The sequence below is a fragment of the Hemitrygon akajei genome, chromosome 2 (genome assembly GCF_048418815.1).
Source record: "Hemitrygon akajei chromosome 2, sHemAka1.3, whole genome shotgun sequence".
Lineage (NCBI taxonomy): Eukaryota > Metazoa > Chordata > Chondrichthyes > Myliobatiformes > Dasyatidae > Hemitrygon > Hemitrygon akajei.
This window is the reverse complement of record NC_133125.1, coordinates 164,285,309-164,357,397: the sequence shown is the minus strand read 5'-3', so window position 1 is coordinate 164,357,397 and position 72,089 is coordinate 164,285,309. Positions and strand designations below refer to the sequence as shown.

The following is a 72,089-nucleotide window of genomic DNA, read 5'->3' as shown; positions in this document are numbered from 1 at the left end:
ATCAAAATCAGAAATCCTACTCTCAAGAATGATCCCAGGAATTAAAGGCTTGACGTAAGGAGAGCATTTGATGTCTCTAGGCCTATATTCAGCGGAATTCAGGAGGATGAGGGTTTATTAAGAGACATGGATAGTGTGGACGAGCAGAGGATATTTCCATTAACAGAACAATCTGAGATCGGAGGGCACAGCTCAGAATAAAGGGATTTAAAATGGAGATCAGGAGGAATTTCTTCAGCCAGAAGCTGGTGAACCTGTGGAATTTGTTGCCTCAGGGAGCTGTGGAGGCCAGGTCACTAAGGGAAAGACTGGGTAAGGGGGTAAGGCAGGAGAACAGGACTGAAAAAAACCCGTAATAGAATGGCAGGCCAGATTCGACTGGCTGATTGGCCTAATTCCACTCATATACCTTACAGTCGGTCAAGGTAAAATCCAGTTATCAATTCAGAGAACAACACATTCTGTACAGAGGAAAATGGTATTGTCACATCCTGCAGCAGTGATTGAAACCCTCTTCATACTCACCATCATCAACGTCTGCTTCCACACCATCCACCGCCTCCACGTTAGCCAGCGTCTCTTTGGTTTCTTCCTGTGCACGTGGGCTATTGCTTGCACTGTCATCAGCTTCATGCCTTTCCACCTGCTCCTCTGGTGCGATGGAGGTGTTGGCGACCTCTCGGGTGTGAGGACCATTGAGAAGGCTGGAGTCCATTTTGGTGGATCCTCCAGAGAAGATATTGTCCGCTACAATGTCCTGCTTCAGATCCTCCTTGCCGGGTTTCAAACAAGGTTGGATGTCTGCAGAGGGGGAGGTGATGAGGCCCTGGGGAGAAACCACCCCCGCATCTCGGTCAACTGCTTTGCCCGGCTCATTACCGGCCATGTCATCAGTGGCACTTAAATTACTGAGCATGGCATCACTGGTCACTGGCACCAGGTCCTGCCCTGCCACAGATCGTGGGCTGATCTCATTAGCCGGCTGCTTGGAGCTGTGCTCTGCCCGTTCTTCACCAGATCGCTGATCATCGTCCAAGTCCGTGTCACTGTCATAATGCAGCTGCGACGGCTGAACGTTGGAGTGCGGCGTGTTTTCTGCTTCATCGTCGCTGGAAGAAAGTTATCATTTGAAACTGTTCTCAATGATAACGCAGCAAATTTTACTGATTGGACGAGGCGTCGGGTACCTCGGAAAGTTCTGAATAACTTAACTCCGCCCATATTACACAGCAAAGTGCAATCACTTTACAGCGGCAACGATCACTGTTTGAGGGTTCAATTCCCACCACTGTCCTGTAAGGAGTTTGTACATTCTCATCGAAACTGTGGGTTTCCTCCGGGTGCTCCGGTTTCCTCCCACACTCACATTAGGGTTCTTAAATTGTGGGCATGCTATGTTGGTGCTGGAAGGGTGGCAACACTTGCAGGCTGCCCCCAACACATGGCAAACGATGACGCAAAATTATTCATTTCACTCTATGTTTCGATACACATGTGACAAGTAAAGCTAATCTTTAAAACCTTTTGGGTGAATGGGTCACCTATTGGGACAGTTCTTTTCACCAGCAAAAATAAACTGCAGGAGGATCTCAGTAGGTCAGGCTGCATCTGTCAAAGGAAATGGGATAGTCAACACTTCGGTCTGGATGAAAGGTCTTGACTGCATTTCTCTCCACAGATACTGGCAGAGAAGATGACCTGATAAGAGGTAGATAAGATCATGAGGGGCATCATCAAGGAGACAGAACACTGCCTTTCTCCCAGGAAAGGGCAACTAAAAGCAAGAAGACATACAGTATTGTGTAAAAGTATTAAGCCGACACATATATGTAGCTAGGGTGCTGAAGACTTCTGCACAGTATTATATTTGTCAATGCAGAGAGCGAGTTGGTGAATCTGGTGGAAACAAAGGACAGAGGGTGGAGTGCCACAGGAGGGATGTGAGACAGGTGGCAGAGGAGGAGTGCCAGTGGCAGGTGGTGTGGGTGCAGACACCAGCCAGCCCAGAGCCACCGGGCACGGTCATTTGATTCCAAACAACTGGTTTACTGATCATTACAGAATGTCACTCTGGTGCTTCCCGCTCCCTCCCCTCTTCCTTCTCCTAACCATGCTTCCCCTCTCACTGCCCCCTTCCCTCTCTTAGTCCACAACAGAGACCTGTATCAGAATCAGGCTTATCGTCACTCAGGTTATGAAATTTGCTTTTTTTTGTGGCCTAAGTACAATGCAATACATAAAATTACTGCAGTACTGTGGAAAGTCTTAGGCAACTCGCTAAATATATGTGAAACACAGAACTATAGAAAACCTACAGCACAATATAGACCTTACCTTAGAAATTACCTAGGGTTACCCAGCCCTCTATTTTTCTGAGCTCTATGTACCTGTCCAGGAGTCTCTTAGTAGACCCTATCGTATCCGCCTCTACCACCGTCACTGGCAGCCCATTCCATGCACTCACCACTCTCTGTGTAAAATCTTACCCCTGACATCTCCTCTGTACCTATTTCCAAGCACTTTAAAACTGTGCCCTCTCGTGCAAGCCATTTCAGCCCTGGGAAAAAGCCTCTGATTATCCACACGATCAGTACCTCTCATCATCTTATACACCTCTCGTCCTCCATTGCTCCAAGGAGAAAAGGCCGAGATCACTCTACCTATCCTCATAAGAGATGCTCCCCAGTCCAGGCAACATCCTTGTAAATCTCCTCTGCATCCTTTCTATGGCTTCCACATCCTTCCAGTAGTGAGGTGACCAGAACTGAGCACAGTACTCCAAGTGGGGTCTAACCAGAGTCCTATATAGCTGCAACATTACCTCTTGGCTCCTAAACTCAATCCCACAATTGATGAAGGCCAATGCACCATATTCCTTCTTAACCACAGAGTCAACCTGCGCAGCAGCTTTGAGTGTCCAATGGACTCAGACCCCAAGATCCCTCTGATCCTCCACACACCCAAGAGTCTTACCACTAATATTATATATTCTGCCATCATATTTGACCTACCAAAATGAACCACCTCACACTTATGTGGATTGAACGCCGTCTGCACTTCTCAGCCCAGTTTTGCATCCTATTATTGTTCCGTGGTAACCTCTGACAGCCCTCCACACTATCCACAACACTTCATGTCATCAGCAAATTTACTAACCCATTCCTCCACTTCTTCATCCAGGTCATTTGTAAAAATCACGAAGAGTAAGGGTCCCAGAGCAGATCCCTGAGGGACATCACCGGTCACTGACCTCCATGCAGAATATAACCCATCTACAACCACTCTTTACCTTCTGTGGGCAAGCCAGTTCTGGATCCACAAAGCAATGTCCCCCTTGGATCCTGATGCCTCCTTACTTTCAATAGACAATAGACAGTAGGTGCAAGGAGAAGGCCATTCGGCCCTTCTAGCCAGCACCGCCATTCACTGTCATCATGGCTGATTATACACAATCAGTACCCCGTTCCTGCCCTCTTCCCATATCCCTTGACCCTGCTATCTATAAGAGCTCTAGCTAACTCTCTCGTGAAAGCATCCAGAGACTTGGCCTCCACTACCTTCTGGGGCAGAGCATTCCACATATCCACCACTCTCTGGGTGAAAAAGTTTTTCAGCATTTCTGTTCTAAATGGCCTACCCCTTATTCTTAAACTGTGGCCTCTAATTCTGGACTTACCCATCAGCAGGAACATGCTTCCTGCCTCCAGCGTATCCAATCCCTTAATAATCTTATATATTTCAATCAGATCCCCTCTCATCCTTCTAAATTCCAGTGTATACAAGCCCAGTCGCTCTAATCTTTCAACATATGGCAGTCCCGCCATTCCGGGAATTAACCTTGTGAACCTACGCTGCACTCCCTCAATAGCAAGAATGTCCTTCCTCAAATTTGGAGACCAAAACTGCACACAATACTCCAGGTGGGGTCTCACCAGGGCCCTGTACAGCTGCAGAAGGACCTCTTTACTCCTATACTCAATTCCTCTTGTTATAAAGGTCAGCATGCCATTAGCTTTCTTCACTGCCTGCTGTACCTGCATGCTTGCTTTCATTGACTGACGTACAAGAACACCTAGATCTTGTTGTACTTCCCCTTTTCCTAACTTGACTCCATTTAGATAGTAATCTGCCTTCCTGTTCTTGCCACCAAAGTGAATAACCTCACATTTATCCACATTAAACTGCATCTGCCATACATTCACCCACTCACAACCTGTCCAAGTCACCCTGCATTCTCATAACATCCTCCTGACATTTCACACTGCCACCCAGCTTTGTGTCATCGGCAAATTTGCTAATGTTACTTTTAATCCCTTCATCTAAATCATTAATGTATATTGTAAACAGCTGCAGTCCCAGCACCGAACCTTGCGCTACCCCACTGGTCACAGCCTACCATTCCAAAAAGGACCCGTTAATCACTACTATTTGTTTCCTGTCAGCCAGCCAATTTTCAATCCATGTCAGTACTCTGCCCCCAATACCACGTGCCCTAATTTTGCCCACTAATCTCCTATGTGGGACTTTATCAAAAGCTTTCTGAAAGTCCAGGTACACTACATCCACTGGCTCTCCCTTGTCCATTTTCATAGTTACATCCTCAAAAAATCTCCAGAAGATTAGTCAAGCATGATTTTCCCTTCGTAAATCCATGCTGACTCGGACTGATCCTTCTACTGCTATCCAAATGTGTCGTAATTTCCTCTTTTATAATTGACTCCAGCATCTTTCCCACTACTGACGTCAGGCTAACCAGTCTATAATTCCCTGTTTTCTCTCTCCTTCCTTTCTTGAAAAGTGGGACAATATTAGCCACCCTCCAATCCGCAAGAACTGATCCTGAATCTATAGAACATTGGAAAATGATTACCAATGCGTCCACGATTTCTAGTGTCACCTTTCTCAATAAGCCTTGCATAAGGTACCTTGTCAAATGCCTAAGACTTTTGGACAGTACTGAATTTAATCAACTACATTTTAAATATGATTGCTGAATTTAGTCTCACAACCCTTTCAGGCATTTATTCCTGATCACAAGAGTTCCTGGCACTACAATTCTTCCTTTCCCCAGACTGAAGAGTCTAACACCAGAGGGCACGGCCTCAGAAGAGAAGAACACCACTCTTAGAACAGAGATAAGGAGGAATTTCCACCAGAGGGTGGTGAATCTGTTGAACTAATTGCCACAGAAAGCGTGGAAGCCAAGTCATTGAGCATATTTAACGCGGAGGTTGATGGGTTCTCGATTAGTTAGGGTGTCAAAGGGTACATGGAGAAGGCAGGTGAATGGGGTTGAAAGGGGCAATAAACCAGCCATGATGGAATGGCAGAGCAGACCTGATGGGCCGAATGGCCTAATTCTGCTCCTACACCTGTCACTGACCATCAGCCATTGGAAAGGCTCCTTCCAGAATACTCAATCCTGGTGCATCTGCTAGAATTGATGCTTCAAAGCCTCAAAACAACCCAGATTCAGACATGATCACCAGTGACTCTGCACATTCTCCCTGTGCTCGGTTTCCTCCCACTCTACTGAGACATGCAGGTTGGTAGGTTAAATGGCCACTGTACACGAATCATTCAGGGGATGTTAGGAGAATAAAATGGAATTAGTATAAATGTGTGTTTGATGGTCAGCAGGGATTTGCTAGTGAAGCGCCCATTTCCACGTTGTGATTCCCCTCTGCTGCCCTTCACCTCTTCAAATTATCCACATTTCTGTACAAGAACATAACAGCTGGGGTTGCCCATTGAACCAGCTCCATTCAATAAGGTCACAGCTGTGGACTCAGCTCCACCTACCAGCCTTTCCCCCCATAACCCTTATCCCCTGCTATACGAAGATCTTTCTAAATTGTGTCTTAAATACCGTAGATTCCGGATTTTAAGCCGCTACTTTTTTCCCACATTTTGAACAGCTTTGAACTTTGCGGCCAATAATCCGAAGCGGCTAATGCATGATTTTTTTCATGCCGCCTCGTAAACATTTTGCCTCGTAACAGTAGACCAATAAAATTGATGAGTAGTTCACAGAGGTCCAATGAAATTGTACGATAAATCAAGCGCACTTTCACAATTAAATTATTGTAAATCAGTCATTTGTACTCACCCTCATCAACATGGAAAACACTCGAAGCATTGTGCTGCCTACTTAGTTTAAACTATATTTGTTTTCTGTACTACATCGCGGGATGCGATGGTTTCGCGGTGTCTTGTGGGAAAATGCCGGTTTGCGATGAAACGGGACGGAGGAAGGGAGCGCATTACGCGAGCGGCTTTGGATCGGAGCGAAAATGCTGCTTTTAAGTTAAAGGTGATCAATAACTTTTCCTGGTAGGCTGTAGTATATATATTTTTTACCAGTCGTTAGGAGATATTGGAATGTTGTTCAGTAAAGAAGTATACGCAACGTATTTAAAAGTAGCCGCGTTACGGGCACGGTTCGAAAAAAAGCATTTGCAATATGTATTTGTTTTTGTTACCATATGGATTTAATTAAAAGTTTAAAAATCCTCACGTGTAATATCTTTCTGTGTAAATATCTCATATTACAACGTGGGACACCTGTGGCCGAAAATCCGGTGCGGCCTAAAATCCGGTGCGTCCTTTACAATTAAAAAATTGATTTTATTTCTAAAATTAGAGCCAGCGGCTTTTAATCAGGTGCGCTCTGTAGTCCGGAATCTACGGTACATTTAATGAGGAGCCTCTACTGTCTCCCTGGGCAAAGAATTTCACAGGTTTGCTGCAACTTCTCCTCATCTCTGTACTAAATCTATTTTCCCAAATACTGAATCTATGTCCCCTAATTCTGGACTAACCTACCAGTGGAAACACCGTCTCTATCTTATCTATCCTATTCTTAACTTTATGTTTCTATAAAATCCCTGGCAACTCAATCTCTCCTCCTAGGCTAATCCCCCACCTTCAGAACCAACCTGTTGAGCCTAGTCTGCAGTGCCTCCAAAACCAGTCTATCTTTCCTCAAGTAAGGAATCAAAGCTACACACAATACTCTAGGTGTGGCCTAACCTGTGCCCTGTACAATTGCAGCAAAAAATCCCTGCTCTTAAATTTAATCTGTCTAGCAATGAAGGGCAACATTCAATTTGGCTTCCTGATAACCTGTTGCACTTCCAAATCAATATTTTGCAATTCATGCAAACACTCCCAAGTCTCTCTGCACAACAGCAGGCTGCAAGCTTTCACATTTAAACAATAACTTGATTTTCTATTTATCCTTCCCAAGTGGATGAGCTCACATTTACCAACATTGTGCTCCACCTGCCAGACCTTTGCCCACTGGCTTAACATCCATATCCCTCTGCATCCTCTGCATAAGCACTCAGCAAATAGTGCTATCTGCACTTGCTCCACTCTTCTAAATTGTACCTCTAAAAGTACCTTCTAAAGGTACCTCATGAACACAATGCATTTCCTCCTCATGTACTAATTCCATACAAATTTGCAATGTTTCCTTTTTCATTCCCACTCCTCAGAATATCCCATCCACAAAATTATTGAAACGTACCTTTCGGGGACAACATGAGACGAAGGAGTCTGATGTACAGAAATGTTCGGTCCTTGGGCCGTTCTGGAAGAGTTAGATCCTAGAAATAATGAAAGGAAGCCAATTCTCATTAGCTTGTTTGAACAGCAGGTAAACAAGTACTGAAGCAGCCATAACAAAAGTACACAGATTCCTTTATATTTAAGGTTACAGTCAGACTCTAGATATAAAGGAATCAATTAAAAATTTTATCAACACCATCTGCTGAGAAAGGAGTTAAGTGTAACAATGGCTGGCCAATCCAATCTGTAATAATGCCGAGTGAAGAAAAACCATCGGTAGGAAGATCTTTGAGCAAGAGTGACTACATGGGACCTTTCACACCCAACTGAGCGGGAAGACAGAACATTAGGACATAGAACAGTACAGCACAGGAACAGGACCTTCACCTCTCGATCTATAAATTCACTGATAACACAACCGTTGTTCTCAGATGGTGATGAGCAGGCTTATGGGAATGAAATTTAGATGGCTGTTTGAGTTGTGTCATATTAATAACCCTGCACTCAACGCCAGTAACACCAAGGAATTAATTGTGGACAAATACGAGGAAATCTGCAGATGCTGGATGTGGAAGAAAAATACTAAGATATTGAGAAAGACGTTAAGGGGTTAATGATTTTTTTCAAAAAATTAGAGTGTGAATTCAGAGCTGCAGTTAATTATTTGTGGTTTAGGTACACTGCGTGATTGAAATGTGCCTGTAGATGGGATGTGGGGATAGTTATGTCTGTGCTTCTTTGTTCTGCGATTATCACATGTCTGCAATTGAGCAAGCCTGATATACTTGTCTGGAACTGACACTTAAGCAAATGTATAACTATAACTGTTCAAAGACATACTGTGTAACTTCATTATTCTGTAGAACTATAGTCTAAGTTCCTCCCAATGGCTAGGTGCTTCTTGTCACATACACTTGGGGTATAAATAAGAGTGTACTTTATTGTTAAGCGGAGTTCCAAGATCCCGCTTTTAGGTGCTTGGGCTCCCCATGGTATCATGTGAGAAATAAAGCATTTTTCTACGGCAATCTCCCTCCGAGTCCAAGTATTTTTTTCCGCAACACTGGAAATTCAAGCAACACACACAAAATGCTGGTGGAACGCAGCAGGCAGGCCTGGCCTGCTGCATTCCACCAGCATTTTGTGTGAATTAATTGTGGACTTCAGGCAGGGTAAGTCAGGAGAACATACACTACCCCTCATCAAGGGGTCAGCTGTGAAAAGGGTGAGTAAATTTCAGTTCCTGGTGCCAACATCGCTGAAGATCGATCCTGGGCCCAACATATTGACGACATTACAAAGGCATACCATTGGCCATATTTTATTTGGAGTGTAAGGAGATTTCATCTGTCACCCAAGACTCTAGCAAATCTGTCCAGATGTACCATTCTGACTGGTTGCATCACCATCTGGTTTGGAGGGGCCAACTCAGCCAGCTCCATCAGGGGTTTTAGCTTCCCCATCATCGAGGCCATCTTCAAAATGTGGGGCCTAAAGAAGATGGCCTCCATCACTAAGAAACTTCACCATCCAGGACAAGCCCTCTTCTCATCACTACCATCAGGGAGGAGGTACCAGAGCTTGAGGACACACACTCAATGTTTTAGGAACTGCTACTTCCCATCCATCAGATTCCTGAACAGTCCATGAACACTTACCTCACCAATTTGCTCTCTTTTTGCATTACTATTTTTTCTTATTGTAACTTAGAGTAATTTTTTAATGTATTGCACACTATGGCTACCACAAAACAACAAACTTCACGACAAACATCATGATAATAAACCTGACTCTGATTCAAATCCCTTCTGCCTGCACATGATCCATATCCTCCTATTGTCTGCATGCAACACTGGTTTAATATCTTCAAAGGGCAGCAGTGCCAATGTGCTGGCTCTCCCGCAGTACCACACAGGTACTGAACTTGGGTCTAGGAGAGGAATGTGAATTTTTAACTCATAGAGGTTAGAGGCTGGAACTACCACTCAAAAAGCCTGTCTTAATAATGGTCTAAAAACACTCAAAACCTAAAGGTGCTTCTTCAACGAGAAGTGCAGTTCTCCATGATAGCCTGGCAATATTCATCTTTCATATAACAACGTGAAAAAGATAATCCAGCTATTTGTCTGTTTCCTCTTAATGTGAACAGATCTTCTTCCACACAACACACCACTCGATTTCAATTGGTACTTTGTTAGTTGCAACACGGTTTGGAAGTCTCTGGGGATGGTACGAACACCATGCATATGAAACTATTAGCCGCTTTAAGAAAGATGACAGGAAGGAACAGATGTGCCTCTTTTTTGGTTCTAGTTGATGTCTATCTTGTGAAAAATGAGCATTGTTTATGTTTTTCTTGTGAATGCTGCTTATCTGTAAAACTCTGGTTAGGCCATATCTGGAGCATTATGTACAGTTCTGCTGGCCATGATGGATTTGAAATATGGAAGAAAATGTCGAACTCGAATGGGTCAAGGACAGTGGAGGTAAACAGATCAATTGTCTGTTACTGCCATGTGCTTAGAGATGGAAGTTGCCATTTTGTGGAACTGTTTTATGTCCTCCATTTTGTAAGATAAAGTTGCTTTGCTTTCAGTGTTTTAAAGACACAATAATGCTTCAGGTAATCTGGGGACTAGAGATCATTTCCAAATATGAAGTTATTTGTGAGATGTGTTTTGGTTGGATATAACATGTAGGCTTTTGACTGCTGGAGTCAGTATCTGTTTTCATGAATCAAACTCGCTGTTGATTGAGAACAAAGAGCCATGATTTTCCCATTGTCACTTGCTGGGAAGAAGGCTTTAATGGATGCTGGCCTGGAGCAGAGCCAATAAAAATGTGTTAAAGGTCAGACATATGACCTGCACCCAATGACAGTGGAATGCTAAATTTGAATTGATAATAAATGGATATAAATGTGGTCACTTTGATTGTGCTATCAGCAATAACTCTGGAGAATCACCATCACAAGAAAGAACCCCCATGCCACAAGCTGGAAGAAGGAAGGATCAATCGTCTGGCCAACGGAGATCCCCCTATTAAAAGTTGGACAAGTTATCTGAGTGAATATTGGTAGAGAGGGAACAGTAGAATTCATGGTTTAAGTTGTTGGCCCGGGGTCAACATAGTTCCATTGTTGTTTGTGCAGAGACAATAAAATGTGAGCTTCATTTAATTACAAGTTGCATAGTGAATTTCCTGATCTGGTTCCAGAAGGGTCAACAGTTCTGGCCGCCCCACGATATGAAGGATGTTCTGGTATTGGAGAGGGCGCAGAAGGGGTTTACCAGGATACTGCCAGGTTTAGTAAAAATGGCCTGTTCCAGCACTGTATTCTACGTACATACCTGGGATGCCGGGGAAAGTTGGTTCTTTGCTGCACCTGTGCACACATTATTTGTGCAGACGACAATAAACCCAACTTTCAGAAATTAAAAGACATTTAGACATGCACATACTGTAGACAGGAAAGATCTGGAGAGATATGGGTCTAACAAGCAAACGTGACTAACTCAGATGCACATCTTGTCGGCAAGGACCAGATGGGCTGAAGAGCTTTATGGCTAAGTGCTGACTACAAGGGTGGTTCCAGGTGACCTCTCACAGAGCCACTGAGACGAATTATTTCCGAATTACTGAAGGAAGTGACGGAAATAGAATAACAAGTCCACTTACGAGCCTCCTTCCACGGGGTGTCGTCATCCTCAGACTCCTTCACGTAGACGTCAGACTGTACCACCTGCATCGCCAACTTGCGCCCGTACGGCTGGGTGGGTGGCAGCACGAGCGAATCGTCTGCCGATTCCAAACTGCTACTGGCTGCCTCAGGGGCGGGGTCACTCTCTGTCAGCTCTTCCCACCCGTCAGTTCCTGCACACGGCCTCGCCTGGGGCAGCATGGATTCCGAGTCCGTCTCAGAGTCCGAGTCCAGAAGTTGGGCAGCAGGAGGCAGCATAACGTACTGGCAGGCGACATCCCCGAACAGGAAGAGGTCCCCGTCGCAGATCTGGTAGCGGATGAAGGGTTTCAGAATGGCGTTCTTACGCCGGGTGCTGTTCAGGCTTTTGCAGTCATGAATCAGGTGGGAATCCCCTTCAATCTCAATCACGGCGTGCTTCTTGGAAACTGACTGCACTGGGATGCAGATGTGGCAGCTTTCATGTCGGCCAATCACATTCATACCTGAGTAAACCATAAATTCTGGAAAAGCAAAAAGAGAACAAATTGAAACAGTCACCAACAATCTGTTGTAGGAACTGAATGTGCTGAGTACTGCTTATTTGAAGAAAGCAAATCTAGAGTCGATATCCTGCATCAGTTCTGATTACAACAATTCCTTTCCTCCCACAAATGCTGGTCCACCTGGTCTACCTCCAGCAGAAACTTTATTGCGAAAGATTACAGTATCGGCAGTCTCTGGTGTTTTAACTGAAGTAATGGTTTATTTTTGTGCACATACACAACACCTTATTGATTGCAACAAACATCAACAATCTCTCCTGCCCCTAACATAGAAAACCTACAGCACAATACAGGCCCTTCAGCCCACAAAGCTGTGCCGAACATGTCCCTATCTTAGGACTACCTAGGCTTTACCCATAATCGATACTTTGCTAATTACTTGTCCCACTTCTATTCTTTCCTCCATCCTGGAATCAGTTTGAAGAACAGCTATTTCAAATCACATCAAACCAAGTTCAATCATCATTCAACCACACACCAACACTGCCAAACAAAACAGTGGTCTTCTGGGGCCAAGTTGCAAAACACACACAGCACATTCAAAACAGTGACCAAAAACACAAAAAAAAACTTATATAACCCAATACCCTGAGTGACATGTCCCGCAAATCAATGGTACACTTCCCGTCAACCCAAACTATTATTCCACCGACCGAACACCGAGGGCAGCATTGATGGGAGAGGTCAGTCTGCGGCGTCTCTTCTCCCAGACTGCAGCAGCAGGCAAGCCTGTGGCTTGAGGCCTAGCTGTCCCTACAGCTGAGTTTATGCAGCTCCCACCAAGCAAGGGAAACAGTACTGCCGCATCTTACATTATCAGTGTCCAATCATTTGGATCGTGAACCAACTAGCACAAGCATAATCATCAGAACGTAGAAACACTATGGCCATTTTGGATGCGTGGCACGGCAGTGTAGTGTCTAGCGTAACATATTACAGCTTTAAGATCAGAGTTCAATTCCCGCCACTGTCTGTAAGGAATCTGTACATTCTCCCTGTGACTGGCGTCCAATATGATTGTCACATGTAGTACATCAAAACACACAGTGAGATGTGTTGCTTGTGTAAAATCAGCAAGGATTATGCTGGGGATGGGCTGCAAGTGTTGTCAGCATAGCATGCCCATCCCTCACTAACCCTAACCGTACATCTCTGGAATGTGGCAGGGCCCCAGTCACTGCTGGCTGGATTAACTGCTACACTACCATGCCTAACCCAGTCCCGATGTTCCACACAGAGTAAGCACTTAAAGATCCGGAATCAAAATATATGGGTTTTTTGCTATTTTAAAGTGATAGGGCTGCTGGCCAGTTTGCCAAGTTTCCCCCTCCCTTACCTTGGCCAATCAGCTCAATCAGTTTTATTGCCCGTTTAATAACACCTCCCCGTAATTATGCAAGACTCAACTGCTATAAAATTGCTACAATCATTCTAGTTCCCAAGAAAGACAAGATCACCAGGCTTAATGATTATAGGCCAGTTGTTCTGACCTTAGTAGTTATGAAAACCTTAGAACGTTTGATGTTAGCCTACCTTACTGATCCTCTTCTTAACCCGCTACAGTTTGCTCAGTTGAGGGTTCAGTTAACTACATTCTTCAACATCTGGACTCCCCAAATCCTATGTGAGGATCTCGTTTGTGGATTTTAGCTCCATCTTCAACATTATTGTTCAGGAGTTCCTCCACAGCAAGCTAACCTGGCTAGCTGTACCCTACAGTATCTTTCAGTGGATTAAGAACTTCCTGACTGGAAGGAAGCAGTACGTAAGGCTGGGCTCCTACTTGTCTGATCTACTTATCTATAAGCACAGGCTCTCCCCAGGGCTGTGTTCCTTCACTCCCCCAGGTTTCACTTTATATAAATGACTGCACCATCACAGAAAAATCCTAAATTTCTAAAGTTTGCAATGACATGACTGCAGGTGGTCTCATCTCTAATAATGATGGGACCTGCTATCAAAGAGAGGTAGACTGTCTTGCATCAAGGTGCACTCGTAACAACTTGGAGCTTCATGCAACTTGGAAATGAGGACTGACTTTCGCTGACAATCCCCTACCACTTGGAAATTAATGGTCTGGATGTGTCTGTGGTCGAGTCATTCAATTCCTGGGTACCACCATTACAAATGTCTTGAAGTGGGACAAGCATGTTCCACTCATCACTACAAAAGCCCCGCAGAGATTGTTCTTCCTACGCCAGCCAAGTAAACTTAAGGTCTCAGGAGGTGTTCCGATGAATTTTTGCTCAACCATCGCGAGTGTTCTGACCACTTCTATCACCATTTGGTTTCCTGCTGCTCCTTCCTCTCCAAGTCCAGATTGCAGTGAGTGGTTCACTCAGTGGAGAAGATCACTGGCTGTCAGCTACGGACATTAAAAGACCAGTTCATCGCCAGAGCGAAGAAAAGGGCTGGAAGAATTACCACTTGACTGCACCTACCCTATCAGTCACCGATTCACCAAACCGTCATCTGGGAGATGCTGCAGGTCCATCATCACCAGGACTACACGTCATCTCCAAGGCTTCTTTCCTGTAGCTATCCAGCTTCTCAACAAAACTCCCTCAGGTGTAAAACCCTAACAGTCCCTGCCCATCTTCCGTTAAATAGACTTTCCAGCTTTCCTTGATAGGTTGAACATTGAGTCTGATCATATGTTCACATTTATTCAAGTTTGATTATTGATGTTTAAACATATGACCATCCTGCTACTTACTGATTGCTCATGGCTGCTTGCAATATTGTCTTGTAAATTGTTGGTTGCTGTTGTGATGCCTGTTAAGGCTGATTTATACTTGTCGCATCGACGCTGTAGGTAACGCATACCCTACGCCGTAGGGTGACGTGCACCTCTCCAGAAAAGTTACTCACACGTCGTGGTGACGCAGACCACAACAACTGTGATTGGTCCGCTTGGTAGCATCGCATTTCCTCCTACGCATTTCAGGTTGCTTCTTCTCCACCATGTCTATGGGCTGTGTGTACACCAATGCGAAACAGAAGAACCAAATCGTCAAATCTACCTGCCGACATGCGAAAATGTTTGAAATGCATTTCCTTGTCCACGTCTCTCACGAAGAAACTCAACACAGTGGCATAGAAACCCCACCGCCAACTAGTGTTTTGGCGCACACCAACGCATGCTCGCTACGGCGTGGAGCGACGCAGAAGTGAAAATCAGGGTTACTGCGTAGGCTGCAGCGTAGCCTATACGCACAAGTATAAATCAGCCTTTATGGTATTGTCCTGGGTTTTACGCTTGGCACCAAACCACAATTAATTCTGGTATGTTTCACACACTGTGGCATTAAGGTGATTCTGATTCTGAATTTCAGCTTGCTGCAAGGGACCAGCTGGGGTGGGGTAGAAAATTAAATCGTACCACTAAAGCAGAAAGAGTCCGTCAGCAATATAGCAGCCCCACCATCATTTTTCTCTCAGTATGACTGATCTTAGAATAAACTTGGCAGATTCCTTCAAGCAGATCTGTCCCACCTGTCCCAGCAGCTGGGTGAAGCTAAAAATATTTGCTGTCTGACAGCTTGATGGTATTTCATGCGAACCCCAAATCCTAACAGCCAAGCACCACAGAACTCTAACATAGTGTATGACTTCAGGCCCACTAATCTACATAAATAGCTCCATGCATACCAGTGACAGATTAAAACCAATTAGCTTTATCTGTCACTGATGGATCGAAACACACTGTGTCGTTTCCATCAATGGCCATCACAGAGGATATGCTGGGGACAACCCACAAGATCGCCACACCCTTGGCACCAACGCAGCACCCCCCACAACTTACAAACTCTAACTGGGAGGAAACCGGACAACCTGGCGGAATCCCACACGGCTATGGTGAGAATGTACAAACTCCTTACAGACAGCGGTGGGAATTGAACCCGGTCGCTGGTGCTGTAATCGTGTTACACTCAGCACTGCACTATTGTGCGTATATATAGTCAATGGTGAAAGGACAGTCTCAAAATGAATGAGATAATTTGCTCCTAGAAAAATAAAGTCAATTAAAATGCAGATGGTGGAAATCTGAAGTACAAGGTGAATACCGGAATTGCTAAGGCATAGAAGGCTAGAGGGTTAATGTGGAGAAATGAGATTAGTGAAAGTATGGGCAGCATAGACATGATGGGCCAAAGGGCCCGCTTCTGTGTCGATTGACTCTGTGGCTTAGCTGATGACAAAAAAACATTTCCAGCATTTTCTGCATTTTTATTTATTTTATTTAGAGATACAGCACAGTCATGGGCCCTTCTGGTCCAACAAACCCACTCCACCGAATTACAGAGTGACTGGTTAACCAACTAACCTATACACCTTTGGAATGTGGGAGAAAACCATACTACTTTGGCCTACTTTATCATGTGCCCCCAAGTACCCCAAAACTTCTTCCTTCAACCACTGAAGTTAGGCTAACTGGCCTATAAGAACATAAGAGATAGGAGCAGGAGTAGACCAATCGGCCCCTCAAGCCTGCTCCGCCATTCAACAAGATCATGGCTGATCCAATCTTAACTCTAGTTTTCACCGAATCCCACAAGGCAACAGTGCCAACCAACAGGGCACCATGCCGCCCATTTTATTTTATTATTCATCCCGCCCAAACCCATGTGATCACCCAGGGGGAAAAAAAAACGGGTAATTTCCTTTCCTCTGCCTCCCTCCTTTCTTAAAGAGTGGAGTGACATTTTCAATTTTCCATTACTAATGATTTCACAATCTCTTCAGTTACTTCTTTCAGAACCCTGAGGTGTATCTACCTGGTGCAGGTGACTTATCCACTTTCAGTGGTCAGACTTTTCCTTAGTGATAGCACATGCACTCACTTCTGCCCCCCGACACATGAAATTCTGGCATATGGCTAATGTCTTCCACCGTGAAGACTGGTGCATCTGCAGACTTACTTGTGTTGATCCACCGTTCCTTTTCCCCCATTCCTACCTCCCTAGTGTCATTTTCCAACTGTCCACTCTCACCTCTTTTACCTTTTAGATAGGTGAAAATAAAATTTCGATATCCTATTTTAAATCACTGGCTAGCATACCTTCATATTTCATCTTTTCTCTCTTTATGGCTGTTTTTTGTTTCAGTTTATTTATAGACTCAGAGCACAATAGGCCCTTTCAGCCACGCCACACAGCAACCCCCAACGAGCCCGATTTAACCCTAACCTAATCACACTTTAAAATGACCAAGTAATCTACCTGGTACATCTTTGGCAGCTACAGTGGGGGGAAACTGGACCACTCAGAGAAGACTCACATTCCACAGGGTGATGAACAGACTCCTTACCGAGGACAATGGGATTGAACAACAAACTCCGACACTCTGAGCTGAACTAACCGTATTAGTAGCCTTGGCATGAACATTGACTAAATGCCCTTCCGTTAATGCCCCTCCTCCCCTTCTTAACCCATCCCTGACATATTTAGTTCCTTTCCCCCCTCCTTTTTCTCTCTCTCTCTCTGCCCATCACTCTGCCTGTTCTCCACCTCCCTCTGGTGCTCCCCCCCACTTTCTTTCTCCCGAGGCCTCCCTTCCCATGATCCTTTCCCTTCTCCAGCTCTGTATCCCTTTTGCCAATCACCTTTCCGGCTCTCAACTTCACCTCACCCTCTCCAGTCTTCTCCAATCATTTCACATTTTCCCCTCCCCCTGCTACTTTCAAATCTCTAACTTTCACCCTGCCCTCAAATTTACCTGGTCCATTTCCAACACCTCCCTCCCCTTTCTTGATCTTTCTGTCTCCATCTCTGGAGACGGCTTATCTACTGATATCTACTATAAGCCTACAGACTCTCACAGCTACCTGGACTATTCCTCTTCCCACCCTGTCTCTTGCAAAAATGTTATCCCCTTCTCACAATTCCTCCGTCTCCGATGCATTTGCTCTCAAGATGAGGCTTTTCATTCCAGGACGAAGGAGATGTCTTCCTTTTTTAAACAAAGGGGCTTCCCTTCTTCCACTATCAACTCTGCTCTCAAACGCATCTCTCCCATTTCCCGCACATCTGCCCTCACCCCATCCGCGCACCACCCCACTCGGGATAGAGTTCCCCTTGTCCTCACCTACCACCCCACCAGCCTCCAGGTCCAACGTATAATTCTCTGTAACTTCCACCACCTCCAACGGGATCACACTACCAAGCACATCTTTCCCTCCCTCCTCTTCCTGCTTTCCGCAGGGATCGCTCCCTACGCGACTCCCTTGTCCACTCGTCCCCCCACCCCTTCCCACCGATCTCCCTCCTGGCACTTATCCTTGTAAGCGGAACAAGTGCTACACCTGCCCTTACACTTCCTCCCTCACCACCATTCAGGGCCCCAGACAGTCCTTCCAGGTGAGACGACACTTCACCTGTGAGTCAGCTGGTGTGGTATACTGTGTCCGGTGCTCCCGGTGTGGCCTTTTATATATTGGTGAGACCCGACGCAGACTGGGAGTCTGTTTCGCTGAACACCTACGCTCTGTCCGCCAGAGAAAGCAGGATCTCCCGGTGGCCACACATTTTAATTCCATGTCCCATTCCCGTTCTGATATGTCTATCCATGGCCTCCTCTACTGTCAAGATGAAGCCACACTCAGGTTGGAGGAACAACACCTTATATACCGGTGGGTAGCCTCCAACCTGATGGCATGAACATTGACTTCTCTAACTTCTGTTAATGCCCCTCCTCCCCTTCTTAACCCATCACTGACATATTTAGTTGTTTGTTTTATTTCTCTCTCTCTGCCCATCACTCTGCCTGTTCTCCATCTCCCTCTGGTGCTCCCCCCCTTTCTTTCTCCCGAGGCCTCCCGTCCCAAGATCCTTTCCCCTTCTCCAGCTCTGTATCACTTTCGCCAATCACCTTTCCAGCTCTTAGCTACATCCCACCCCCTCCGGTCTTCTCCTATCATTTCACGTTTCCCCCTCCCCCCACTACTTTCAAATCTCTTACTATCTTTCCTTTCGGTTAATCCTGACGAAGGGTCTCGGCCCGAAACGTCAACAGTGCTTCTCCTATAGATGCTGCCTGGCCTGCTGTGTTCCACCAGCATTTTGTATGTGTTGCTTGAATTTCCAGCATCTGCAGATTTCCTCATGTTAGTTGCCTTCTGTTGGTTTTTAAAAGCTTCTCAATTCTCTAACTTTCCACTAATTATTGCTATATTAAATGCCCTCTCTTTGGCTTTTATGCTGTCTTTGACTTCCCATCAGCAACAGTTGCCTAATCCTCCCTTCATCTTTGGGATAGAAACATAGAAAATAGGTGCAGGAGTAGGCCATTCGGCCCCTCTGAATGTAATCTTTTCCTGCACCTTCAGAAATAGCCCCTGATAATCAAGGTATTGCTGTTCTGCCGTCATCCCTGATAGCGTCCCTTTGGCCAGCTCCTTTCTCACTACCTCGGTAATTCCTCTTACTCCATTGTCATAGTCATAAACATGACCTCTCAAATTGCAGGGTAAATTCTATCATCCCTGTCTCCCAAGGGTTCCTTTACTTCCAGGTCCCTAATCAAATCTGGTTCACTAAACAATGTACAATTCAGCCTTTCCCCTAATGGGTTCAACCTCTACAAAGCCATCTGATAGACATTCCACAAATCCACTCTTTGAGGATCTAACACCGACCTGATTTTCCCAATCTACCTGCATACTGAAATCCCCCATGACTATCGTAACATTGTCCTTGTTACATGCTTTTTCGATCTCATGTTGTAAATTATATCCCACATCTACTGTTTAGAGGCCTATTGAAAAAGCACATCATGGTCAAACAGTCTTTTAACTCTACCCACAAGGATTCTACATCTTCCAATCCTATATCAACTCTTTCCAAGGAGTTGATTGCATGTTTTTTACCCATAGTGCCACCCACCCCCTCTGCCTACCAGCCTGTCCTTTCAGTACAATGTGTATAATGCATAACCCTACCTCACACCCTATCTCCTGTAAAAAGGATATTCCCCTTTCTCAGTTGCTTCATCTCCACAGCATCTGTTCCCAGGATGCCTCTTTCCTTTCCAGAACATCAGAGGTATCCTCCTTCTTCAAAGAATGGAGTTTCCCTTCCTCTATCATTGATGGTGCCCACACCCACACCTCCTCCATTTCCAAATCATCAGCACTCACCCCATCTTCCCGCCATGTTAAGTGATGGAGCTCCTCTTGACCTTACCTACCACTCCATGAGCCTCTGTATCCGACACAGCATCCTCCACAACTTCCGCCATCTCCAAAAGGATCCTACCACCAATCATCTTTACCTTCCCCCCTCACTCCGCTTTCTGCAAAGATCATCCCACTCTGAAATTCCCTTGTCCATTCATCACTGCCCACTAATCTCCCTCCCAGCACTTATCCTTGTAAATGGCCAAAGTGCTTCACCTCCTGCCTCACCTTTATTCAGGACCTTCCAGGTGATGCAACACTTCACCTAAAATCTGCTGGGGTTGTTTATTACATCTGGTGGTCCAGCTGCAGCCTCCACTACATGGCTGAGACCTGTCGCTTCTTCAAACACCTCACTCAACCTGCAAAAAGCAGAACTTCCTGATGGCCATCATTTTCATTCCCATTCCGACATGTCAGTCCGTGGCCTCCTCTTGTGCCAAGATGAGGTCACACTCAAAAGTGGAGGAACAACACCTTGTATTCCGTCTGGGTAGTCTCCAACTTGATGACATAAATATTGATTTCTTCTTCCAATACAATAAAAATCCCTTCCTCTCCACTCTTCTACCCCCCACTCCTCCTTCCCTTTCTCCAATGGTCCATTCTCCTCTCCTATCAAATTTATTCCTCTCCAGCCCTTTTTCTTTTCTACCATACTGGCTTCACCTATCACCTTCTAGCTCTCTTCCTCTCCCTCTGCCTTCCTTTTCAGGACTGTTGAAGGGACTCTGCCCAAAATGTAAACTGTGCTGCCTGACCTGCTGAGTTCCTCCAGCATTTTGTGTGTTACTGCTTTGGATTTCCAGCATCTTCAGACTTTCTCATGTCAATCCTTGGATATTAAGCTCCAAGTCAGGGATTCACAATCGTCTATATGCCATAGACCCCTACCATTCACTGAGAGGTCTGCCGACCCCAGGTTTGGAACCTCTACTCCAAATAATATTCTTTCAGCTACGACTCAGTGATGCCCATAACGTCATACCTGTGCATCTCTAACTGCACTACAAGATCATCTACCTTATGCCATATATTGTGTACACTCAGATATAACACCTTCAATCCTGTATTCATCATCTTTTACAATTTTGTCCATGTGTTACACCTCAACTAATCCCAATGTCTACAATTTTACCTTATCATCTGCTTGTCCATCCTTGACTTGTATACCATCTGTCACATCCTCAGCCCTATCAATCTGGTTCCCATTCCAATGCTAAATTAGTTTAAACCCTTCCCAACATTTCTAGCATAAAGGATGTTGGTCCCCCTCGTGTTCAGGTATAACCCATCCCGTTTCTATAGGTTATACCTTCCCCAGAAGAGATCCCAATTTTCCGTTTTTGATTTCAGATTTCCAGACCTGCATTATTTTGCTCTTGCACAGTGCCCACTTTATAAGGTACAACTGTTCATTAACGCAAATATATAATCACCAATCACATGGCAGTAAGTTGATGCATAAAAGCATGCAGACATGGTTAAGAGGTTCAGTTGTTGGTCAGACCAAACATCAGAATGGGGAAGAAATGTGAACAAAGAGGCATTGACTGTGGAATGACTGTCAGTGTCAGATGGGGTGACTGGAGTATCTCAGAAACTGGTGATCTCCTAGGATTTTCACACACAGGTCCCTAGCAAGAATGGTGAAAAAACAAACAAAAAAATCCCAGTGGGTGAGAATACCTCATTAATGAAAGCGGTCAGCGGAGATTGGCCACACTGGTTCAAGCTGACAAGGTGGCAGTAACTCACATTACAACAGTGTCATAGTTTGAGGTGTGTCACAGAGACGTACAGCAGAGAAATAGGCCCTTCAGCCCATCTAGTCCATGACAAAACCATTTACACTGCCTACACCCAATTACCTGCACCTGGACAATAGCCCTCCATACCCGTACAATCTATGTACCTATCCAAACTTCTTTTGAACATTGAAATCGAGATCGCATGCGCCATTTGTGCTGCCCACTCATTCCACACTCTCATGACCCTCTGAGTGAAGAAGATTCTGCTTATGTTCCCCTTAAACTTTTCACCTTTCACCCTTAACCCATGATCTCTGGCTGGGAGGTGATGAGTGGAAGAGGTTGAGGGCTGAAAAAGGAGCAATTTGACAGGAAAGTTCAGTGAACCATAGAATAACAGGAGGGGCACCAGAGTGAGGTAATGGGCAGGTGAAAAGAGAAGGGGTGAGAGTGGAAAACTAGAATGGGAAATGGAAAAAAGTGAAGGGGGCGAATAGCGGAAGTTAAAGAAATCAATGTTCATAGAATCAGAATGGAGGCTACTCAAACGGAATACGAGTTGAACGGAAAACATGGTTTTGGCCTAATTGTGGCAGCAGAGAAACCAGTGGGCAGACACGTCAGAACGGGAATGTAAGTCGAATTGAAATAACTGGACTCTGGGAAATCCTGCCGTTTGCGACGGACAAGGCGGTCCCCCTGGAATCGAGTCTCAGTGACGAAGAGGACGCAGAATGGGGAGCACTGGATATAATAGATGACTCCAACACACTCGCAGGTGAAGTGTCCCTTCACCTGGAAGGATTGTTTAGGGCCTTGAATCTTAAAAACACAATCATAACTTGGCCTTGAATGCTGACTCCCACAGACTCACCACCCTAGGGGCTGCAGAAATTCCTCATTAGTTAAAGGGAGGTCCCTTCTGAGGCTGTGCCCTCGCCTAATAATGGACGCATCCTCCACTTTATCCAGGCCGTCAGTCCTTCCTCCCTCTGTGATCTTGGGCACAGCGTGCCAGGAAGAAATGGCACACCCATCCCAGGTGGCTCCATCGCCTTCACTCACCGGTCTCAGCTCGCTGGCTGCCTGCAAATATTCTCAGCCGGCCCCGGGGCTCACGATCGGAGCCTCCCTGCTCTTCATCTTGCTCTTCCGGCTCCCAGATCAATTGCTGTGTGGCGTCCATGGTCTTTCGGAACCAAACATCAGAGATTTCCTCGTGAACGACCCAAGTGACAAACGTTATTCTTTAAAAGTTTTTCTCCCCCCCACCGTTCCCAAACATCTTTTCTCCGCGCAACCGTAGGACGATCAACGCTTACGAATGGTCAACTTACATGTCCATCTAACCGCCGCTTCTGTCCGATTGGCCAGCATTTTAATAGTTTCACTCTGATTCCGCCTTCTCATCTTCTTCCCAGCAAACATACGCACAGCCCGTCTCTCCTGTCAATACGAAATACTGATTGGACACGAAATCCGTCCATCAAAGTGTCGCGCCAGTTCCAGAAACTGATGTAAAAGATTCGGCGGGCCACGCGGTCGATTGTTAAGTGCGTTGCGATTGGACAATTCAAACAGGCAACGTATTCATCTTCGTTTCTTTATTTGGTGTTTCCCCCCACCCATCCCCAACACCACACTGTTTCACCGCACTTAAGTTACGTCTTGATTTCTTGTTTCCTGCTCTCAATGCAAGCCCCAGTTGTTCCCGCAACCAACTGTTAATTGCGACTTTCCCGCGCATACCACTGTTAGCCGGTCATATGATCAAATCACGTGCTTCCACCAAAGTAGGAGAAACGGAGGATGACGTCTGCAGCAGACCGTGGTTTGCAGCATCTTGCGCGAAGACCTCGCTGTCACGAAGTAGCTACCTTGCAATAACCATCCCTCAATGGAATTATTCACACACAGGGAATCCTTAGCGCTTGAAAACTGGAGTGGATGCAAATTATCTAATTAAAATTGCCCTATTATGATTAGATCCTGCTACATTATAATTGCTCGAGTTCAGCCTCCCTGCAATTAGTTCAGTCAGTGCAAATATTAAAACCCTTCATCCATTATGGCTTTTGGCTTATAAAAATGTCTACCAATTAGTTAACAGATTTCACGTCACATGCTGGTGATAATAAACCTGATTCTGAAATTAAATTTTAGTTCAGGCTGATGTTCTCCATTGCTTTTTGTGAGACTTTGGGCTAAAGCCTCCCTCGTCCTTTAGTGATAAATGGAGGCAATATTCAACAGTGCAGACCCTTGGAACAGTTCTCTCATTAATTCAATTATAGGTCCTCTTCTCCATTTCATAGGACTATAAGACATAGGAGCAGAATTATTATGTCATTGAGTCTACACCACCATTCAATCATGGCTGGTTTCTCATCTCAGCCCCATTCTCTTGCCTTCTTGAAACATTTTACTGTACAGCATTTTGCACCTTTTATTCTGAGTTTGTGACCTCAGGTCTAAACTTTCCCTTTGAAACATCTTATCTACGTCCACTCTATCCAGGCCTTTCAATATTCAATGACATTCCCTGCATCTTTGTAATCTGCCAGTAAGTGCATGCCCAGAGCCATCAAATAGTAGAAATAGTCATAGTAGAAATAGGAGGATATTTCAGATGAATACTTGGCTTGAAAAATGGTGCAAGGGGGAGGGATTCAAATTTTTGGGGCATTGGAACCAGTTCTGGGGGAGGTGGGACTGGTAGAAACAGGACAGTCTGCACCTGAGCTGGGCTGGACTGGAACCAATGTCCTGGGGGAGCGTTTACTACTGCTGTTCAGGAGGATTTAAACTAATGTGGCAGGGGGATGGGAACAAGTGCAGAGAGATAGAGGGGTGTAAAATGAGGGTAGAAGCCAAAAGTAGTAAGGTGAAAAATAAAAGTGGCAGGCAGGCAAATCCAGAGCAAAAATCAAAAAGGGCCACTTTTCAACATAATTGTATAAGGGCTAAGAGTGTTGTAAAAACAAGCCTGAAGGCTTTGTGTGTCAATGCGAGGAGCATTCATAACAAGGTGGATGAATTGAATGTGCAGATAGTTATTCATGAATATGATATAGTTGGGATCACAGAGACATGGATCCAAGGTGACCAAGGATGGGAGCTCAACATCCAGGGATATTCAATATTCAGGAGGGATAGACAGGAAAGAAAAGGAGGTGGGGTAGCATTGCTGGTTAGAGAGGAGATTAACACAATAGAAAGGAAGGACATTAGCCTGGAAGATGTGGAATCGATATAGGTAGAGCTGCATAACACTCAGGGGCAGAAAACGCTGGTGGGAGTTGTGTACAGGGCATCTATGAGCAGTAGTGAGGTTGGGGATGGCATTAAACAGGAAATTAGAAATGCGTGCAATAAAGGAACAGTAGTTATAATGGGTGACTTCAATCTACATATAGATTGGGTGAACCAAATTGGTAAGGGTGCTGAGGAAGAGAATTTCTTGGAATGTATGCGGGATGGTTTTCTGAACGAACATGTCGAGGAACCAACTAGAGAGCAGGCCATTCTAGATTGGGTATTGAGGAAGGGTTAGTTAGCAATCTTGTCGTGCGAGGCCCCTTGGGTAAGAGTGACCATAATATGGTGGAATTCTTCATTAAGATGGAGAGTGACATAGTTAATTCAGAAACAAAGGTTCTGAACTTAAAGAAGGGTAACTTTGAAGGTATGAGACGTGAATTAGCTAAGATAGACTGGCAAATGATACTTAAAGGGTTGATGGTAGATATGCAATGGCAAGCATTTAAAGATCGCATGGATGAACTACAACAATTGTTCATCCCAATTTGGCAAAAGAATAAACCAGAGAAGGTAGTGCACCCGTGGCTGACAAGGGAAATTAGGGATAGTATCAAGTCCAAAGAAGAAATATATAAATTAGCCAGAAAAAGCGGCACACCTGAGGACTGGGAGAAATTCACAGTCCAGCAGAGGAGGACAAAGGGCTTAATTAGGAAAGGGTGTTACGAATGTGCCACAACTCTGAGGGGCCGAAGGGTACAAAGTAGCTCCCTCCTTTGTGAGAATCGCAAGATCGCTATTAATTCGGGTCTGGGACCCAGGAAATAAGAGAGAATCCTAAAGGTTTTTGGAATGTATCCTGGCCCCTCAGCAAGACAAAGCCACGGATAACGACCATTGTCTCTTGGAGACGGAATTGTATATTGAGTACTGTACTATTCATTGAAGCCCTCAGGGAATGACCAGAGTGGGCTGGTTGAGGGATTGCATCATCCCAACCTGATTGACATCTGAGACCCCATGAGTAAGGATAAAAGAGGGTCTGGGGAACAACCCCTTCAGATGCACCAGGAGAGACACTAGAAGTCCCGTGACAGCGTTTAATAGCGACAGCCGGCGGGGGGCTCGCGTGCGTCCTTTCCCTTTGCCGGGATTGGGGCCTTACCACGGAAGAACAGCTTTAGCTAAAGGAGAAACCAACACCAATGGAACTCTGGAAGGATCAAAATCATAAAAGGAAAAGCCGGCAAGTTCTAAAAATCTCTCTTCACTCCAACCCAAAGGCTGAAGCCTGTATGAACTGAATGAACTGAGTGACTTTTATATTTCCATCGGACAATACATTATCCCCTAGACAACGATAGAGCTATTTCTTATTGATTATTATTATACCCACACTTTTAGATTTAGTATTGATGACGTACATTATCTGTATGTTTGCATTGATATTATTTTTGTGTATTTTTACCAATAAATACTGTTAAAAATAGTACCATCAGACTTCAACGGACCTCTCTATCTTTGCTGGTAAGTGACCCAGTTACGGGGTTCGTAACAAGGGGAAAAAAATTATTTGAGAAAGCTGGCAGGGAACATTAAAAACTGACTGTAAAAGCTTTTATAGACATGTGAAAAGAAAAAGATTGGTCAAGACAAATGTAGGTCCCTTACAGTCAGAAACAGGTGAATTGATCATAGGGAACAAGGACATGGCAGACCAATTGAATAACTACTTTGGTTCTGTCTTCACTAAGGAGGACATAAATAATCTTCTGGAAATAGTAGGGGACTGAGGTTCTAGTGAGATGGAGGAACTGAGGGAAATACATGTTAGGAGGGAAGTGGTGTTAGGTAAATTGATGGGATTAAAGGCAGATAGATTCCCAGAGCCAGATGGTCTGCATCCCAGAGTGCTTAAGGAAGTAGCCCAAGAAATAGTGGATGCATTAGTGATAACTTTTAAAAACTCCTTAGATTCTGGATTAGTTCCTGAGGATTGGAGGGTGGCTAATGTAACCCCACTTTTTAAAAAAGGAGGGAGAGAAAAACTGGGGAATTATAGACTGGTTAGTCTGACATCGGTGGTGGGGAAAATGCTAGTCAGTTATCAAAGATGTGATAACTGCACATTTGGAAAGCGGTGAAATCATCGGACAAAGTCAGCACAGATTTGTGAAAGGAAAATCATGTCTGACGAATCTTATAGAATTTTTTGAAGATGTAACTAGTAGAGTGGATAGGGGAGAGCTAGTGGAAGTGGTATATTTAGATTTTCAAAATGCTTTTGACAAGGTCCCACACAGGAGATCAGTGTGCAAACTTAAAGCACACGATATTGGGGGTATGGTATTGATGTGGTTAGAGAATTGGTTGGCAGACGGGAAGCAAAGAGTGGGAATAAACGGGACCTTTTCAGAATGGCAGGCAGTGACTAGTGTGGTACCGCAAGGCTCAGTGCTGGGACCCCAGTTGTTTACAATATATATTAATGATTTAGACGAGGGAATTAAATGCAGCATCTCCAAGTTTGCGGATGACACGAAGCTGGGCGGTGGTGTTAGCTGTGAGGAGGATGCAGGGTGACTTGGATAGATTAGGCGAGTGGGCAAATTCATGGCAGATGCAATTTAATGTGGATAAATGTGAGGTTATCCACTTTGGTTGCAAGAACAGGAAAACAGATTATTATCTGAATAATGGCCAATTAGGAAAAGGGAAGGTGCAACGAATGGCGGTGCAGGCTCGAAGTGCTGAATGGCCTACTCCTTCACCTATTTTCTATGTTTCTAAATGCTCCTCATATATTCTCCCGTAGAATCATTCTCTTAAATCGCTGTCAGCTCATCCTACTTTCACTATTTCCACTTAATCCTCATACCTTTGGTGTCATTAATGTATAAAAAAAATCAAGTTCAGCCTCGAATATGCTCATTGTCTGAGTGCGTACAGCTGTCATAGAACATTTTGAAAAACATTTTCTCCTGCACTCAGTCCTACACAACCAACTTTTAATTTGGGACTATGAGTCTTGTAAACTAGAGTGAATAGCTTCTTGACATTTGTCCTTGACATGTGTGCCAATACTCAAGTACTCATTGGATAAGCTACTGTCCATTTCTAAATTTATACACACAAATACTTTTCAAAGCTTTAAAAACTTTGCATTGGTACAACTACAAATATTGTGACTGACAATATTTTATTTTAAAGATAAAACCAAGTTAACTAGGATCTTTTATTAAATTTGAAACTAACATGAATAGAGACAATTTTGAAACAATTTCAATGCTAATGCTAAAATAAATCCCAATACAAAAATGTAACATGAACAATTCATTATCCAAGTGTTAGTTATTTTTCTTTGTTTTAGAAAGAAAATAAATACTTTTGTCATGACTAAATTTTCATCTGAATACTTTCTTAAAAACGTCGCCCATTTGGCTCAGAAATTAATACTTGATTCTTGTGAGTTCCAGACTAGTTTCATTACCACACCTGTTAAACTGCAATCAGGCAAAATTATACCATTGGTCATAGCACTCCTGGATTTAGGCAAAAATCAGCAACCAGATTTCATGCATCTCATTACATTACACGCAACATTAGTAAGTTTTATTTTCCTTATTCAATTCCTCTTATGGCCTCTGTTCTGTGGTTCCACCGCGTTCATCACTACTTACACTATCTGCTGCTGTTTGTTGTGGAGAATGTTTTGTTATGTCTAATGAAAATATTTTCTAGCTTGCTACATAAAAGAACCTTTTTTGCCAGAACAGAACAGTAAAAGTTGCGGAAATGTTTCAAAAGAGAGCAGGGAAATTATGTAAATACGTATTTTTCATTTGATCCGAGGATGAATTATTGGAACAAAGTCCAGAAAGAGTGGGCAGGAAAGACCAAAACAAATTTGTAAAGCATTATATCTTACTATTTTTAATAAAAATATCAATAAGCAGCTATTTTGGAGGAATAAAAAGGATATTAAACAATCCTATTATAATCTGTAGAATTTATGTTCTTTGAATTACTAACATTGTATTACAATGAATGCATGTGTGTACCTTGGATATGTTCAGTTCCTTACATATGGGAAAATTCGAAAGGAAATAATTCTAAATAAGGCCAGGAGCACGCATTTAAAAAAAAGGGAAGCCACAGGTTAAATGAGATAAATTTGATGTAAGTGGTGGCTCAGTGACAAATGCTAGACTTGATCAATCTGTTTCTACTGAACAGAAAGCCTGTCTGAATAACCTCACGCTTCATTCAATGAAAGCTTTGTATTCATAATTATTACTTCAACAGTTCCAACCACCCAGCCATAATGCTACCAAAAACATGTAGTCTCGTGGAAGCCAATACAGTACAGGGCCGGGCCTTCAGTTAACTTTGTAAGCACCATCAAATCTTTCACTCACAGGTGATGGGCATTTGGGAGAAAGATGAGCAAGTGGAGTTACAGTGATTAATTTGGCCTCTGGTGCTTGGCATCTCGCATGCAAGTTTTCCAGTTTTGGGAAATAACTTGATGATCCTACTATGAACGAGTGATCCTCAAGAATTAAACACAGATAATCGATGCAATGCTCCTCAGACAGGATGAAGAGGTCAATACTCACCAATGCCATTAGGCTTTACAATTCTACCGCCAGGACTTAAGAACTTTTTAAAAGCTATTATTAATGCTTTTTGAGATAGTGATTTAGATGCATATCATATTCTTTACTGAGTTAAGTATTGTATGTAATTAGTTTTGCTACAACAAGTGTATGGGACATTGGAAAAAAAGTTGAATTTCCCCATGGGGATGAATAAAGTATCTATCTATCTATCTATCTAAAACCTACCAGTTGATCATCAGGCCTGTGGCTTAACGGCTTGCACAAGTTCAGTGAATTGACTTGAGTTAAAATCTAGAATAAGTGCTATGTGGCGGGGGCTGGTGGAGAAAGATCAGAAGTTCTGGTCCCCACCCTAAACAGTTTTCCCATCAACCATCAGTGACAGTTGAATAGGAACAACACTCAGTAACAATAGCCTGGAATTTAGGACCTTGAGGTGGAGCCATTTCTTTCAATTAAAAAAAAGTGCTTATTTAATGATAACAGAAACATTTGGGGTGATGAAATGAAAGAAAGAACAAAGCATTGGACATGAAATTGCAAAGGCCACATTAATAAAAAGTGAAAATAACTTTATTCAACATTTGCTCATTGTAGAATTGCCAAACAGTGCATGAAAGAATATTCTCAAGCCTAAAAAGACAAAAGAGATGACCATCTCCCCTTTAAATAGCTTTTCAGGACTTTATCCTAACACTTAAAAGTGAAACACAAATTAATGTAGTCAGTGTACTAATGGCATAAAGCTAACTTTATTTCTTAAGACATACTAGTGTCATTGTAAAGTACATCAAATGCAACACAAACATACAACACCCCCCATAAATGAAGGCATTTGAAAGAGAAACAAGACCTTGTAACAACTTTCACAAGACGGAGGAATAAATGTACATTCCTGGACCTTTAGGCACACTACAGCAGCATTTGAAAACCTGCCAAACTTGATCCAATTTCTAAATTAGCTAGATCTGCATCCAGTTGTTTGTTCTTGTACAATTTAAGATGCTATTGATTCCTGAAATCTTTGAGATTGGGATGAGGGTATGTAGTTGTGGAATGCCAAATGTTTAATGAATTATTCAAACAGCTTTGTTTTACTCAAACTTATTAAACAAAATCTCATCTGAACTTAAAAGAAAAAAAATTTACAAATTATATGCAAACAGGTCAATTTAGTGTTTTCTAACTGGGCAAACACTTTGACCAATTAATGCAGAGATAATATAGTGCCACAAAATCTGGTCCAAGACTGATCAAACACCAACAGTAACTTTGTTTAGATGTAAACCAGAGGCCACAGACAAATCCCTGGCGCTGATCCTATTACACCTGCCTCATGGGCTCTGGCGGTTATGGCTCAAACCCCTTGGCCTTGGAGAAGGGAAGAATGAGCACAACAATAGCTGGGCTGGGTAGGGAAGTAACAGTACCAATATCCTTGTCCTATCAAGCAATGTAAAATGTATAAAGGCTGACAATGGGCTCAACCCGAGACATGCACCTTCCTGAACTTGGCTTACAAACAGGCATTCGTCTGAAAGAACTTGGGAGAGGGTAAATGGGAGGAGGCAGGAGTGTGAGGGAGTGGATACAGAGGAAAAGGTGAACTAAAAAAAACTTCAGAGAATAATTCAATTTATTTCATCTAAATTATGACAGATACAAGCAGGATGTGGTCCTAAAGATTCTTTTTTAACCATATCCCCTTCTATAGCCTACACTTAGGAACAGTGAAGGTTTCTTTATTTTCTCATTTTCTTTATTTCCCAAGCATAGAGCTGACAATGAATATAAATGTACTTTGTACACCACACAAAAAGATCCCCAATATATTTCCCCAGTGGCTGGGATATTTAAAATACATGCAAGGTAAAGGACATTGGCATGATCACTATTCAAGTATAATACAGGGGTCTATGTTCTTCAATTGATAGATTCATTTTTCAGGTGGAAACCTTCAAAACAAACTTTAGATCACACCTTTTCCAAACACATAACTTCCATATCTGGATTACAGTCCTCCTGTACAATGTCACACCTCTGGGTACACCCATTTCACTTTAAAGAACTTTGTAATGCCGCAATGATTTGCTTCGATTTTTCGGTTGTGACAGTGTCACTTTTGCTAACTATATTCTGGATGATGAGCGTGATGGACCTCCCAAATTCAATGTAGAACTTCTCGGGGTCTTTGTTCCTCTTGTGGGTCTCACCCCCGCAGTGTAATCCAACCACACATCCCTCTGAGTCCAATATTGCAGAGCCTGAGGCACCATGGTGGTAATCCGCTCGGAAGGGAGTAGCGTTGGGGTGTCTCACTCTGCTGAAACCATGGCTTGCGACCAACACCATATCGGGCAGATAACATTCAGCAGCTTCGCCAGGGATCATCGACCGCAGGTTCTCCAGGTATTGTGTGGAGTCACCAGTTCCCTGCTGTTCACCACTCATGACTGAGCAAGGACAGACCTTCTTCACCTCCCCATCTGGGTGGCCGACGATGTAAAGGTTGCCAGCCTGGGCTGGGGTGACTGAAGACTCCAGCAGCCCTGGAACACCAGCCGGGGTCGCCAACTCCAGCACAGCGTAGTCGAGGGCCTGATCGTAGAGCTCCAGCCAGCCAGTCAGCTTCAGTGGCGGGCACCCCTGCCCATCCTCCTCAAAGCCAAAGGTAACGTATGCATAGTCTTGGATGGCAGTGGGCCAGCAGCCCGGTTCCATGCCCTGTGCCAGCATCTCCACTGCATGGTAGCTGGTCAGCACGTAGGAGTCCTTCAGGAGGAAGCAGGTGCCGGTGCCCTGGGCGTTGAGCGATCTCCAGGCCAGGCAACCCACAGCAGAGAGGCGTTCGCCAACGCGGCGGATGGTCCGGGCAGGGATGGGCGACCGAGCCTCCTGGTAGAGCCGGTTCAGGCACTGCCTCTCCGACATGTTTGCCAGCTCCGCGCTCCGGCTGATGGCCTGCTTGAACCGCAGCAGGGCTGCACGCCGTGCCTCCACATGCCACCTTGGCAGGGGGTAACGGCTGTTCTCCAACACCCTGCCATCTGCCTCCCGCTTGGGCAGCATCTGCATTGGCGGAGTCTCAGCAGGCCGGCTGCCCTTGGGCCTGGCGCTCTTGTCGTCGGAGGAAGCAGCAGTGGAGGAGCAGGAAGAGGGGGGTGGCTTCTTCTTGGCGACGCTCAGCTCCACTTGGAAGCTGCGGCTGTGCAACGCATCCACGGGGTGGTTGAACTGGATCTTGCACGGCGGCTCCACCTTCTCCAGCAGTTTGTGTGTGTCATCCTCCAGACGTACGTCGAAGCGTCCGTCTTTAGCCAGCGCCTCCCGGATGGTCTCGCCCACAAAGCCCAGCACACAGAGCTTGGTCTGGCCCTGTGCGATGCGGTCGGACACCACAATCCGCTGGGTGGTGTTTCCCACTGTCCGGCCGCTGGGCTCGATGTAAAAGAGGACGTGGCACCGGTTGGTGGATGGCACCGGCGGCATCTGCGTTGGCTGATCACCGGCGCCACCCTCCCGGCCAGCAGAACGCAGGAACACCAAGCGGAAGTGGGTGTGCTGCGGCAGATAGCGGCACAGGATGTTGAAGTTCACCAGTCCTTTCAGAGGCCCTTCCCCGTATGCCAGGATGGTGCTGTCACTCCTCACCTTCTCCTCAAAGTCGCAGGAGGAATTCAGCGCAGAGAGCAGGGTGTCGCCTGGGTCACCAGCGAAGGCATAATGGATGTTATCAGGGTCTCCACACACACTAAAGGTGAACTCCTTCTTCAGGGAGATCGGTGCGCCCCAGTCACCTGCCTCAAAGTGGTCATTGTTCTTCAGGATCTTCCCGTTCTTCGGAACAAACTCCTCCGCATACCTGCTGGTCTGCAGCTTCCGCTTATCCCTTGGGATGACGTCACTCGTCATTTTGCTCCTGGTGATTCTGAGCTGGAGAGGGGGAGAGAGAGAGACAGACAGACAGAGACGGCACTTTTGTCAGTATTGAAATGAACTGCCATTTTTCTTTCCTTCCTGAACCTGCGCTCCCCTCCTCCACCCAATTCTACACTGGTGCCTGGTAATCACCCCTAATTCAAGAGGTGATAATGTAGGTGGGGTAGAAATATTCAGCAAATGACTGCTCAACTCTTGCATAAACTCTTCTCACTTCCCACTGGTTATTAACTGAGTGAGTTCTACCCCTACCCCATAATCTTACCCCCATCTTTCCTCCCACCCCCACAACCTTGCCCCCATCACTAGAGTCAAAAGCTTTTCTTGCTCCTCAGGCACAGATTAAGTGACTGAATATTTCTTCTGAAGTGCTTAGCTTTGCAAATGAGTGGCACGCTCCTAAATTGCAACCCATTCTGACTCACCACTGCTCACTCACTCACCACCATTAGTGTCCAACACTAATCCCTTTGCTGCCAACCTTCCTCATGACCCAGTTAAGATGGAGCTTGCACACAACGCTCGATGACTGACATCTTCTGGATACACCACAAAACTACTTCTTTCACTTCTTTTATCTCTTTTGTGTCTTTTTTTTTTGTTTTGAATATGTTTCTGGAACTGTTGAAGCCTGTGAATTGCAGTTTGGAGATCATTTGGGGGAATCCAGCGCTTTGCTGTCTCTGGGAGGCAGCGAGTTCAAGCCTCCTGGCGAGGAGACTGCGGGATGGGGTGCGAGCCAATGGCAACTCCAGGTTGCCAACTAAAGCGACAAGATATTGAAACATTGAGGCAAGTACAGAAGGTGAGTGCCGGCTGCCTGCCTTCTGATCGCTAATGGGATTGCTGACAGCGGAGCCTGTGTGGCCTGCTGCTGTTCCCAGAGGATGTTAGAGGTTTTCTGTGTTTTAGATATGAATTTGAACTATGGACTTTTCTTTCCCTCCGCAAACTTATGGTCCTGTTATGTCCTGAGTTTTTGCCCGTCCTTTCTCATTTTTTTGTGCAGGGGAGGGGGATTGGGGGGTCAATGTTTTTGTTAAAATTCATTTTTTTCTTGGTTTCATGGCTATCTGGAGAAGAATCTCAGTCATGTACTTTGACAATAAATTAACCTGCGTTCTAACAACTTTCAGTCCATGCCAACATCTTATTCCCCAACAACACTGCCTCCAACGTTGATCGCGTCATAGAGCACCGTGGCACAGAAATAGGCCCCATTTCCCATCTATTCCATTCTGGGCTCAATCTGCCTAGTCTCATCAACCTGACCATGGTCATCCATACCCCTCCCATCTACCTACATCCAAATTTCTCTTTAAATGTTAAAAATCAAACCCATATTCATCTCACTCTAAGGCAGGCTGAAATTCAGAGGGATGAGGCCCCTCTACTCAGCATCTTGTTAGCAAATGAGTAGTGACTGGAGAACAAAATTGAGAATCTGAGGGCAAGATTGCTGTATCAAAGGGAAATTAAAAATAGTTCTTTCCTGTGTTTTACCGAGATGTGGCTTACTCAGAGCATGCCAGATACAGCGATCAGATCCAAAGGCTCCTTGATACACAGGATAGACCAAACTACCAATTCAGAGAAGACAAAAGGTGGAGGTGTGCATCTCATGATGGAACTCTCTGCAGTGCTCCACAGCGTTGGTCTTGTCATACTCACATTCTCCTGACCTTAAATGCCTAACGATCAAACCCAATTGTTCTATTAACAAGAGATTACTCCCTTATCATCCTGACCACAGTTTGAATACCATCACAGCCATTAAGCACCTGAGATAGAAACATAGAAAACCCTACAGCACAATACAGGCCCTTCAGCCCACAATGCTGTGCTGAACATGTATTTACTTTAGAAATTACCTTGGGTTACCCATAGCCCTCTATTTTTAAGCCCCATGTACTTATCCAGGAGTCTTTGAAAAGACCCTACTGTATCCCCTTCCACCACTGTCGCCAGCAGCCAATTCCATGCACTCACCACTCTCTATGTAAAAAACTTACCCCTGACATCTCCTCTGTACCCATTTCCAAGCACCTTAAAACTGTGTCCTCTCATGTTAGTCATTTCAGCACTGGAAAAAAGCTTCTGACTATCCACACAATTAATACCTCTCATCACCTTATACACCTCTGTAACAGGTCACCTCTCATCCTCCATCGCTCCAAGGAGAAAAGGCCAAGTTCATTCAACCTATTCTCATAAGGCATGCTCGCCAATCCAGGCAACATCTTTGTACATCAACTCTGCACCTTTCTATATTTTCCACATCCTTCCTATAGTGAGGTAACCAAAACTGAGCACAGTACCTCAAGTGGGGTCTGACCAGGGTCCTATCTAACTGTGACATGGTGCATGATCCTGTCAGCACACAAGAAATAGCCCACCCAGATGTATTTCATATCACAGCCGGGGATTTCAATCAGGCTTGTTTGAAGAAGTCTCTGCTCAATTAGAAACAGCATATAACCTGTAGTACCAGAGGTCCCAACACTGCTATAGTAAGCCAAGGAATGCCTACAATTCCATGCCCACGTGACAATTCAGGAAATCTGATCACTAGGCTGTCCTTCTAGTACATGCATATGGCTGAAGCTGAAGAGAAAGGCTCCACAGATTAGACCACCTCTTTGTTAGAAGAGAGGCTATGAGATTGCTTTGGGTTAATGGACTGTGCCGTGTTCAAGAACTCATCTGTGGATCTGAATGAATACACTACGATGGTCACAGACTTCACAAAAACAGTCATGGACCAAGGTGTCCCCACAAGATAATTCAGATTCTTCCCCAACCAGAAGCCCTGGATGAATCATCAAATTTGCAATCTGCTGAGGGCCAGAACAAAGGCATTCAAGTCTGGCAACCAAGAAAATTACAAGAAAGCCATCTCATGGGCGAAGTAGCAATTCTGGCCTAAACTTGAATCAAAGAAGGATGCTTGACAGGTGTGGCTGGGTTTGAAAGCTATCACATCTTACAAAGTGAAATCAAGTAATATAGGAGACAACAGGGCTTCGCTTCCAGATGAGCTCAATAACCATCAAGGCATGGAGGAACCATTCCAAACTCCCTCAGCTCCCAATGATCCTGTGATTTTAGTCTCCGAGGCTGACGTGAGAGCATCCTTTAGATGGGTGACCCCACATGAAAGCAACCAGCCCAGATGAGGTCCCTCAAGACCTGTGCTGATTAACTGGCTGGAGCTTTCATCAAGATCATTAATCTCTCATTTCAGCAGTGTGAGGTACCCATCTGCTTCAAGTAGGCTTCAATTATACTGGAAGAACGTAGCGTCCAGTTGCACTTACATCCACAATGATGAAGTGTTTTGAGAGATTGGTGATGAATCAGAGAAGTGACTTAGATCTGCTCCAGTTTGTCTGCCAGCTCAACAGATCCACAGCAGATGCCATTGCACTGGCTTTTCACTCAACCTTGGAACATCTGGACAGCAAAGATGCATACATCAAGATGCTCTTTATTGACAACAGTTTGACATTCAATGCTATCATTCCCTCAAAACTAATCAATAAGCTTCAAGACCTTGGCCTCAATACCTCCTTGTGCAATTGGATCCATGATTTTTACACTTGCAGACGCCAGTCAGTTCAGATTGGCAACATTTCCTCCACAATCTCCATCAGCACAGGTACACAAGGCTGTACGCTTAACCCCCAGCTTTAGTCGCTTTACACCCATTAACTATGAGGGCCAAGCACAGCTCCAATGTCATGTTAAAATTAGATGACAACACAACTATTATTGACCAAATTAAAGGTGGTGACGAATCAACATACCAGAGGGAGATTAAAAATCTGGCTGAGTGGTACCCCAACAACCACCTCTCACTTAATGCCAGCAAGACCAAGGAGCTGATTATTAACTTCAGAGGGAGAAAATCAGCGGTCCATGTGCTAGTCCTCATAGGGGTGGAGGTACAGTGAGTCAGCAACTTTAAATTCCTCAGTTATCATTTCAGAGGACCTGTCCTGGGCCCAGCACGCAAGTGCAATTATGAAGAAAGCACAGCAGCACCACTACTTCCATAAAAGTTTGTGAAGAACCACCATGACATCTAAATATATGATAAACTTCTACAGATGGTAGTGGAAGAGTACGTTGACTAGCTGCATCACAGACTGGCATGGAAACACCAATACCCTTAAACAGAAAATCCTTCCAGTAGTGGACACGGCCTAATCCATCATGGGTAAAGCACTCCCCACAACTGAGCACATCTACAATGGAGTGTAGTTGCAGGAAAGCAGCAAGCATCATCAGGGACGCCACCACTCAGGCCATGCTCTCTTCTCACTGCTGCCATCAGGAAAGTGGTAGAAGAGCGTCAGGGCTCTCACCACCAGGTTCAGGAATAGCTATTATTCCTCAACTATCAGGCTCCTGAACAGTGGGATAATTTCACTTGTCCCATTACTGAATTATTCGCACAACCTTTGGACTCACTTTCAAGGATATTCATCTCACGTTCTCAATATTTTTGCCTATTTATTAATATTTCTCTTTTTTCTTTCTTTTTGTATTTACACAGTTTGTTTGTCTTTTGCATTGATTCTACTGGGTTTATTGAGTATGCCTATAAGAAAATAAGTCAGGTTTATATATGGTGACATACATGTACTTTATTAAACTAACATCTCCACCTTGCTGCCAATCAACACTGACGCTCGGGGTGTGTGCTTATCCTACTGCTCTACTCTCTCTACACCCATGACTGTGTGGATAGGCACAACTCGAATGCCATCTATAAATTTGCTGATGACAAAACCATTCTCGGTAGAATCTCAGATGGTGATGAGAGGGCATACAGGAATGAGATATACCAGCTAGTTGAATGGTGTCACAGCAACAACCTTTCACTCAATGTCAATAAGACCAAAGAGCTGATTGTGGACTTCAGAAAGGGTAAGACAAGAAGACACACCAATCCTTACTGAAGGATCAGAAATGGAGACAGTGAGCAATCTCAAATTCCTGGGTTTGAGAACCTAACCTGGTCCCAACAAATTGAAGCAGCTACAAGGCAAGACGGCAGCTATATTTCATTAGGAGTTTGAGGAGATTTGGAATATCACCTGAAAATATTCAAAAATCTCTACAGATGTAACATGGAGAGTATTCTGATTGGCTGCATCACTGTGGGGAGCTACTGCACAGGATCGAAGTAGGCTGTGGAGAGTTGTAAAATTAATCAGCCCCATCATGAGTACTAGCCTCCATAGTATCCAAAACATCTTCAAGGAGCAGTGCTTCAAAAAGGCAGTATCTATCATGAAGGACCCCCACCACCCAGTACTGCCCTCTTCTCACTGTTACCATCAGGAAGGAGGCACAGAAGTCTGAAGGCCCACTCTCAGCGATTCAGAAACAGCTTCTTTTCCTTTGCCATCCAATTTCTGAACGAACATTGAAACACAAACACTACCTCACAACTTTTTATTTCTGTTTTTGTACTACTTATTTAAACACATTCACTCTATATTATGTACCGCATTGTACTGCTGCTGGAAAGTTAACAAATTTCACGGCAAATGCTAGTGAAATTAAACTTGATTCTGATTTGGAATTTACTTTGAACTTTACTGCATGGGAATGTAACTTCAATTATTTTCAGTGCAATCCCTGATAATTTGATGCGAGAACACCAATTTTCTACAACAGACACACAATCAGCTATACCTGAGAATCCTGGTAATGTTCTTCAGCAGTTTGGATTAGGCAATTGGAATCTGAAAGAAAAATATAACATATTTAAAACTAAATTGAAATAACCAAATTGAAATGATGGAAATAACCAAAAATATGAATGATCTGTGGGAAAGTGAATAGAATTTTTTTTCACTGAGACACTTAAGTTGAGTAATCTGTTCTAACAGTTAAACACAATTATCTGTTAATGAGACCAAAACACTTGATGTGACTTCAAGAAACTAAATGACAGGATGCAGCATTTGCCCTGTTGATTCTCTGCTGGCATTTGAAAATATTTAAACTGCTAGTGTTACTTCAGTAAGACAACTGAAGTAATCAGTATGCAAGACATACTGTCTCCATCCTTGTTGCTATTTGATGTTCACACTTTTCAGCAGAAGACAGTAAAAATCTTAAGGCTTTCTCTTTCCGAAAAATGTACAGAATTTTTCTCTCTTCTCAGTTTCTTCTGTCAGAGTTATGGTCAAAGTAAAATTTATTATCAAAGTTCATATGTTACCTTATGTTTACATTGAAATTCATTTGCTTCTGGTATTTACAGTAAGAAATACAATTTACAAAAAACTATGCATAAACCAATACTAATAAATAACCAATATGCAGAAGATGACAAACTGTGCATATAAAATAATAAAGAGAACATTAGTTGTAAAGGCCTTGAAAGTGAGTCTGTAGAGAATCAGTTCGGAGTAGTGCTGAGTGAAGATAGTCACTCCAGTTTAGGAGCCAGATAGTTGTAGGGTAATAACTGTTCCTAAACCTGGCAATGTGGGACCCAAGGCTTCTGTACACCCTGTGACAGTATGGTGATGGCCTGTATGGTGATTGTCTTTGATGATAGGTGCTTCCTGGTGGCAGTATTCCTTGTAGATGTGCTCAGTGATGGGGAGGACTTTGCCTGTGATGGATTTATCCACCACTACTTTTTTTTTAGAAAAAGACTTGGCATTGGTGTTTCCATTCCAGGATGTGGTGTAACCAGTTCATAAGACATAGGAGCAGAATGAGGCCATTCAGCCAATCAAGACTGCTCTGCCATTCCATCAAGGCCGATCCCGGATCCCATTCAATCTCATACACCTGCTTTCTTGCATATCCTTTGATGTGCTGGCCAATCAGAAAATGATCAACTTCCACCTTAAATAAACCCACGGACTCGGCCCCCACCGCAGTCTGTGGCAGAACATTCCACAGATTTACTACTCTCTGTTAAAAAAAAATTCCTCATTACCTCCGTTTTAAAAGGTCGCCCCTCAATTTTGAGGCTGTGCCCTTTAGTTCTGGTACCCCCACCACAGGAAACATCCTAACTAATACTTTCAACATTCAGTAGGTTTCAATGAGATCCCCCCAACATTCTACTAAATTCTAGTAAGTAGTAGTGGCCCAAAGCTGCCAAACTCTGTTAACCCTTTCATTTCCAGAACCATCCTCCTGAACTTTCGTTGGACTCTCTCCATTAACACATTCTTTCAGAGACAGGGGGCCCAAAATTGTTGTCAATACTCCAAGTGTGGCCTGTGGATACCCTCCACTGCATATGGAATACAGCACTAACCTCTGGCCCAATGCAGAAGTACTGTCAGTGGGGACAGGTATGGGCTAGATACCATCTCTGACAGAAATTATTTTCTTTGCCCCTCATCAGAGCTTTATGACTCCCCACTGTAAATCTACGCAGATGGAGACTGAGGGCAAGCAGCTATGATCCACTGTACAACATTCAGTCATTCAAAAGAGTGCCTAAATCAAATCTAGACCCTGCCTCGGACAAAATTTCATACATGTGCATTTCCAGCAAGGTCAATAACATGGGTAAAGTTTGAATTCGCACCAGCACTCTGCCCCCAGCCCCACAGACACAACACCCAAACCATAACAGAAATGCACTGAGGCCAATTATAGAATTTAAGAGACAGCAAAATAAAAAACAAATACTGTAAATGAGATACTGGAATGGCTGGTTATCTGAAAACTGTTGATATCACCATCGAGTGTAAAAGGCTATGACTTGCCAGTGTTTTACGAGGATATAAAATTGTTATTTTCATTGTAGCTTAATTGTTCCTATCCTTGCTTGCATTTTTATATAATCATCTATATACACACAATTGTTCAGTGATTTTTCCAGTAGCTGTACAGCTGATTTTGTAGTTATCTAGATAGTTCTTAATTTTTCTGTAGCAGGTGCCATGCCACTTGAATCTGGTCATTTTTATAGGCTAATTATTATCATTTTAGTGTGAGTTGTTTTTTTCTGTATGAGACGAACATTGCTTCTCTGTTCTTGCTCTTGTAACCCCTAATACAACAGCTATAAACAACAAATGTTATGCCTCATTCCAGAATTCCAAACTTCTGGATCACAAAAGCATCAGGATTCAACAGCTGGGAAGAGAAGGTGCTATTCTCCCACTTACTTGCAGTGTTACGAAGTATGAACAACTCTGATGGGCAGAAGGGTACAAAATCACCAATGCCCCCCCCCCCCTTTGGAGAATCGCAAATCGCTACTATTCCGATGCTGTTATCAAGGAAGTGAGAGAGACACAGGACAGCTGCCAGGGCAGTTGTTATTGATAACAGCTCATGAAAGTTAATGACAGAGAGACAGCTCAGAGATACACAAAGTGGAATGTCTCCTACTAACAAAAGTGGAACGGAACCATTGATTACTGCTATTGTCTTTTGGAGAAGGATTGTGTACTTGGTACTGTTCTATTCATTGTGTTACGTACCCCGTAACTGGGTCACTTACCAGCAAAGATAGAGAGGTCCGTTGAAGTCTGATGGTACTATTTTTAACAGAATTTATTGATAAAAATACACAAAATAATATCAATGCAAACATACAGATAATATGCGTCGTCAATACTAAATCTAAAAGCGCGGGTCTAATAATAATCAATAAGAAATAGCTCTATCGTTGTCTAGGGGATAATGTATTGTCCGATGGAAATATAAAAGTCACTCAGTTCATTCAAGCTGCAGCTTTTGGGTTGGAGAGAAAGACGGGTTAAAACTTGCCCATTCCTTTTATGATGTCAATCCTTCGAGAGTCGTTGGGAGTTGATTTCCCCGTTGTTAGCTAAAAACCGTTCTTCCGTAGTAAAGGCCACCGATTCCGGGGCAAACGGAAAAGGACGCACGTGGCCTTCCACTGGTTTTTGCTATTACGGGATCGCTAGCGTTTCTTCTGGTGCATCTGAGGGGCTGTTCCCACAGACCCTCTTTTTATCCTGACTCACAGGGTCTCAGATGTCAATCAGGTTGTGATGATGCAATCCCTCCACCAACCTCCCCCTCGGTTCATTGCCTAGGGCTTTGATGCATTGTACAGGATGCAATACACAAGTCCATCTCCAAGAGACAATAGCCGGTATCAATGGGTCCGCCTTTCGGAGGCCAGGACACATTCCAACTCTTTGTGGATTCTGCATGTCTTTCTCTCATTTCCTGGGTCTCCTGAACTGACTTAATAGTGATCTTGCGATTCTCACAAAGGAGGGGGCTACCCCGCACCCTTCGGCCCCTCAGAGCTGTGGCACATTCGTAACAATTGAAACCCCTCAGGGAGCAACCAGAGTGGGCTGGTTTGATGGGTTACATCACCTTAACCTGATTGACACCTGAGACCCCGTGAGTGGGGATAAAAGTAAGGTCTGAGGTAACACCCCTCAGACGCACCAGGAGAAACGCTAGTGAGCATCAGAACCCCCACAAGACAGGGTGGGAGACCGGAGACCGAACGAAGGTTTGGTAAATTTTAACTCAGTGTTTTGTAGCGAGACCGGTGGGGCTTGTGTGTGTGTCCACCCTTGCCTGGGTGACGAGTCCACCACGGAAGAACGGTCTAGCTAAAGGACGGAGGGGTCATACGTGAATGGCCACAACAACAACACATTGATGGATCAAAAATCGGAAAGGAAAGTTGGTAAGTCAATAGCTGTTACAGTTCTCTCTCTCTCTCTCCAACAATTGAAACACCGTGACCCACAACTACCGCAGCCTGCAGGACCTGAACTGAACTTTATATTTTCATCTGACAATTCATTATCCCCTAGACAATGATAGAGCTTATTTCTTATTATTATTATACCCGCACTTTTAGGTTTAGTATTGATGACGTATATTATCTGTATATTTGCATTGATATTATTTTTGTGTATTTTTACTAATAAATACTGTTGAAAATAGCATCACCAGACTCTAACGGACACTTCTATCTTTGCTGGTAAGACACCCAGTTACGGGCTTCGTAACAGAAGCTTCACTGGAACACTCGTCGTCAGCACTGTGGGTCACGTCATATGATGGTCTTCCATCAGTCTTTAATCTGAGAAGTTCTAATAAGCTCTTCCGTCTTTTGCCTGTCCATCCCTTGACGTAACTCATGAATGTCATGCACTGTCAACCGTGACTTCTTCCATCAATCTTTCCCGTCACTGCAAAATGTTTGAGCTTCTTTCCTCAATACATGTCCCAGAAATTCCAACTGCCATTTCCTGATTGATGATGTAACTCTCTTCTTATTCCACCTTCATTTGTTACTCTGTCCTTCATTATTCTTCTCAAAAATGACATTTCTGCAGCTTTGAGTCTTCCCTCATTTTGCTTTGATATTGTCTGACATTTGCTTCCATGTCTTAGTGTGAAATGAATGTAGCACAAGACTGCGTTTTGTACCCATAGAAATTGTGTTATTCTTTAGTGTCTTGTTTAAACACTCCAACGTGCATTTAGCAATGTCAATCCCCCTCCTCATTTCAACATCAGCCCTAAGGTCAGATGTTATCATGCTCCCTAAGTAATTGATTTCCCCTGTTCAATTGTTTCGTTGCCCACCTTCAGTTCACATTTCTGTACTTCCTGGAACACGACAGGAAGCTAAACACATAGCTCTGAGGGAATGGTATCTCATCTATCCGTACAACACAAAAGACAGCCTTTTGCCTCATCATACCCATGGCAGCTCTCAGAGTCAAGCCATCAATCAAATTCCCCCACACTTCCCTGTAACCTATGGAGCAACACACACAAAATACTGGAAGAACTCAGTAGGTCAGGTAGCATTGATTAGGGCAATAAACAGACCCTTCATTGGGGCTTGACCTATTCTGCCTCACATGCCCATGAACTCCCCCATGGTTCCGCTACCATCCATCTGCACCAGGGGCAATTTACAGTCCTTAATTGACCACCAAACAGTATATCTTTGGAAGGTGGGAGTGAGAGAGACTGGCGCATTGCAAATACAGTTGCACTGTACTAAACAAGTTAATCACTGCTTCATTGTGTTCAGTTCTGGCTGCCTCATTATAGGAAGGATGTAGAAGTTTTAGAGTGGGTGCAGAGCAGATTTAACAGATGCTGTCTGGATTAGAGAGCATGTCTTATGAGGAAAGGCTGAGTGAGCTTGGTCTTTGCTCTTTGAAACGAAGGAGAACAAGAAGTGACTTGATAGAGGTGTACAAGATAAGATGTATAATCTGGTGGACAACCAGAGACTTTTTCTCATGACAGAAACAGGGAAAACAAGAGGGCATAATTTAAAAGTGACTGGAAGAAAGAATGGGGCAGGGGGAATATTGCAGGGAGTTTTTTTTTCCTTTTACACAGAGAGGGGTGGGTGCATGGAACACGCAGATGGGGTGGTGGTAGAGGAATATACATTAGGGACATTTAAGAGACCCTTAGATAGGCACAGGAAAGAAAGAAAAATGGAGGGCTATGTGGGAAGAAAGCATTAGATTGATCTTGAAGTAGATTAGAAGGTTGGTGCAACATCATTGGCCAAAGGGCTGAATGTTTTAAGTAAACCTGGAAAGAATATTTTGAACACCAATTGAGGAAGGTAGAAGGTTAAAGGTAATTTAATCTTATTCGACACAAGAATAATTTCTGCCTGCCATCTATTTCAACTCTTCCTCTCTGTGGTCTACCCTGGCTTGCTGGATATATCCCAAAACGAGACAATTATATCAGCAACGAAGTACACAGACACAGCGGATTAGCTTAGTGCCACCTGTAACTAATCCTCACTCCGTCAGAGAAATTCCCTTAGCTACACCATTTTGCTGTTACCTGGACTAACTTGCTTCATTCTTTCCCATGTCTGACAAAGGCTCCTTCAGCTATAAAACCAACCCTTTCTCCAATCCTGCTTAGCCTTTCCAGCATTTACCATTTCCTATGTTAAATCACATGGACTCAGTTTTTCTTTTCTTGTTGTCCTCATGACGTCTAGACTGCAGTCAGGCTCCTCCAGCCTACTAGTAACCACATGCACTACACTATATATACCAAGGAGCTTAATGCACTGATATTTTGCCATCAAGCTATTTCAAATCATCTTCAAGGCAGTAAAATCTAGATCTAAGATCCCTACCGTGTGCTTAATGCCACCTTCTGGCAGCTCCCATTAGGCTAGAGGTACAGAAGTCTGAAGTCCCATATCACTAGGATCAAGAACAGCTATTTCCCTTCAACCATTTGTGTTTTTTTTTCCTTTTTAGAGATACGACATGTTAACAAGCCCTTTTGGCCCAACATGTCCAAGCTGCCCAATTAACACATGCAGTACGTCCTTGAAATGCAGGAGGAAACTCACACAGTTACGTGGAAAATGCACACCCCCTTTACAGGTAGTGTCATAAATGAAGCTAGGTTGGTGGCGCTGTAATAGTGTTATGCTGAGTGCTACTCTACCATAATGCCCACGAGCAGGTTGTTGCCTCACCACTCCCATGATCTGTATTTGCTCCAAACTACTGGTGTTACCTGTGTGCAGCTTGCACATTCTCCTTCAGACTGCATGGGCCTCCTTAGAACTCCGATTTCTTAAAACAACACTCAGTAGAACAACACTATGAGCACTTTACCCTACAATGGGCTCTTTTGGTTCTAATTGTGTACTTTTAATGTATAACGTGTTCTTTTCTGTGCAGGTTGTGCTGCAAACAGTTTTTCTCAGATTTCACAGCGTATCTCGGTGATAATAAACTAGATTCTGATTCACTGCACTCATGTAGAGATGCACTTCTGCCTACGACAAAAAACACAACTTTAACTATCAAATTAGTTCTATACATCATCCTTACCCCACCTTCTCTCCTTGTGAAGGATAGTTTGCATCTCTCTTTCCCACACCTAACAAAGGTTCAGACTGAAATATTGACTGTTCCTCCACAAATGCTGCCTGATCTGCTGAGTTCTTCTACCATTTTGTTCAAAGCGACAAGTTTAATTGATGTGTCATTAAATTACACAATCGCATCTCAAATTTCCATAATAATCCAGCAACTTAATATACTAGACTAGATCATGTTAAACAAGCTCAGGACTTGGGTAAAAAGAGTCAGAGTATGGGTAAGATTGCTGGGTGTCAAGATATCTGAGGATCTAACCTGGTCCCAATATAGTGACGTAGTTATAAAGGCAAGACAGCAGCTATACTTCATTAGGAGCTTGAAGAGATTTGGTATGTCAACAAATACACTCAAAAATTTCTATAGCTGAACCCTGAACAGCATTCTGACAGGCTGCATCACTGTCTGGTATGGAGGGGCTACTGCACAGGACCAAAAGCTGCAGCAGAAGGTTGTAAATCTAGTCAGCTCCATCTTGGGCACCAGCCTACAAAGTACCCAGATCATCTTTAGGGAGCGGTGTCTTACTGTTACCATCAGGTAGGAGGTACAGAAGCCTGAAGACACACACTCAGCAATTCAGGACCAGCTCCTGCTGTCTGCCATCCAATTCCTAAACAGACATTGTATCTTTGGACAGTACCTCACTTTTTAAAAAATATACGGTATTTCTGTTTTTGCATGTTTTTTAATGTATTCAGTATACTTAATTGATTTACTTGTTTATTTATTATTATTTTATTTTATTTTTTTCTCTGCTAAATTATGTATTGCATTGAACTGCTGCTGCTAAGTTGACGAATTTCACATCACATACCGGTGATAATAAACCTGATTCTGATTCTAAAGTCCATAAAAAAATGGTGCTTGCTGCCGCTTACCCGCGGGAGGGAGGGAAGCTGGGGGGGGGAGGTGTACTTTGGGGTTCTAACATTTAACTGTCATTCATTTTTTAGGGCACTCTGTTTTCATGGATGGTTGGGAAGAAAAAGCATTTCAGGATTTATATTGTATACATTTCTCTGACATTAAGTATACCTTTGAAACCTCTGAGACAGCTGTGGAGGCCAAGTCATTGGTATATTTGAAACAGAGGTTAATAGGTTCTTCATTAGCAAGAGCATCAAAGGTTACAGGGAGAAGGCAGGAGATTAGGGTTGAGTGGGAAAATAAATCAGCCGTGATAGAACAATGGTAAACTTGATGGGCTGAATGACCTAATTCTGCTCTATGCCTTTTGGTCTTACGGTCAACGCAATAGATTCAAGACTCACCTGGATATGGCTTGCAGATTCCATTCCTATGAACTGCCTATCATCCAAACAGTTTGCAGGTCAGAAATGCAGCCAGGAACAGAGGTCACACTCAGCACGAGATGCCTGCAGCCCTGAGGAGCTGGCAAATCTATCCAACTGATATTGGAAACGCTCGATAGTATGAATGGGCCATACAAGTCAGACGTTTGTGATCTGGGGAGGACCTGTACAGTTTCCAAGTGTCCATCTTCACTGTTCTTTTAGATTAGATTAGATTCAACTTTATTGTCATTGTGCTGAGTACAGATACAAAGCCAATGAAATGCGATTAGCATCTAACTAGAAGTGCAAAAGAATAGTGTTATTTACAAAATAACTGAACAAAAAGTGCTACAGCATACAAATACATAAGTACTGAGACAGTACAATATAGATGCAATACTGTTTAGCACTGTGATGTTAGATTCAGCAGGGTCACAGCCTCAGGGAAGAAGCTCTTCCTGAGCCTGCTGGTGTGGGAGCGAAGGCTCCTGTAGCGCCTACCGGCTGGGAGGAGAATATAAAAGCCCATGGTTAGGGTGAGGTGCATCCTTGATAATGCTTTTCGCCCTGCCCAGGCAGCATTTATGGTAAATGTTCTCAATTCTGGGCAACTGGGTGCCAATAATCCGCTGGGCAGTTTTCACGACCCGCTGGAGTGCTTTGTGGTCCGATACGGGACAATTGCCATATAACACTGAGATGCAGTTGGTGAGTATGCTCTCAATGGTACAGCGGTAAAAGTCCATCAGTATCCTGGGAAAGAGGTGAGCTTTCTTGATGCTCCTCAGGAAACAAAGGCACTGTTACACTATTGCACCTTTTAGGCATTGAGTCCTGGACTCCCAGCATACACTGAGTGAATTTTGTTTTAAACTACCCTACCGTAATCTTTTTCCTAGGGAAGGTTACTACAAAACAAAAGGGCATATAGTTAAGATCAGTGGCCTGATGTAAGGCTGCAGACTAGCAAGGTCAAGGGCTGGAGGCACTCCCAGCAGGTTCCAGAATCAGGTTTCTGTGGAGGCAGGGGGCACGAGATGTAGGGGTGTGTGCGCGTGTGTCTGTGTGACGGCTTGCTTTGCTTTCGCTGTTGTTGCTTGCATGTTCTGCAAGTTATCATGGGTACACAATGTTGATGCTGGAACGTGTGGTGATACATGCGGGCAGCACACCCTTAGGTTGTGTTGCCTGTTTACACAAACAACACATTTCAATGTACATGTGATAAGTAAATGAATCTGTATGTGAGACGAGAGATTTAAAAGGGAAATTGGGGGCTGCTTCTTCACGCAGAGGGTGGTGTGCATTTGGAATGAGCTGCTGGAAGTAGTGAACATGAGGAAATCTGCAATAGCTGTAAATTCAAACAACAACACACACAAAATGCTGGTGGAACACAGCAGGCCAGGCAGCATCTATAGGGAGAAGCGCTGTTGACTTTTCGGGCCGAGACCCTTCGTCAGGACTAACCGAAAGGAAAGATAGAGATTTGAAAGTAGTTTGGGGGGGGGGGGGGGGGGGAGAATGCGAAATGATAGGAGAAGACCGGAGGGGGTTGGAAACCAACTACCACTACCAAGCACATTTTTCCCTCCCCCTCCCTTTCTGCTTTTCGCAGGGATCACTCCCTACGTGACTCCCTTGACCACTCGTCCCCCCCATCCCTTCCCACCGATCTCCTTCCTGCTCTTACACTTCCTCCCTCACCACCATTCAGGGCCTCAGACAGTCCTTCCAGGTGAGGCGACACTTCACCTGTGAGTCAGCTGGTGTGGTATACTGCGTCCGGTGGTCCCAGTGTGGCCTTTTATATATTGGTGAGACCCGACGCAGACTGGGAGACCGTTTCGCTGAACACCTACGCTCGGTCCACCAGAAAAAGCAGGATCTCCCAGTGGCCACTCATTTTAATTCCACATCCCATTCCCATTCTGATATGTCTATCCATGGCCTCCTCTATTGTCAAAATGAATCCAAACTCAGGATGGAGGAACACCACCTTATATACTGGCTGGATAGCCTCCAACCTGATGGCATGAACATTGACTTCTCTAACTTCTGTTAATGCCCCTCGTCCCCTTCTTACCCCATCCCTGACATATTTAGTTGTTTGCTTATTCTCCATCTCCCTCTGGAGCTCCCCCCCTTTCTCCTGAGGCCTCCCATCCCATGATCCTTTCCCTTCTCCAGTTCTGTATCACTTTCGCCAATCACCTTTCCAGCTCTTAGCTTCATCCCACCCTCTCCGGTCTTCTCCTATCATTTCGCATTTCCCCCTCCCCCCACTACTTTCAAATCTCTTACTATCTTTCCTTTTGGTTAGTCCTGACGAAGGGGTCTCGGCCCGAAACATCGACAGCGCTTCTCCCTATAGATGCTGCCTGGCCTGCTGTGTTCCACCAGCATTTTGTGTGTGTTGTTGCTAGAAGTAGTGGTTGAGTTGGGTGTGTTAGCAAGTACATGGGTAGAAAAAGTTTACAAGGCTCTGGGACAAGCATGGACAGATGGAACCAGCTCACTGGGCAACAGTGTCGACATGGAAAAGTTCAGCCCAAAGGGCCTAGTTCCATGCTGTATGACTCGATAACTGTCAATTAACTTTAGCTGATAGTCTGATTAACTGGTGATGCCAGTCAGATAAATTGGTCCTTTCCTTACCCAAACTGTGAGCAAAAACTTAAAATACAAAGATCTCATTTGTGAAAATGGGAAGTACAGTTTCACCTCTGCGATATGCAAAACAGACAGAACACAATTGTTAAAATAAAGCTGTAAAAGAATGTGAAGGGATCTCATTGAAGCTTACAGAACTCTAAACAGGGATAGACAAGGAAGAGAATAAAGTAGAGTGAATACTGGAAGTTAGCAAAATCATTCCCCTCTGTTCCCACCCCCACCTTCTTAAATGTTTCTCCATTCTGTGGCCCTCACCCACCACCCCATCATTGCCTCTTGTTTCCCCCGTCCCTACCTTACTTCTACGGTCCACTATCAGATTCTTCCTCACGTTTTTCCCTCTTACACCTCTCATTACCCCCTCCCCGACCTACATCTCTCCTCACCTGGTCTCACCTATCACCCCTCCCCATTCTAGCTTCTCCCCCTTTCCTTTACAGCCCTGATAAAAGGCCTCAGCCTGAAACATTGACTATTTATTTCCCTCCATAGATGCTGCCTGACCTGCTGAGTTCCTCCAGCATTTTGTGCATTTCATTCTGTTGGTCTTTTAAATACAAATTCATGGCAGAAAATGCAAACACGAGGAAATCTGCAGATGCTGAAAATTCAAGCAACACACACAAAATGCTGGTGGAATGCAGCAGGTCAGGCAGCATCTATGGAAAGGAGCGCTGTCGACGGCAAGGGTCTCAGCCCGAAACGTCGACAGTGCTTCTCCCTATAGATGCTGCCTGACCTGCTGTGTTCCACCAGCATTTTGTGTGTCATGGCAGAAAATGCACATTTTGGGAAGTTAAGTTCTATGTGGAGAATAGTGTACAATAAGGGGTTTACAACCAAACACCACAACAGCACTCAGAACACAGTCCAGTGTGGTAATCACTGTACGTATAGGTGAGATTGGTCTTGAGTAGTAGCAGCCTTTCAGAATACTCAAGATTACTCACCGCACCCTAATGCCTTCCTTCTCATTGTGGAAAATTTCAACCAGTCTAACTTGAAGAAGTCTCTGAAGAACTACGGCCAACATGGCTCCCGTGGAACCAGAGGAGCCAACACACTTGACTATTGTCACAGCACTATGAAGAATGCTTGCCATAGCATCCCACGCACACATATGGTGAAGTCCAATTACCTGGCTGTACTTCTTCCGGCATATAGGCAGAGACTAAAGACAGCAGCACCAGTGATGAGGACTAAGAAGGGAGTCGGAGGAGCACTTACAGGACTGCTTTGAGGTGGTAGACTGGATAATATTCATCTTAGAATCTGAATGAATATGGCACAGTTCTCACTGACTTTATCAAGAATTGTGTGGGTGACAGATTGCCTTCAATCACATACCAGATATACCCAAACTAAAAGCAATGGATGAATCAGGAGATTTGTAATCTGCTGAGAGCTAGATACGTGGCATTCAAGACCAGTGATCCAGAATTACACAAGACCAGGTATGACCTGCAGGAGGCTATTTTAAAGAGCAAATGAACAATTCTGATTGAAGTTAAAGACGTAATCAGATGAATGACAACTCTGACAGTGTGTTGGAGTCCATTCCTACAAGGCAAAACCTAATATCATAAATGGCTGTGATGCTTCACTTTTATGCAGTTTTATGCACGCACCTGTAACTCTCGGTAGAGTCGCCAGGGCGCCATCATGTCAAGCTTTTTGCACTGATCTTTTCGGTGATTGCTCATCGTACAGCATGTCCTGAGCATCTGAAACCTGGCAGAGCCCATCCTTCTCCAGGTGTTTTTTTTTTTTAAAACGAGGTCAAGTTGCTAGCTCGACACTCAACCCAGGCACGGATGGAGAGCATGCAAGGGAGCTGGCCAGATTCGAACTCGGGACCTCTCACCGAAGTCCAGCGCTGATGCCACTAAGCTACCAGCCAGCTAGAATAAAAGTACACCTATGCAAATCCCTGCAGCATCTGGTAACCCTATGATCTCTGTCTCAGACGCTAATGTCTCAAACATCTTTCAAGAGAGTGAACCCTCACAAGGTGTCAGGCCCTGATGGTGTACTGAAAACCTGTGCCAATCAACTGGAGGGAATGTTCAAGAACATCTTCAAACTCTCACTGGTGCATTCAGAGATTCCCACATCCTTCCAAGGGGCAACAAGAAGGGCAGGGTAAGTTGCCTCAACAACTATCTACTGTGATGAAGTGCCTAGGTTGATCAAAGCCTAGAATCAACTTTTGCCGAAGCAAGTATATGGAACCATTGCAATTTGCTTATTGCCATGCTAGATCTACAGTGAATGCAATTTCACTGGCTCTCCACTTGGTCTTGAATCACCTGGACAATAGCATCCCCTACATCAGACTGCTGTTTACTGACTACAGCTCAGTGTTCAACACCATCATACCCTCAGTTCTAATCAACAAGTGCCAAAAACCTGGGTCTCTGCACCTCTGTCTGAAACTGGATCCTTGAATTCCTCACTGGAAGACCACATTCAGCATAAAGGACACCTTCAGAAAGTAGTGCTTCAAAAAGGTAAAGTCCATCATTAAAGACCCTCATCACCCAAGACATGCCCTCTTCTCATTGCTACCATCAGGGAGGAGGTACAGAAGAATGAGGACACACACACATTTCAAGTACAGCTTCTTCCCCTCCACCATCAGATTTCTGAATGAACAATGAACCCATGTATACTAGATTGTTTGTTTTTTTTGCACTATTTTTACTATTTCTTATTGTAATTCATAGTTTATTATTATTACGTATTGCAATATACTGTTGCTGCAAAACAATATATTTCATGACTATTGCCAGTGATATTAAACCTGATTCTGAGATACAAATATTCAAAAAACGGAAACAATGCTGTTGTCACTGAATATGTTAAAGATTGTATCTCGGTTGGCAACTTTATCAGCATGGATGAGCGTGACCAAATAATCCGTTTCCATAAGACACAGAAGCAGAATTAGGCATTTCGGCCCATCAACTCTGCTCTCCCATTCAATCACGGCTGAATAATTCTCCCTATCAAACCGATTCTTCTGCCATCTCTTTGACACCTTTACTAACCAAGAACCTATCCAACTCTCCAATGACTTGATCACCACAGCTGTCTGTGACAACTGATTCAAGATTCACCACTGTCTGTCTAAAGAAATTTCTCTTTACCTCTGTCGGTGGAGGTTAGGAACAGGAAGGGTCAATAACTTTACTGGGTGTTTTTTTTAAAAAATAGGCCGCCCAATAGTAACAGGGATATTAATTCTGGAAAGGTGTAATAATAAGAGTTGTCGATTGGCATCTCCCTAGAGCAAGGGGTTTAGATGGGGTAGAGTTTGTTAGGTGTGTTCAGGAAGGTTTCTTGACACAATATGTAGAAAGCTTACAAGAGGAGAGACTGTACTTGATTTGGTATTGGGAAATGAACCTAGTCAGGCATCAGATCTCTCAGTGGGAGAGCATTTTGAAGATGGCGATCATAATTCTATCTCCTTTACAATAGCATTGGAGATAGATAGGAACAGACAAGTTAGAAAAGTGTTTAATTGGAGTAAGGGGAATTATGAGATTATCAGGAAGGAAATTGGAAGCTTAAATTGTAAACAAATGTTCTCAGGGAAAAGTATGGAAGAAATGTGGCAAATGTTCAGGGTATACACCCTATCCTCATTATATACGTCTTCAGACTATGCAGATTCACAGTTATGTGAGGAACCTATTTCTACCAACGTCTCCTTATACGCATCCAAAACTCAGAGTTACGCGAGAAGCACTGCTTTCCTGCCAATACAAGTCAGGTGCGTGCGCCTCACAATCTCACTCCCACCAGTCTTGCATTGGTTTTGGCAAGGTGTGGATGTGCGATCTTGCACTCTTAAACTTTTGTTGGTTTTACCTATGGTGCAGTGATTTTGTGCTTGAAATACTTAACTATGACTCCTAAGTGTCCAATGTCATGTCTTGGGCCATCAGCCGAGCGGCAGAGAACCGCTTTAACACTTGAAAAAAAAGTTGGAGATTATAAACAGCGCGGCATCAGCTGAAGGTAACCCAGCTCTGGGACGCTACTACCAGGAACAAAATCCTGCCTTTAAAGTTCTTTTGTTCTTTGACAATGTGCCAGCCCATCCTAAACATTTGGACAGCATTCCTCCTAACATAACAGTGCATTTCCTGCCACCTAACACAACGTCGCTGATTCAGCCACTCGACCAAGGTGTGATCCACATTCAAGGCGTTTTTTTTTTTAAAACGGTGAACTATCTCTCAGATGCTGCAAGCAACAGACGATTTTGAAAATCCCAGGAGTTTACCAACGGTGAGAAAATGGTGGAAGTCAGAACACTTGGCACAAATGGCAATGGACATAGACCCAAGTTTAGAATGGAGTCAGCATTTCAGTCGTTCCCTGCCATCAACACTTCTTCCCTACAAGCAAATTTATGCTGAAAAACAAATTGCTGCCAAGCAAACAACCCTCACCACTTTCTTCAAACCGGTGCCGGCAGTTCTAAGAGTTCTGTGAGTCTTCCTTCACCCCTTGCTGTGCTTGATATGATCCCGACACCACAACAACCACTCATCTCCTGGAGCAAACACACCTGCCACTGTTGGTGAGTACTGTACACCCTAGTATGTTAACTTTCAACTTATGCTGAATATTACCTTAAATTGATTAAATATAATACGAATGTTGCCTTGTGGTACTGCTTTTGTGTCGTATTGGTATGAAAATGTGAATAAATTATAGATAAAACATATTTAGGAAGCCCTCTGGAATGCATCCCTATTTTCTCCATTTAAATAATTACTCACATTATGTGTCAACTGCAAGGCACGTATCCCTCACATATAATGAGAATAGGGTGTATTTGTGTGGAGTTCTGCATAGATACATTCCAATGAGACAGGGGTGTTATGGTAGGTTACAGGAACCGTGGTGTACAAAGGCTGTAATAAATTTAGTCAAGAAGAAAAGAAAAGCTTACAAAAGTTTCAGAGAGCTAGGTAATGTTAGAGATCTAGAACATTATAAGGCTAACAAGAGGGAGCTTAAGGAGGAAATTAGGAGAGGCAGAAGGGGCCATGAGAAGGCCTTGGCAGGCAGAATTAAGGAAAACCCCAAGACATTCTACAAGTATGTGAAGAGCAAGAGGATAAGACATGAAAGAATAGGACCTATCAAGTGTGACAGTGGGAAATTGTGTATGGAACCGGAGGAAATAGCAGAGGTGCTAAATGAATACTTTACTTCAGTATTCACTATGGAAAAGGATCTTGGTGATTGTAGTGAAAAGCTTGAGCATGCAGATATTAAGACAGATGATGTGCTGGAGCTTTTGGAAAGCATCAAGTTGGATAAGTCGCCAAGACCGGATGAGATGTACCCCACGCTAGTGTAGGAGGCGAGGGAGGAGATTGCTGAGCCTCTGGCGATGATCTTTGCATCATCAGTGGGGATGGGAGAGATTCCACAGGATTGGAGGGTTGCAAATGTTGTTCCTTTATTCAAGAAAGGGAGTAGAGATAGCCCAGGAAATTATAGACCAGCAAGTCTTACTTCAGTGGTTGGCAAGTTGATGGAGAAGATCCTGAGAGGCAGGATTTATGAACATTTGGCAAGGTATAATATGATTAGGAATAGTCAGCATGGGTTTATCAAGGGCAGGTCATGACTTATGAGCCTGATTGAATTTTTTGAGGATGTGACTAAACACATTGATGAAGGAAGAGCAGTAGATATAGTGTATAGTGCAGTGGATTTCAGCAAGGCATTTGATAAGGTACCCCTTGCAAGGCTTATTGAGAAAGTAAGGAGGCATTGGATTCAAGGGGACATTGCTTTGTGGATCCAGAACTGGCTTGCCCACAGAAGGCAAAGAGTGGTTGTAGACGGGTCATATTCAGCATGGAGGTTGGTGACCAGTGGTGTGCCTCAGGGATTTGTTCTGGTACCCTTACTCTTGGTGATTTTTATGTGACCTGGATGAGGAAATGGAGGGATGGGTTAATATGTTTGCTGATGACACAAAGGTTGGAGGTGTTGTGGATAGTGTGGAGGACTGTCAGAGGTTACAGTGGGACATTGATAGGATGCAAAACTGGGCAGAGAACTGGCAGATGCAGTTCAACCCAGATAAGTGTGAAGTGGCTCATTTTGGTAGATCAAATATGATGGCAGAAGGGCTTGTATTGTGCTGTACGTTTTCCATGTTTCTAATTTAAGATATCATTGCCAAAGCTCCACAAATTCCTAAGGAAGTAGAGGCCTGCTGTGCTTCCTTTGTAATTTCACTTATGAGCTGTGATCAATAGTGGCCGGGTAATGTTGTTCAGCCCATTATTCAAGTTATCAATATCCCTGCCATGATACCCTTCCCAATTCCCATCACAAAAATATCTTACCTTCTTTAGCACCACTTTGTGGAGGCCTCCCATCATTTCTGAGGCAACTTGCATCACCTTGAGGCTGTACAAGACAAGAGATCAGTTTACTGACAGCATTGCTCTTTTGAATTTAAACCAGCTTAGGTGCAAACTCAATGACTTTACATGTGTACTCACTGACTAAGGCAAGTTTGTCAAATGCCTTCTTAACCACTGTCTACAGGGGTCTCCATTTTCAGGGAACTATTGTCCTGGGTGGTGGGGGTCCCTGATGATGGATGCTGTTTTCCTGTGACAGCGTTTAGATCTTTCTGTTCCATTTTATTTTCACCACCACCTCATATGTGTACCTCCCACCATCCTCCACCAAGCCCCCTTAACACATGGCCATACCTCTTATTCATGATACAATCAACAGAAGGGTCTGAGCAGCAAGCCTGAATAGAGTGGACATGGAGAGGATGTTTTCTCTAGTAGGAGTCTCTAGGATCAGAAGGCACAGCCGCAGAATACAAGGATGTCCTTTTGAACAGAGATGAGAAAGAATTTCTTTAGGCAAAGGGTGGAGAATGTGAGGAACTCATTGCCATGGATGGCTGCAGAGGCCATGTCACTGGGTATATTTCAAGCTGAGGTTGATAGGTTCTTGATTAGTATGGGAGGTAAAAGGTTACTAGGAAAAGGCAAACTGGAGTTGAGAAGGAATAATAAATCAGCCATGATCGAACATTGGTGCAGACTCAATGCGAAGAATGACCTATTTTGGCTCCTATATCTTGAGCTCTTAAAAGGATCAAGTAAACACTGGAGGAAATCTGCAGATGCTGGAAATTCAAGCAACACACACAAAATACTGGAGGAACTCAGTAGGTCAGGCAGCATCTATGGAAAAAACACACATTCACCATTTCAGGCCGAAACCCTTCTGCAGAACTGGAGGAAAAAAGGCTGAGGTGGGGGGAGGGGAGTGAGAAACACCAGGCAATAAGTGAAACTTGGAGGGGAAGGGATGTAGTAAAGAACTGGGAAGTTGATTGGTGAGAGAGACAGGCGGCCATTGAAGAAAGAAAAAAAAGTGGGGGTTAGGAGCACCAGAGGGAGGCGATGGGCAGGCAAAGAGATAACATATGAGAGGGAAAAGGGGATGGGAAATGGTGAAGGGGGGTGGGGGAGGCATAACTGGAAGTTTGAGAAACCGATGTTCATGCCATCAGGTTGGAGGCTACCCTAACAGAATACAAGGTGTTGCTCCTCCAAACTAAGTGGCCTTATCCAGACAGGCCATAGATGGACATGCTTAAGATTGCATTCCAGTTCTTACTTAGAGTGTAATCTTTGTCTCTGCTGAAATTCTCATTCTCCAGTCTTACTTAAAGAAGGTGGGACAGCGGACTAACCAATCAGGAGGGATGAACAATGAGTGTATCTATCTATATATATATATATATATATATATATATATATATATATATCTCTATCTATCTATCTATCTATCTCCAGGCTAGACATCATCGCTGATGAAGATGTTAAGTTTGTTATTGAACCGTCAATTAAAATTGACACCTGGACCTGGATAGAAGCCCAAGAAAAAATAACGTCATATACCCTGGGAAACCACTAGATCCTTTTAACAAATAAACCAATTTTACAGATAAAATGATCACATTAAATTATCCTAAGTTTAGGAGATTCTGGGGAGTTGTGGGGAATTGGAAATAACTCGGAAAATGTGTAGCTCGGGAGGTTGATGGTTGGGTTGAGTTATTCTCCAATCTAAGCAATCCATTTGCAAAAGTTTCGTGACCATACGAGGAGGTTCTTCACTTGTGGTATTTGGTATTTATATACATCAATTAGTTGATTGGCCACCATTATGGAAAATCAATTGTGATATAGGGAGGGGGTGTCATTGCTGATTGGTTGTGTGGCAAACTCAGAATCAGGTTTATTATCACCAGCATTGGATGTGAAATTTGTTAACTTAGCAACAGCAGTTCAATGCAATACATAATATAGAAGAAAGAAAAAACTAAAATATGAATAAAACAAGTCAATTACATACATTGAATATTTTTTTAAAACGTGCAAAAACAAATACTGTATATTAAAAAAAAAGTGAGGTAGTGTCCAAAGATTCAAAGTCCATTTAGGAATCGGATGGCAGAGGGGAAGAAGCTGTTCCTGAATCTCTGAGTGTGTGCCTTCAGGCTTCTGTACTTCCTACCTGATGGTAACAGTGAGAAAAGGGCATGCCCTGGTGCTGGAGGTCCTTAATAATGGATGCTGCCTTTCTGAGACACTGCTCCCTAAAGACGTCCTGGGTACTTTGTAGGCTAGTGCCCAAGATGGAACTGACTAGGTTTACAACCTTCTGCAGCTTCTTTCGGTCCTGTGCAGTAGCCCCTCCATGCCAGACAGTGATGCAGCCTGTCAGAATGCTCTCCATGGTACAACTATAGAAGTTTTTGAGTGTATTTGTTGACATGCCAAATCTCTTCAAACTCCTAATAAAGTATAGCCGCTGTTGCCTTCTTTATAATTACATAGATATGTTGGGACCAGGTTAGATCCTCAGAGATCTTGACATCAAGGAACTTGAAGCTGCTCACTCTCTCCACTTCTGATCCCTCTGTGAGGATTGGTATGTGTTCCTTCATCTTACCCTTCCTGAAATCCACAATCAGCTCTTTCGTTAGTAATTACTGACGTTGAGTGCCAGGTTGTTGCTGTGGCACCACTCCACTTGTTGGCATATCTCACTCCTGTACGTCCTCGCATCACCACCTGAGATTCTACCAACAATGGTTGTATTGTCAGCAAATGTATAGATGGTATTTGAGCTATGCCTAGCCACACAGTCATGTGTATAGAAAGTAGAGCAGTGGGCTAAGCACACACGCGAGGTGCACCAGAGTTGATCGTCAGCGAGGAGGATATGTTATCACCAATCCACAAAGATTGTGGTTTTCCAGTTAGGAAGTCAAGGATCCATTTGCAGAGGGAGGTACAGAGGCCCAGGTTTATGTTCTCAATCAGGATTGTGGGAATGATGATATTAAAGGCTGAGCAATAGTCAACGAACAGCATCATGACATAGGTGTTTGTGTTGTCCGGGTGATCTAAAGCCATATGAAGAGCTATTGAGATTGCGTCTGCCGTTCACCTATTGTGGCGATAGGCAAAATGCAATGGGTCCAGGTCCTTGCTGAAGCAGGAGTTCAGTTTAGTCATGACCAACCTCTCAAAGCATTTCATCACTGTCGATGTGAGTGCTACCGGGCGATAGTCATTTAAGGCAGCCCACATTATTCTTCTTAGGCACTGGTATAATTGTTGCCTTTTTGAAGAAAGTGGGAACTTCCGCCCGTAGCAGTGAGAGGTTGAAAATGTGCTAGAATACTCCCGTCAGTTGATTTTCAGAGCCTTACCAGGTACTCCATCTGGACCTTCCGCCTTGCGAGAGAATTTTGCCCGCAATGGCTTATAAATGCAATCGAGGTCTATTTGTCTGTTTATAGAATTATTTGTAGAAAACCATTCTTCTAGAAATTCTCTTGCACGCTGCATGTTTGCTTGTAGCGAATGTGCGGTGGAAATAAGATTGCTAACTGAGCCAGCAGAGGAGATGACAATTTGGTCCATCAAGTCCACATTGTAAAAGAATATGAAAAATACAAAAACACCTCTGCTCAACTCAGACTTCTCTACCATCTTCACTAATCACTGCTAAAACTCCATCACCTTCACGAGACATAGCCACAACAATATAAATCCCTGATTAGACCACACATTATCCTCAGTTTGGGTCACCTCATTATAGAAAAGCTTTACAGAGGATGCAGAGGAGATTTACCAGGATGCTGCCTGAACTATAGGCATATCTTATGAAGATAGATCGAGCAAGCTATGGCTTTTGCCTTTGGAGCGAATAAGGATAGGAGCAGACTTGATGGTGGTGTACAAGATGACAAGAGGTTATCAAGTGGACTGCCAGAGACTTTTACCCCATGTCAGAAGTGGTTAATAGAAGGGAGCATAATTTTAGGGTGATTAGAGGAAAGGATAGGGAGAAATGTCAGAGGGACTGGTAGGTACCTGCTAGAGATGGTGGTAGAGGCAGACAAATTAGGGAGATTTAATAAACTTTTAGATAGGAGAGGATGATAGGAAAAAGGATGGTAATGTAAGAGGAAACTGATTTTACAATAGGTTAAAAGTTCAGCACAACATCATGGGCTGAAGGGCCTTTACGATGCAGCAACATTCTCTGTTCTATGTCAGTGCTGGTGGGTCTGCTGGGATCTGCTTGTGACATTTACTTCCAGGAGGATCAAATACAGGAAAGTGGGAAAGAGGAGTGCAGATAATCAAGGAATGAATTAACCTCAAGTGCTTTGTGCGAAGAGATTAGTGGAGGGCCACTCACTGAGAATCATGAACTGCATCAGGTCAGGGTCTCAGCTAACATAGCAAGGGGCCCACCAGCAAATTCCTAACAAAAAATAAGATCAGTTACCGTCGGTGTCCTGCTGCCTTCATCACTCGAGTTCATGCTGCAGCTTTTGGCACTCAGCACTGGAGGGATGGTTCGGGAGGGGTCTGGGAGAGGGTGGTGGAGAGAAGTAGGAACATTACATTAGAGCAGTCATCAAACAACTCCTCAGTGTAGAAATACACCAGAGGACATACTTTTAAGGTTAGAGGGGAGGATTTGAAAGGTGATGCAAGGGATGATTTTTTAAAATTATTATTATGCAGAGTGTGGTAGATACCTTGGATAGCAGTGGCAGTAGATAGTTTGACAGGTGAATTTATAAACATTTAAGTCATTTGGACAGGTACACAAATAGGAAAGATTGAGGAATATGAGCCAAGTGCAAATTGGATTAGCTCAGGAAGCCATGTGGTCACTTGAATCACTCAGACATTATTCACTGAAACTCTAAAGGCTGTTGACAATCTCTCCCGGGATTTGGTGTGTGTGTAATCTATTTTCACCTCTGTATAACTTTAAAATCTAACTTGTTTTGGAGGTTTGAAGTCTTTAGTGAAGGCCTCCCTGTTTGTCGGTTCACAGTTCAACTGCTGATTTATTTTTCCTCTGTTTTAAATACTTATTTATTTTATCTTTTTCTTTTCTTCACCCCCTTTTTTTTCCATTCTCTGAATGTTTTTTTCTCCCTTCTCGGTAAACGGTTGATAAATACTCGTCTTGAATTTACAATTTTCCCCTTCCTCTTTTTTTTATTTTTCCTTCTTACCTTTTTTTTCCCTTTCTCTTACTTTATCCTTCTATAATATTTCGCGGGTAGATTAGTTTTGGTTTTCTTCCGATTTTCTCTGTATTAAGTTGTATATCTCGGCAGAAGGTGTTCTAATCTGTAGTTATGTTTCCTAGTGCATAAACTAGTTACTGTTTGTTATAGCATTTATACGGAACTGCTGTCAATGACACAGATCTGGAAGTTGTATTTGGGTTAATTTCTTTGGTAGAGCTAGCTACTTGTTTTGGTAGCCGTCTAGTTTTGGGTTGTGTGGGTGGGGTGGATTTTCCAGTTCCAACATTTCTTTATTGGTTAGGACATGTTTATATTTTGACCTTACGAATCTATGTTTACATCTCTGCTCCCAGACTGCTATTGTACCGCTTGATTTTTTATATGCCTGCTGCCTTTTATGCATTAGTAATTGATAATGGCTAGTGCACTTAAATTTGTGAGCTGGAATGTAAAGGGACTGAACCACCCTGTTAAAAGGAGGAAGGTATTCTCACATATTAAACAACTCAAAGCTGACATTGCTTTCCTCCAAGAAACTCATATTCGTTCATTATTCAGTTCTCAATTCGGATTTAAAGTTCCATAAGATCTGGGTGCCTTTTATCGAGTACTTTCATAACCTTCCTCTTGACTAGGGTTTTTTTTTCTTTTCGGTCCCTTGCTTTCAGCTCCCTTTCTTTTCTGGTAGTAGGCATTATTATCCTCTGTTGCTAAGCGTATTCACAGTCTGGGAGTTTGACTGTCCGGACTTATACTCTCTATATTGTGTGGTGGTTGGTCTAGAATTGTTGTTTTTTTTTCTTGTGTTGTGGGGTTTGGGGAGGACACTAAGCTCACTTGTCTTTAATTTAGGTGCTTTTTTGTTAAATTCTCTTCCTCTGTAGCATATTGATATTGTATGCTTAACCTTGCTCTGTATTAATGCTCCTCATTGGGATTTGGGGTTTTTAATTTTGTAAAATGTTTTGAAAAACTAATAAAAAAAAATTTAAAAAAAGGAAGCCATGTGGTTGGCAAGGAGGGACTAAGTCAAAGTTCTGCTTTCCATGCTTTATAACTGAAGCCTAATAGGTTGGCACTGTAGTCCAGTGGCTTCCAAACTGAGTTTGGTTTTCCAATCTGCTCTGAGGGTGAAGAGGGTGCAGACCCACTAGACTCTCATGTTATTGCAGCTACTTAGAATATTCACCACAAAGATCAGAATTTTACTTGTCTCAGCAATAAGGCTGCTTAGCCTCTGCTTGTGATACCATCAGGTGCATATGGGCAGGAGGAGGCAGGAATACAATGGATATTTCACCAGAGGAGTTTCATTCAAAAAAATCTGCTAACTACTGATTCAGAGTTTGCTGAATTTTCTTTTCCCTGAATAGCACTGACTTATTGGCTTTCCTCTGAAGGAAAAGATGTGAAGGTGGAGTTAAGCAGGTGCTATCTCTTGCCCAAGAGTGACCTACAGGCTAGTGGAGGAAAGGAGCTCTTTACACCTCCTTTGGTAGGGACGCATTTCCACCCTGCCACCCTGACCTCCAGTGCTCCAGAGAAAACAAGCTTGTCCAACCTCTCCCTAGAGCAAATACCCTCTCATCTAGTCAGCATCCTGGTAAACCTCTTCTTCACCCTCTCCAAACCCTCCATATCCTTCTGTAACAGACTTGAACTTGGAGTAAAGGGGAATAAGAGGGAACTTGATAAAGATGTACAATTATGAGCAACATAGATAGAGTGGTTGTTATAGGCAAGGGTAGTAATGAGGACAAGCTCCTACTACCCATTAAATACTCCCAACGGCATGTCCTTCAAATAGCCTCTGACAACCAATTCCAGCTCTTGGCTTTCACGTGTGGCTCAGCTACTAAGCCTGGCAGAACCGTGTCTACTGACCGAAGGGGCAAAGGCGGGTTACTGGCATCTTAAAACTCGTCACTTTGGGCAGGTAGGGCTCATCAGACGTGGTTGACAGCTCACCTAGAAGAAAAACGCTGATCTCAAACCTCCAATGCAGCTATACCACTCATGGGGAAGGTGTCTGGTGTAAACCTGTGGGGACATTCCAGAGATGGGAGTCCCTAAGTTCGTCCTACATCGAGTTCAACACAAACTGGCAACTCCTACAACACTGCTGGTACCATACTGTACAGGTCTCTGCCACTCCTTGGGTTCATCTGATGCATGGAGAGAGGGAGCCTACCACATGGGCAACAACTTGCGCCCATATCGTATTGTCCGTGCTTGCATACCTACACAGCTAGGACACAACATCCATGGTTGACCACAACTGATGGAGGCCTCACTCACTCAGCTAGAGTGGACAGCCAGAACCCTTGCACCCAGAGCCACAATGGCCAAAACCAGAAGACATCCGTAAAAGTTTAGGAAGATGTCAGAGATAGGTTGTACTTTTCTTCTGAACACACAGAGTGGCAAGCACCTGGAAGGTACTGCCGGGGATGGTGGCAACAGATGATGCAATAGTGATAATTTAAGAGTATCTTAGATAGGCACACAGATGCAATAAGAGGGTTAGGGTCTGTTTAGGGAAAAGTTAGATTGATTCTGGATATGTTTATATAGGGTATTTATATAGCAACAATGTTGGTCAAAAGGGCCCATACTGTTCTATAATGGTGCAACCAAACCTGATGCAGCCTAACCTGACAACCTTATTCCAGAGCAAGACATGCAAAATGCAGAGGAACTCAACATATCAGGCAGAGGAATAAAGAGCCAATGTTTCGTGCCAAGACTCTTCGTCAGGAGTTGATGAAATCCTATGAGTCCTGGTGAAGGGTCTCAGCTAGCATGCAGATCAGCCCCCCCACCCCCACCCCGATCGAGGTCACATGAAGCCATAGGAGTAGATGGTGGATTGTCATAAGAGCAGCTGGTGTATATCACAAGTCCTGGTTATGTGAGCACTGACACCAGGCAAAGAATTCAACAGTTATATTTTCTGAAGGGAATCAGATTCCTACCTACATGGGTGAGAGGGCACTGGGAGAAAGAGAGCTCGGGCAGTGAGCAGGTACCAATGTGATGCTAATTGACTGAGATTCCAACAGTGTAATCACAATCTAAAGAATATGAAAATACTAAATTCCATGAATAGATAATTGCAGTGAAAACTGGAAAGTAGTCCTGATAATACTATGGATGCTCAATCCTGACATTGTATCCCACCTGTATATTTTCTCTGTAGTTGAATGCATTTCCCCCAGTAGTTCTGTTTTCTCCCACATCAAAGACTGCACAGGTTGACTGACTACCATAAATTCCCTTGGCAGGGGTATGTTAGAAGATTCAGGTGAGGAGAGTGATTTGCCAAAAGCCTGACCTCCTGTGTCACAATTGCCTGATCTAACAAAAAAAAATTGTCTACTCTTCTTTAAATATATCCAGTGATATAATGTACATCAGCCTACAGGGTTGAGATTTGCTTAAATGAGTCCACAGTTCCAGTTAATTCCAGAATTTCAACTGCCTATGTGTCTCGAATAGGGCCAAATCCACGAGCACACAGCACTTCGTACACAGGCTAGAAGAATGGGAGATCCAGCCAGCAAATGCAAACCAGATGGTAAGGTCAATGCCAGCCAATCTCCCGAAATAAAATGAAAATGAGAGATCCCAGCCACCCTTTTCCCACTCTCCTGCACTCCTTCCTGCCCCAAACAAGAGGAAACATCTCCCACACCACACTAAGAAATGTCTCCACACAGCCCAAGGATGGAAAACTGTCAGCCCCACATCCCGAAGGGGAAGCGGGTTGGGGATGGAGCATGTTGTATTTACCTCATGGGCGGGGAAAGGGTCCGAGTGTAAGGGGCGGGGAAGTAACAACCAGGAGGAAAAGGAGGCGGGGAGTGTGTGCACTGAGCCGATGAACTTTGTTTCTCATCTACCAGAGACCGCCACCGGGAGCCTTCGGTCCCATCTTCCCGCGCCCCCCTCCCCTTCCCTCCACCGTCGGGCCCTGTGGCCACACCACCTCCCCAATACCCGAAGCACCTTCTCCCGACTGACAGCCACCCCCACTCCCAAAATCCCTCTGCCAGAGACCCGGCCGGACCACACTCCAGCCACCGCGGCCGGACTCACTCCTCCAAATCCCTCTCACCTCCTGTAACTCCGGCAACCGAGGGAGCAAGGCCCGGGAAGTGACGTCACGCGAGCCCAGGACGCCTCTGATTGGCTGAGAGCGATCGGCGGTCAAATTCGCCGAACTCCATCATGTCCTGAGTTTTATCACCGCCGCGTTCCGCTGAGCAAATCAGCACAGACTAAATAACTCAAATTGATCCTCCCTACGGGTAACCCAGAGGAAATGACTCACCTCCCGCCTCAAACAATACAATGTGCCCCATTTGCCTGGGTGAGTGTGGCGCCTATTAAGCTCACGAAATTCGATGGCAAAGCGGTCCTCTTGGTAGCCCACCTTCCTCCTGTCCCACCCACAGTGGCAGGAGCGTGTGCCATCTACAAAACGCACGACAGTTAGTTATTAAAACTTCCATAGTTGCACAGTGGGGAATATGGTTACACCAAGGCATGGTATGGAATCAGCAATGCTCAGGAACGGAAAAGTTTACAAAAAGATTAAAGAATTCAGCCCAGACCATCACAGGTAGAGCCCTCGGTGCCATTGAGCAACTCTACAAGGAATGCTGCCACAAGAAAGCAGCATAGAATCATAGAAAAGTACAGCACAGAAATCGGCCCTTCGGCCCATCTAGACCATGCGGAACCATTTAAGCAGCCTACTCCCATTGACCTGTACTGGGACCATAGCCCTTACTATCCATGTACCTATCCAAACTTCTCTTAGACATTGAAATCGAGCTCGCGTGCATCACTTGTGCTGGCAGTTTGTTCCACATTCTCTCTGATTGAATAAGTTTCCCACTCATGTTCCACTTAAAATTTTCACCTTTCACCCTTAACCCATGACGTCTAGTTGTAGTCCCACCCAACCTTAGTGGAAAAAGCCTGCTTGCATTTACACTATCTATACTTCTCATAAATTTGTATACCACTATCAAATATCCCCTCAACCTTTTATGTTCCAAGGAATAAAGTTCAATCAATGATCAAAAACCCCATACAGGCCATGTTCTCTTCTCATTGCTGTCTTAGGTTCCATGCCACCAGTTTCCGGAACTATTATTACCCTTCAACCAAAAGACTTGTAACCCAATCACAAACAAGAGAAAATCTGCAGATACTTGAAATCCAAACTGCTGGAGGAAATCAACAGGCTAAGCAGCATCTAACCAGTGTAGGTAACTTCACTCACTTTCAAGGACTCTATAACAGTGTTAATTTTTATTCATTTATGATCGCACAAGTTCTCCTCTGACACATCGGATGTTTGTCGGTTTTTGTTTGGTATAGAGATAAATTCTACCGTATTTCTTTATTTTCTTTTAAATGTCTGCAAGAAAATGAATCTCAAATTAGTATATGGTGATATGTACATACTTTGATAATAAATTTGCTTTGTAGTTTGATAGCACCTCCCATTTTACGGAAGGATAGCCAAGAGAACATCACTGCCTGTGGGTTTCCTCTACATGGTGCACACCAACTCACTTTGGAATTATATCTTCATTTCTTCATCATTCCAGAGTCTAAATTCTGCATCTTTCTGCCCCTCAGCATTACAGGAGGACCTCTGAAGGGCTTCAGAGTTTGAAGAATGTGGCACACCATTGTCTACACAAAAGGGATAATCAGTCAGAATCAGGTTTAATATCACTGACATATGTCATGAAACTTGTTGTTTTTCAACAACAACAGTACATTTTAATACATAAAAACATACAAACTGGAATGAAATATATATATATGATTAAATTAAATAAGAATAGTGCAAAAAGAGAGCAAAATAAAAGAAAAATTAGTGAAGTTAGGGGTTTATTGTCCATTCAGAAATTTAGAAGCTGTTCCTAAAACTTTGAGTGTGTCTCCTGTACCTCCTCCCTGATGGTAGCAATGAGAAGAGGGCTTGTCCTGGGTGATGGGGGTCCTTAATGATTGATGCCACATTTTTGAGGCTTCCACTTTTGAAGATGTCCTCAGTACTGGGGAGGCTGGTGCCCATGATGGAGCTGGCTGTGTTTGCAACTTTCCGCAGAGTTCCCTCTCCTGTGCAGAGGCCCCTCCATACCAGATGGTGATGCAACCAGTTAAATTCTAGCCTTGTGGGTAACACCTGGATCCTGAAAAATGAATGATCAAAAACATGCGTCAACCACAGCCACATCTATGTGGTCCCAGATATTGTTACAGAAGTATCCAGGAAAAGGCCTAGGCAGGAAAGGGTAGAGGTCCTATGCAGTAAGTTCAGGGAGTTAGAAAGGAGGCTGAAGAGCAGGACCTTCAAGGTGGTAATCTCCAGATTACTCCCAGTGCCAAGAGCTAGTGAAGGTCAGAACAGGAAGATAGTGCATATGACTCAGTGGCTGAGGAGATGGTGCAGGGGGCAGGGTTTCAAGTTCTTGAATCATTGGAACCTTTTCTGGGGAAGTGGTGACCTGTACAAGTTGCACCTGAACTGAAGGGGAACCAATATCCTGGGAGGGTGGTTTGCTAATGCTATTGGGGAGGGTTTAAACCGAGATTTGCAGGGTGGTGGGAACCAAAGTGAAGAGGCAGAGGTTGGCGCACAAGTAGTGACAGCTTGTAGGGAGTTTATGAGGAAGGATAGGCAGATGATAGAGCAGAAAAGCACTCTGCCAGATGGTTTGAGGTGTGTCTATTTTAATGCAAGGAGTATCATAAGGAAGGCAGATAGAGCATGGATCAATACGTGGAACTATGCTGTTGTAATGGTCATTACAGAGACTTGGATAACTCAGGGGCAGGAATGACTGCTCAGTGTGCCCAGATGTTTCAAAATGGACAGGGAGGGAGGCAAAAGAGGTGGGGGAGTAGCACTGCTAATCAGGGATAGTATCATGGCTGCAGAAAAGGAGGAAGTCATGGAGGGATTGTCTACTGACTCATTGTGGGTGAAAGTCAGAAACAGGAAAGGGGCAATAACTCTACTGGGTGTTTCTAATAGCTCCCCCCCCCCAATAGTATCAGAGACTTCGAGGAGCAGATAGGGAGGCAGATACTGGAATGGTGCAATAATCATAGGGTTGTTGTGATGGGTGATTTTAACTTTACTAGTATTGACTGGCATCTCATTAGAGGAAGGGGCTTAGATGGGGTGGAGTTTGTTGAGTGTGTTCAGGAAGGTTTCCTGACGCAATATGAAGATAAACCAGCTAGAGAAGAGGCTGTACTTGATCTGGTATTGGGAAGTGAAACTGGTCAGGTGTCAGATCTCTCAGTGAGAGAGTATTTTTGAGGTAGTGATCATAACCCTTATCTCCTTTACCATAGTGCTGGAGACAATTTGGGAAAACATTTAATTTGGGTAGGAGGAAATATGATGCTATTAGGCAGGAACTTGGGAGCAGATGTTCTCAGGGAAATGAAATATGGCCAATGTTCAGGGAACATTTGCATGGAGTTCTGCATAGGTATGTTCCACTGTGGCAGGGAAACGATGGTAGAGTAAAAGAGCCCTTGTGGACACGTATGTAGAAAATCTAGTTAAGAAGAAAAGAAAAGCTTATGAAAGGTTCAAGAAACTAGGTACTACTAGAGCTCTAGAAACTTACAAGGGTACCAGGAAGGAGCTCAGGAATGAAATTAGGAGAGGTAGAAGGGGCCATAAGGCCTTGGCAAGCAGGATTAAGGAAAACCCCAAGGCACCCTACAAGTATGTGGAGCAAGAGGATGAGCTATGTGAGAATAGGACCAAACAGGAGTGAGAGTGGAAACACATGCATGAAGCCAGAGGAGGTAGCGGAGGTACTTAATGAATACTTTGCTTCAGTATTCACCAGAGAAAAAGACATTGGCAATCAGGGACGACTTACAGTGGACTGAAATGCTTGAGTGTATAGACATTAAAAAAAGAGGATGTGCTGGAGCTTTTGAAAAGTATTAAGTTAGTTAAGTTGCTGGCACCAAATTAGATATACCCCAGGCTACTGTGGAAATCGAGGAAGGAGATTGCTAGGCCTCTGGCAATAATATTTGTATCATCAATAAGGATTGGAGAAGTACCAGAGGATTGGAAGGTTGAAAATGTTGTTTCTTTGTTCAAGAAAGGGAGTAGAGATAACTCAGGAAATTATAAACCAGTGAGTCTTACTTCAGTGGTAGTTAAGTTGTTGGAGAAAATCCTGAGAGGCAGGATTTATGAGCATTTGGAGAGACATAATCTGATCAGGGATAGTAAGCATGGCTTTATCAAGGGCAGGTCATGCATTATGAACCTGATTGAATTCTTTGAGGATGTAACAAAACACTGATGAAGGAAGAGCAGTGGATGTAGTGTATATGGATTTCAGCAAGGCATTTGATAAGGGTGCTGTGGATGGTTTGGAGGGTTGTCAGACGTTACAGCGGGACATCGATAGGATGAAGAACTGGGCTGAGAAGTGTGAAAAGGTTTATTTCAGTAGGTCAAATTTGAAGACAGAATATAATATCAATTGTAAGACTCTTAGCAGTGTGGTGTATCAGCAAGATCTTAGGGCCCATGTCCATAGGATGCTCAAAGCTGCTGTGCAGGTTGACAGTGTTGTTAAGAAGGCATATGGTGTATTGGCCTTTACAATACCAGTGACCTGGTTTCAATTCTTACCAATGGCTGTAAGGAGTTTCTCTGTTCTAGCCATGATCACGTGGGTTTCCTCCAGGTGCTCCAGTTTCTTCCCACAGTACAAAGGTATAGTAATTGGTCAGTTCATTGGTGATTGTAATTGTCTAATGATTAGGCGAGTGTTAAATTGTGGATTGCTGGGTGACATGGCTCAACGGGCTGGAAGGGCCTCCTCTGCTTTGTGTTTCAATAAGTAATTTAAAAAACACAGAGCTGAGGGGGAATTTCTTTAGCCTGATGGTGATGAATCTGTGGAATTCATTGTCACAAATGGCAGTAGAGACCAGATCATTTGGTTAAGTAGAGGTTGATATCAGAATCAGTGACCAGCTACATCAGAAAGTGCATTGATGATCTTACTCTGTCCAAGACCATCGCTATACGTGCCAACCAGAAGCCATGGATGACCACAGAGATGCGTGCGCTGCTGAGGTCCCGCGACTCCGCCTTCAGAGCAGGTGACAAGGCAGCTCTAACAACAGCAAGGGCCAAACTGTCCCGAGCCATCAGAGGGGCAAAGCGTGCACACGCCCAGCTAATCCACAGTTACTTCCAGGACAGCGGCGACACGCGGCGCATGTGGAAGGGCATCCAGGACATCACCAATTACAGGACAACATCACCTGACTGTGCAGGTGATGCCTCCCTCCCAAATACGCTGAATAAATTCTACGCCCAGATTGAGGCGGAAAATGACGTGGCAGCGAGGAAATCCACCCCTCCTACAAATGACCAGGTGCTGTGTCTCTCCGTGGCCGACGTGAGAAGAACCCTGTGCAGGGTCAACCCACGGAAGGCTGCTGGACCAGACAAAATCCCTGGTAGTGTGCTCAGAGGATGTGCAGACCAGCTAGCAGATGTTCTCACTGACATCTTCAACATCTCCCTGAGCAGCGCCACCATTCCAATGTGCTTCAAGGCCGCCACCATCGTCCCCGTGCCGAAGAAGTCTTCAGTGTCCTGCCTAAATGACTACCGTCCCGTTGCACTTACATCCATCATCATGAAGTGTTTCGAGAGTCTCGTCATGAGACATATCAAGACCCTGCTGCCCCCCTCACTGGACCCCTTGCAGTTTGCGTACCGTCCCAACCGCTCAACAGATGACGCCATTGCCACCACCCTCCACCTGGCCCTAACCCACCTGGACAAAAAAGACACATACGTTCGGATGCTTTTCATAGACTTCAGTTCAGCATTCAACACAATCATCCCTCAGAAACTGATTGGAAAGCTGAGCCTACTGGGCCTGAACACCTCCCTCTGCAACTGGATCCTAGACTTCCTGACTGG

At 44.0% G+C, this 72,089-nt stretch overlaps 2 protein-coding genes across 6 annotated transcripts in view; both read right to left on the bottom strand.

Moving 5' to 3' along the window:
• The window catches only part of mdc1 (mediator of DNA damage checkpoint 1), an 86,709-nt gene extending 63,662 nt beyond the window's left edge, over positions 1 to 23,047 (bottom strand). For 3 of the 5 annotated variants that reach the window (XM_073031494.1, XM_073031520.1, XM_073031501.1), the window contains exons 1-4: positions 22,810 to 23,047; positions 11,251 to 11,775; positions 7,532 to 7,610; positions 526 to 1,109 (exon numbers count right to left, since the gene is read on the bottom strand). In XM_073031494.1, the coding sequence (XP_072887595.1) occupies positions 526 to 1,109; positions 7,532 to 7,610; positions 11,251 to 11,775; positions 22,810 to 22,930 (1,309 nt within the window). In that variant the 5' untranslated portion in view covers positions 22,931 to 23,047. Of the gene's footprint in view, positions 1 to 525; positions 1,110 to 7,531; positions 7,611 to 11,250; positions 11,776 to 13,350; positions 13,552 to 22,618; positions 22,745 to 22,809 lie in introns of those variants that run through there. The other 2 variants (XM_073031514.1, XM_073031506.1) reach the window with 2 other exon arrangements.
• Positions 23,048 to 30,182: 7,135 nt separating this feature from the next.
• LOC140717801 (serine protease FAM111A-like) lies at positions 30,183 to 66,252 on the bottom strand. The gene is made up of 5 exons (XM_073031527.1): positions 66,192 to 66,252; positions 61,312 to 61,394; positions 56,814 to 56,877; positions 39,273 to 39,322; positions 30,183 to 33,560 (listed from the first exon to the last, which is right to left on the bottom strand). Exons 2-5 carry the CDS (start codon positions 61,345 to 61,347, stop codon positions 31,683 to 31,685), a joined length of 2,028 nt encoding a protein of 675 aa, XP_072887628.1. The 5' UTR covers positions 61,348 to 61,394; positions 66,192 to 66,252; the 3' UTR covers positions 30,183 to 31,682.
• Between the last annotated feature and the right edge of the window lie 5,837 nt (positions 66,253 to 72,089).

Bases quoted from the DNA above. Each gene is read 5' to 3' on its own strand.
- LOC140717801 (XM_073031527.1), bottom strand. From the start codon at position 61,347: ATGAACTCGAGTGATGAAGGCAGCAGGACACCGACG. The intron at 56,878-61,311 runs GTAACTGATCTT...TGTCTTGTACAG, and splicing joins AAGGCAGCAGGACACCGACG to CCTCAAGGTGATGCAAGTTG. The intron at 33,561-39,272 runs GTATAGCTGATT...CCCCCTCTCCAG, and splicing joins AACATTACCAGGATTCTCAG to CTCAGAATCACCAGGAGCAA.